Source organism: Buteo buteo, chromosome 8 (genome assembly GCF_964188355.1).
Source record: "Buteo buteo chromosome 8, bButBut1.hap1.1, whole genome shotgun sequence".
Classification (NCBI taxonomy): Eukaryota; Metazoa; Chordata; class Aves; order Accipitriformes; family Accipitridae; genus Buteo; species Buteo buteo.
Genome location: NC_134178.1, coordinates 9,054,026 through 9,114,973, shown reverse-complemented (window position 1 = coordinate 9,114,973; position 60,948 = coordinate 9,054,026). Strand labels below are relative to the sequence as shown.

General features: G+C 41.5%; 1 protein-coding gene across 1 annotated transcript; it reads right to left on the bottom strand.

Moving 5' to 3' along the window:
• Positions 1 to 2,575: 2,575 nt before the first annotated feature.
• Positions 2,576 to 15,802, bottom strand: ATP6AP2 (ATPase H+ transporting accessory protein 2). The gene is made up of 9 exons (XM_075033569.1): positions 15,646 to 15,802; positions 12,863 to 12,993; positions 10,395 to 10,523; positions 7,875 to 7,970; positions 7,546 to 7,683; positions 7,169 to 7,222; positions 5,596 to 5,745; positions 4,535 to 4,651; positions 2,576 to 3,696 (listed from the first exon to the last, which is right to left on the bottom strand). The coding sequence occupies exons 1-9, from the start codon at positions 15,713 to 15,715 to the stop codon at positions 3,502 to 3,504; spliced, it is 1,080 nt and encodes a 359-aa protein (XP_074889670.1). The 5' UTR covers positions 15,716 to 15,802; the 3' UTR covers positions 2,576 to 3,501.
• Positions 15,803 to 60,948: the final 45,146 nt, after the last annotated feature.

Genomic DNA, 60,948 nt, shown 5'->3' with positions numbered 1-60,948 from the left:
TAGCAGGTCTCATGGTGTTGACAGCACTTTCATTCTAATTAACTGAATTCCAAGTACGAAAAGGCTATTCCTGGCTCAGAGATGAGCACTGTAATTGCCTGTATGATTAGCAGTTAAGGACCACTACTACTGTTACAATATGTGTCTTGCTTACCTAGCTCAAATTAAGGCACAGTGGCTTTAGAGTGGTTCAAAAAGTAGCTTGGGCTGCACAAAGCAACTGGTATTTAAGAAATAGCGCACATTAGAGTACTCAAAAGCACCTTCAGTACCAGCTGAGGGGCTGCAGCCATGAGAATGAACAAACATGGTACTAACACAAGGAGTGGGAACTCAAACGTGCCCTTCAAATTAGTCTAAGACTAGCTTTAAAAACTAAAATTAGAGCCTACAGTAGCAGCAAGCAGCTGGAACAGAGCTGACAGGATGACCAGCTCAACAGCAGGTCCTGCATTTAAACAAACTCCATACTGCCAACTTCAGACTGATTACAATATAGCTACCTAGGTATACTTGGCATGCAGACATTAAAGACTTACAATTAATTATAGAGTCACTTTAAACAACTAGCTCCTGTGAAACTCTGCACCAGTATCTGAAGTAGACTACTAATCTGATTAAACCTCTGAATTAAGTAAACTAGGAATGCGCTAATTCAATACAGACCAGTAAGAAGCTCAAACTGAAGTAAATCCTCACCAAAAAGTCTACAGCACGACTAATTTTCACTTGGTTCAAAATGAAGAACCCACAGCCCACACAGCCTAATCTTGCAAAAGCATTGGGAGTCCTAGTACTAGACAGTAGATCTGCAACATGTTTTATCCTTTTTCTTTTTTTTCCCTCCTTAAAAGGCCTTACTGAAATACTCTCCACAAAGCTGCAACTTGAGTTACCTATTGCTGATAAAAGGAGGTGAGCCCTCTCAAACTTTCTATTACTACAGTGCTTGGCCTATTAGAATCACAGTGTAGTATATTTTTACCCCAGATATATTGTTCTTCCATATGACAGAACCTCTCCGAGAGGTTCTTCAGAAAAAGTCTGTCACATTAATGCTTCCCATTTACTTTAAATTAATTATGGCAGCTTTACTCTTGTGGCAGAGCTGAGCTCCTCATTTCTAACAGTACATAGAGACACCTTAGCACACTTCATGATCACTGTATGTTGTAGCAAAGATGTTGCAATTGACCAGAAAATTCATGCAACAAGTCTCAGAAATGGAGCTTAAGCATCTCCTTAAGAAATAAGGAAATTAATATAAAAAGACTTAACAACTGTAAATCGGTAATCAGAAATTTCAGAGAGTGATTTGAAATATCAGGGAACCTATTGCAGCATTGTTTTTTTAAGGAGTATTTTAACATTCTAAACCTCTTAGTATTGTTTAGAACAAGCAGAATCCCATAAAGTGGCTTACTCTATTTCAACTGCTTTATGTCCAAGACAGCTGAAAACAATGCAAACTTCTAAATATTCCCAGAGCATTTACCTTTGCCTTACCTTTGTGTTTGTTAACCTTTCACTGCAAACTGGTCCCTGCAATCTGACAGTAACCTGACAGTGGTCATTCTTCTTCCTGCCACATACATAATTTTTCTAAGGTGTAGTTTAGTTGTAAAGATTCTACTATTAATGTACTACGCCCTTTCTTACTGTAGATCATGCTTCCTGCTGAAGTTCTGGGGTACTGCCTTCCATATAAAGTGATCGCAAAACAGTCAAAGAAATTTAAAACATATAGACTATCACGTAACAGTTTACTTACAACATTAGGGTTCATGCCTATCAAACAGGATGCTACAGCTGTATTTTAATTGTTTGCATAATAGAGTTGTACAGCTTCATCAGAGGGATTTGATTCTCATCAAAACACTGCAAGTGTGTTACAGAATGTTCAATAATTAGACTACATATTCTTGTCAGAGAAACTGGCAGTGCAACTCTCCCTTTCTATCTATTCATCTTAATCACCCAGATTAACTTTAAGTGCCATTAAAAGTAATTTTAAATGACTGTAACATATACTAAACTGGATTTTCTGGACTTAGGCAAAGCTGCAGCATGTTACTCAATTCAACATGAAGCAATGCCCGGGATCTCCAAGTCACGAACAACTTCAGCCCCTCCAAATCTGACATTTGCAGTAAACAAGACAAATTAATTCAATGAGCAGATCTTTTCTGCAAGTGGAAAAAATATCTCCTAACAGCGGGGAAAGTTAAGCACATTAGAGGACGACGAGATGAAAAAAGTAGTTTTCATTCACATTGCTGTAGTCTGGAAGAATTCCTTTCACCACAAGAGCAAATGAGTTTCTAAAAAGTAGGTAGTTCTAAAAAAGATTCAAGCCAGAGATTAACCACTTGTTTTAACAAGGCTTGCTATTTGGTTTAGGAAAATCAATCCATACAAGGTGATCTTCCAACATCTGCTTTCAAAAGACAGTTAAAACTAAACTGCAACAGACTTAGGCCCACTGTCACATATAGAAGGCTGCCAGCACCCACTCTGTTCAGCTGAGCTAATACTAAATAGAAGCAGCCAGACCTACGAAGCCACAAAGAATAAATCCATTCAAGAACCACTGTTCTTTGTTTTATTGAATGGTTGAAGCAGGACTGTAATCCAGGTATACTTAAATCAAGTGTTGGTCCACTCTTATCATCAAAAAGAAGTGATTTAGGTTTTTATAATAACATCAACACAAATGGAAGGAATATGAAGCATCATACTAGGAACTTTCAACTGTATGTGACGTTAGACCATGATCAGACTGGTGCTACTTCAGTATTTACAGACTCTCCACTGTATAGACCAGCCACACTAGTGTTATTTACCTCCAAATCAGTAAAGTTCTAGGTAAAAGATCCTTCTGTCTACAGCTCACTTCTGAGCCATCAACATGAGATCAAAATGCAATTTGTGCCACTAGAATCACAGTCTTGTAGAAATATTTCTATATTTAGTATTTTACTAAAGAATAATTACTATCCTCTCTGAAGTTACATATAGCCATTATAAATATTTACATCAAACATTTACAACTGGTTCATAATATACAACACAACAATTTAGCTATAATTTCTAATCTTCCAGTGTAAAAGTTTCAAACAACATGTTGCTATCATAATTTCAATTTATCTGTTTTGCACATAGTCACAGGCAGTATAGGGCATTTCAAAAACTCATGTTACATGATAAAAAAATGGAATGATGTTACTTTGATAACATTTACTTTCGGGATTGTTTTGTTTTTGGTTTTTTTTGTTTTGGGTTTTTTTTAAACAAGCAGATTTCAATTTCTAAATCCCTTCTGGTGCTACTACTAACATTTAAAATAGGCTTGAGAGGGGAAAAAAAAAAAAACCCACAACTTAGAAATAAATACACCTTTTAAAAAATTCCACAATTAACCATGGCAGAATATTTGTTTTCCACACAGTTTAAAGGAGACCTTACTCTTCATCATTTCCTTGCACTGAAATACAGTGCAGTTTAATCCATTCTTATCTTCTGATTCGTCATCCTATAAATAATGCTGTCATACCCAGGATCCATGTTCCAGAGGTTGTAGGAGATAACTATCACAGCTAAAGCAAGACCTATCATCATCCACAGAATAATGTTGAAGATTACAGAGTAGTTGTAGTTATATGGATAGGCAAGGTTATATGGATTTTCTGTTTCGCTCTGTAATAAAGAAAATGCGTATTACTTTAAAGTTAGCTTGCATACAAAACACATTCTGACTACATCAAAAATCTGAGCAATCTGAACAGCTGAGATGCATTTTTGTCTAGACAATTCTGATGCTAGTGCACAAAATGCAAAAGAGATTATGTGACTGACATTCATGGAATCCAAAGGAATGGGCTGACAGGAACCTTATGAAACTCAAAGCCCTGCACCTGGGACAGAATAACCCCATGTGACAGCACAGGCTGTGGACTGACCGGCTGGGCAGCAGCTCTGCTGAGGGACCTGGAGGTCCTGGTGGACACACTGAACAGGAGTCAGCAGTGTGCCCCTGCAATGATGCAGGGCAACTGCATCCTGGGCTGCGTCTGGACTGTAGGCAGCAAGTCAAGAAAAACAATTTTTTCCCCACCCGGGAGGCAGGACTCCCATGCACTACTGTACTGGGGAGAAAATGGCAGAAATGCAAATTCTAACAAGACATATGGGAAAAAGTTTTCACAGTGAAAGTGGTTAACACTTTGGAACAGGCTGTGAGACTTCCAGCCATGGACTTTTAAAGAACTTGTATGGACAAGAACCTGAGCAGCCTGATCTAGCTACTAAACTAATCCTGCTTTGAGCAGTATGTTGGACTAGGTGACCCCCAGAGGCCCTCTTCAACCTAAATTACTGTATCATTAAGTGAAGATCAAGACAGGTAAGCCAACCTCTTCGCACCCATGCCTAAAACATATATTCTAGTCCTTAAAAATGTTACGCTCAAGTGAAGAAGTAATGCAGTTTGGATCACTTTTAGTAAATGAGATACAGAAAAATGTGCATCTACTACCTGTGTAGACTGGAGAATGGAGCGAGTCTTCCTCGTGAGGGGAGAATTAAATGTCTTTACGGCTACCACTTCTACTACTGCATTCCCGCTATACAGATTAAACATCTCATCTGCAAACTGGAAAAACAAAAGTGATTTAATTTAAAACCTACACTGTAGCCAGGAATTAGGCAGAGTTTTGTTAGCAAGTTGTACTAAACCATAAGATGTCACCTTCAGGAATAATTATGGAAAGTTGTAAAAGTTTAAACTATTTTAGAATTCCAATAAGAAAGTGCCAACTTTCACCTGGTCTACAACATCTCTTTAAAACCCCTCAAGCACTGTTCAGCAGACTGCAGCTTATGACTGCTTTCTGGGCTGAAACTTGTTCTTTCATCCCTTTTACAAGAAGGCCCACTGCCATATAGTTTCCCAATTGTATGTCTGTCAGTTTCAACGAAATAGTTAGGTTCTCAACCTTCCACTGGGAAATTAATGCTTTTACACTTTTCCATCATGCTTTTGAAACTCTCAAAAGCGACTGGTCTTAATAAAGATTTTATCGAATGATTACATAAGACCTGCTAAAGAATTACTTTCTTGAGCACATTGATAGATGAACAGCAGTTATTTTAGAGTCTTGGAAAAACAGCTTTGTGGGCAAGGGGAAACTGACCACTGTATCCCATGGGATAAAGATATTTCCACATTTCTGAGAGCCAGTTTTTGTGAGACATACTGGTGGCTTTAAATACAAGATATTTATTTCAGAAAAACAAACATATCGAGTCATGTTGATATATGGCTTCAATATATTCCTACTCCTTCACGCAAAATATCTCACACATTGTAGAATCATGTCAACACTTTCCAGAGTGACAAATTGTAACATTCGATTTTACAACTGAACAACTGCATTTTAAAAACCAAACAACAAAAACAAGCATCAGGCAAGCCATCACTAATGAAGTGACAATTCAAAGCAGCAGATAGTCAATAAACTAACTCCCTTGTAATTAATAGAAAAAATTATTTCCTTAGTATTCCTGTGGTTTTTGTTCATTAGGTAGAAAGTATACCTTTTGCAAAGAGTCTACAAGAATTTGAGAAGCATCCTTGAACTGCTGTGAGTCTTCCCCATATCGTTTTCCAACCTCTTCCAAACCAGCCAGTTCCAGAGAATACAGGTCTGGAGAGTGATCTTTGGCTAAGTGCTTGTGTCGAGACAGCTTTGGCACACCATTGAGGGCAGAAAGAAATTAATTCACACACAGGTTACTTTAAAAACACATTTCACAAAAATCAGTTTGCTGGGACTATTCCAGCCTCACTTTCCACAGTCATATTCCATATTGACTAGGAAGTGGAATTTCTTGCCAACTTAACTAGAAGATGTCCACAATTGTTTCTTTCCTTACTCTACAGAAGAAAGCAGATGATCATCATGTAGCATCTAATCCTAACATGAGGTTATATACTTGTAGTATAGAACTCTACTAAAGTAAAGAAACATTATACTTATTCACATCAGAATCCTTGTTCTGTGACTGCCATAAAAATAAAGCTTGGAAAAAAAAAAAAACCCCAAACACAAACTACAATACTTGGATACTACTATTCCCTCTGCTGAAGCTGGCCCTTACAAAACTAAGTAGGTTGCTCATGTACAGAAGTAGTTTACTTAAGGAGTATCATCCCATTGTCATAAAATCCAACCAACATAATCCATATTATCTCAAAGGAGAGTAACGATATTCTTGCACTTCTGCAGGTGTGAAGCTGCAGTACTGACATTTGCCTGCATAAGAGAACAGTCTCCGAAAGCAAGGAAGTTAATCTGTTCCTATCTTCCCATCTACTTTAACTACAGCACTTCTAGTCTGCAAGACAAAAACAAGTTGTTCTACCTCCTCTTCTCAAGACTCCCATTTCTCTCCACCAGCCCTTCATCTAATGTGAATTTCCAAGCTTTTCATGACTGTATCTTTTACTTTAAGTAGCTGAGGGCTGCAGCATAAAGGACAAAAAAAAAAAAAAAAACACAAAAAAAACCCCCAAAAACCCACAAAAAAACACCAAACAAAAAAAACCACCAAAACCCAAAACAAACACTAAACCACAGCAACAACACAGTAGCTTCTTAGTAAAGAGATCATTAAGAGTTAAAAACTCACTCTTCCACTGAAACATTTCTATCACCATTACTATTCACGCTACAAAAGTCACTCCAGTCTTTTCAGTTAAAATGTTACAGTGATATTTTGAAGTAAAATGGTGGACAGGGCAAAGAACATGTTCTTAAGTACCATTATACTTCTCAAGTAAGAAAACAAGGAAAGCCCTGGCAAATTCTTCATTGAGTACTTCCTGTGTCTTTGGGTATGGAGAAATAACAGCTCAGAATTCCCCGTTCTCACCAAACACAATACAAAAGAAACTACAGATGATTAAGGTTCTCATTTTCTTCTGCCAGTGACAGGGCTGATACAAATAACCTGAGAATGCACTATTTAAACTGATGCAACCAACTGATGACACACTTGAATATCTATCACTGACTGCCAAGTATCCTGGCTACAGCTTCTCTACCTTTAAATGAGATGTCTGAAGTTTGTGACATAAGATGGGGAAAGTGTTTCAAAAAAACCTTACCAGGCTTGCAATATCATGCAGGACTTGTAGTTCTGACAGAAAAAGCAAGTCAACCTGGAGGAAGAGGCAGAAAGAAAGAGACAAGTATTTCCTTTGATGAAACCAAAGTTAGGGAAGTCTCATTTTGTTGCAAGTCTCAGTATTTTATAACAGGTTATGTCTGTTACAGCATCAGAACATGCTAGGAGGAAATTACTCTTTCAATAAAGTTACTTACAAAAAAACTTAATTCTTAAAATTCAGTTAGAAAAAATTAGAGTGGGCTCTCTTAGGCAAAGCCGGGGAAAAAAAAAAAAAGAAGAAAGAAAAAAGGAAAAGCACAAGCTAAGAATACTAGAAAAAAAACACAAAAGTTCCCACTGATTAAAGTTTTTTACCTCATTGTTTCTGCTGAGGGAGTTGAGAGGAAGGGAGCTGAGAATAGAGTTGTCCTGGAATAAGCGGTTTCGCAGTTGGCGCAGCGTGACGGAAAGATCTTCAAATACGGAGTTTGCCTTGCCCACCATGTACACTCTCTGCAGGAATAAACATTGTTTAATAACAACAGAGGTTAGTTTTTCCAGTCACACATTAATAATCAGTCATACTTGCAATCTCTCTCCAATGCAAAATATTTCATATAATCAATTGGGTTTGCTCCAGCCACACAAGTGGAAAGATGTTTACTACTTACAACATCTGGAATCAGAAGTGAAGCAATACTCACTTCCTCACTGGGGGCCAGCTGCAAGACCACAGGAGTTTCCTCAGAGAACAAAGTATGAATAGCGTTTGCAACACTGTCAAGACTGAAAGGAACAGCCTGGAAGACAAAGTCTAGTTAGTTTTTTTGGGTAAAATGTGGCCCAACAATGTAAGAGGAGATAACTTGCTTAACTACAGAAGTCTGCAAAAACAGGACAACTCCTTTCTGAGCAAAGAGTATATTTTGAAAGTGATAACAATAGGAGCCAATGTGCAAAACAAAACATCAACTGTGTATCTATGAACAGACAATTTATTTGTATATATGGCAGACACAATATATTTTTTAAGAACTCCAAGGGGCCATGACTGTGTAATTAAGAGGCTTACTTAAGCTAAGAGTATAGCCTTGTTTATCAGTAAAGCAAGACCAACAAATACAGAAGCAATACAAAAGGGAAAACCAATCTTAGTCCAAATGCAAAGTTATGAACCACAGAAAACTGATGAATGAAAATATACCATCAGAAAGACCAACTGCTAAAACACTAAAGAAAGGAGCCATATAAAAAATTGCTAAGAATAAAAGAAATCCTAGCACAGTATAGTGCCATTACTGGCAAGCTAATAAAACTGTTAGTTTTTCTAAACACTTACTTCTGGGTTTCATCTAAACAGAAGTAGAATGGCTCATTTCCATTCACCAGTTAAAGAGCATAAAAATATTTTTTCTAATAAATTTTAGTAAGTCTGTAAACTAGGATAATTTGTACCCAGCAGTCCCGAACATGGACTTGGTGATGATCATTTGAAACTATTTTTGAATATCAGAGAACCAGTACTTTGCCAGCATACATTTGGGGCAGCTCATCTGAAGACATGGCAGCAGTTAACTGAAACAATTAAAACTTAGGAATATTAATTCCTATTAATGGGAAATAAAGAAAATATGCATTATGTACACATCAGAACTTTATCAAAGTTACAAGTGCAAATACGACTGAAGACTTCAAGTATATTTAAGGTTTCCGCAAATTAGCAATGCCTACGCGGTCAGGTGCAGACAATCCTAAATCAGTTTTGGTCCAGATACCATTTCAGCAATTGCCAACATGTAACTGTGCCTGACCTAGTGAGTTGCGCTTGAAAGCTGATGTGAAAGCAGATCTGTGTTAAGCTGAATTTGACCCGAGTTCAATATAAAGCCACATAACATTCCAATTAAACGCTAATATCTAAAATAGACTAAAAGACTGCCTGATAGCTGCAAAAGTAATTTCCTAGGGAAATTATCACCTCATCTTGGGGTGTGCAATAGGGTGTCAATATTAAACAAAACACTATTCAACATTGTCACTGATGATGCCACAGTTTGACTGAAATAATAAAATGATAAATAATAATTCTTAATAGGAGCACAGCAGTCACACAGAGACAAAATGCATGGTAAACTGGTGCAAAACAAAGTTTTCCAAGAGAGGCAGAAGCTGAATTAACTAACTAGAAATAACCTGAAAAACAACAGCTCAACATGAAGAACTGGTCCAATACTGCAGCAAAATGGATTAAAGCAGACAATGTATTATAAATGAGCAATGAGTAGACACTGTACAGCTACCAATATTGTGTAAGTTACTATGTTCCTGTTAAGATATGTGTGGACAAAATCATATGACAGGAGAAGAGGCAATGGGCATAAATTTAAAAACAAGAAATTCTATCTGAATACAAGAAAACAGGTTTTTACTGTAAGGGTGGTCAGATACTGGCACACGTTGCTCGAACAGATTGTGGAGTCTCCCATCTGTGGAGATACTCAAAACGCAACTGGACATAGTTCTGGACAACCTGCTCTAGCTGACCCTGCTTGATCAGGGGGTTGAACTAGACGATTTCAAGAGGTCCCTTTCAACCTAAATCATTCTATGATGCTGTGACAAGTGTGAGAAAAGAGTCTCAGCGAAGACAGACAGTGACAGGCAAATGTAATGTTGTTTGTTGTTTTCTTTTTGATATAGTATAATCAAATTATTGTCTCAAAGTGCTGTACTTCACAGTCAAGTACTTGAGGAACACTCACAAGACTGCTTAGAGGGCCATACAGTACATCAAAGAATCAACGTCATATAAAACGTTATCACGCACACTCAGCTGAAGCAAAAAAAGTAAAAGTTAATGATTCTGACTATGAATCAATATGTTAACATGGGAAGCGGTAGACTCTCTGCCTCTTGGTACAAACATATTAAAACTCGATGCCTTTCAAGGAGAACACACTTTGGGCAAACAAGTTACTGAACTCAACACAGGAGGCCCTGCGTAATCTTAAAGGCCTCTTACCTCTGTACCTTACCTAAAGGTACAGGAGTCCGAGTGGATTATTTATCTATACAGCCTGATCCACCATTCTAGGGGGGTATGTGAACTACAAGTGAAGTAAGAAATAAGTCAACATAAAGAACTACAGCAGACAGTCATGTACTTCTCATTAGATCACAAGAGTCACAGAAATCGTGTGACAGTTCCAAACGTGGATACTCACATTCTCAATAGGGTAAGAAATCCTTTTCACAGGCAGCGTCAGCTTGTCTACTCCTTTCACTGTTACCAGCACAGTAGCTCGTGGTCTGTGAAACAGATCACCCACTGCAAGCCCAGGCCAGGAAAGGTCCTATTACAAAATAGTAAAAAACGTTGTATTTCACAAGGAGAAAGAGAGGAGACCTCCCCAACCACTACAGCAAAATAACTTGTTAAATATCTCTGTGCAGGACAGCCTATTGGAAATTTCATGGGGAAGTAAGTTAACACTAGACTGTTTTCATCTTGAATAATGCTGTCTAAGTTAACCATGAAGAAACTGTTAGTTTAAAAGCTGCCAGTAACTTCATAGCAAAGTCTACACTGAGAAAGCATTATACATATTGGATATATCAAGAGTTATTTCCCATAATTAAATTAGAAATATCATAGTCTGTATTTAACAAGTGAAGGCTGAATTTAAAACAAAAAAAAAACCAACCAAAATAAAAAAAAAAAAAAACAAAAAACAAAAAAAGCCCACAAAAACAAACCCTTTTGCAAAACACCACAGAAACAGGTTTAGGCATATTAAAACACTAGCATCTTGATATTTTCAGTACCAGAAAGAAACAGGGGGAAAAAAGGGAGGTGGGTGTCAATCATACCAACTAATACTAATCTAAACTTGCAAATTTGCACAGAAACATAAAAAGATTCCTTAGTAGCTTACTACAGTTATGTATTGGTAAGAGCACAGTGAAGGCTACCTGGCCAGTTTATTCAGGCACAAAATACAAATTCATCTATTTGGAATGAATTCAAACAGTTTTCTCCATTTGTGTAAAAGACAAAACTGCTTGTTTAAGTTTTATGAAACCAACCAATTTATTTGGATTTTAGAATTAAATGTCATTGACATTATGATCTGTATCACCTCAAAGAAACAGAAGAAAAACCTTTTAAAGCATCATCAGGGACAAGAAAGGGGTTCAGTTTTATCTTGCCTTAACAGGGGAGGAATGTTTTTGAGAATCCCCAGTGTAGTAATGCATAAGAATTCTAAATTCCCTACAGTGCACCTACTGCACTGTCAGTTTATGTTCCTAGACTACAGCCTTGATGTAAACTGCAAAATGAGTGTTCGGGCCCTGCAGTATTCTCCATACCAGGGTTGGAAGCTGCCTACACAGTGATCTCTGCCTTAGTGACAATGCTGATAACTTTCAGTTTCAGGGTTTAACTGAATAGAGTAATTTAAATACTTCCTTCCCTGCCTGCTTCTAGGATTTGAAATAATACTAATAGAGAACTATTTCTAAAGGGTGCTACAGACCCATCACAGCAAATGAATTCCAAGCAGTGGCAAAGGCAAAGAGTAAGCACTGAAAGACTTTTTTTCTATGATAACCACGTTATAGAGCTGGATGACCAGTATGCAAAAAGTCAAGTGTTCAAAATGGGCCAAACCCCACTGTTTTGCTGTGTGTCTTCACATGCAATGCATACAATACCATGTGATGTATCATTTTTTTCTTGATAAAATAATCAAAATATACTTCTTAGGAATACTACTCATAAGAGTTTGTTACTAGTTCAATGACAACAAAGCATAATTAATTGACAGCAAGATATTTTCAGACAAATTCCAAAACACAGGCTAAACAGACCTGCATTCAAACCAGACTTACCAGACCTCTTGCCTAGCTCCAGTATGGAAGAAATGGGAACCAGCCTTCCTCACCAGCATTGTGAGAATATCACAGCTTTTAGCTTTGAGTATCTGGCCACACACAGACACTACTAGAGACGCCTGGCTATTACACTTTCATGTACTGCTTCAACAGCCACTCATCCCTGCTGAAGGCCAGCAAAAAATTCAGTAAGCAAGATGGAATCAGTCCAAGGGCTCCTACTCATGTGCCCCACTTTAAACACCACTAAAGCTATATTCAAAAACCTAATTTGGGAGAACACTACCACAAATTAGGTTTTCAAGTCTTTGGATTACTATCCTATCTACTTGTTCTTATTAACTATGCTCAGCAGACAAGCTTGCTGACCTGACAAAATGCCTGCCTAGTCAAGGCATTTCTCACAATCTTCAGAGTACCCAAGAGCAGAGCCCTACAGATAGCTCATAGACAAGACATGACAGTGGTTTCCACAGATCCTCAGTACATGACCATGGATGGGGGTATACAGCATGTAGTTGGGTCTCAGAGGAACTGAAGAACAGCACTGTAAAGACTCTGCAGGCTTGCTTCCTTCTATAGATGATGATTCAAATTAGCCAGCTAGCACAGCCTTTTGCTGCTCATATGACTGATACAGGTCTATGCTTAGAAACCACACTCTGACAAGTCACGCATTCCTCAAGACAAACAGGATGATATTTTATATATTCCAGCACATGACAGGAAGATTTGCATGTTAAGTGAGCAGGTCTGTAGTTTTAGAGGCATTTCAAAATCAAGACCTGAAACATACATCTTCAACAGAAAAGCCCATGGATAACGCAGCTACATCTGGGATCCGCTCGCCAGGAATGGGCCAACTTCCATCTCGAAAAACAACTGACTGAGGTGATCGTAAGACACTAAATTCATCACCGCATACACCTAAAAAAACAAACATAAAAAGCTGTCAGATGTCTTGCAATCTTTCCCTTACATAATAGAGAAAAAGAACATATTAGAGCTTTCATTCCTCCTTCTTCCCTCTCACACCTATCAGTTTATGTAACGCAAGTGATGAGAACTGATCGTTTTAATGCTCTGGAATACAAAGTAAGGTTTCTATACAGCAATAATTAAGGACAGACGAATCCACATTAATGAAAACAGGACAATTATTCGAGCCACAGCACAGTACACTTCTGTGTACTCATTAGCAGGTTGTGAGCAGCGTTACAGTTCAGATATGGTAAAGCTAACTCTCAGTAGAGCCAAGCAGACTCCAAAATCCTGTTAGCCCACAAGCAGCTATGCACCAACACGGCTCTGTTTGCTTCCAGGACTGCTTGGCATAACACCTCTTTTAATGCAGACAACAGCCTGAGCCACTGAACCCAGAGCCAGGAGGATCAGCAGTTTGTCAGTGCTGGCTTAAACAGAGCACTGCCAGGAACAACCTGGCTTCTGCAGAACAGCTCCGATGTCTCTGCTCTGCCTTCCCAACCACATGACGTTGTGAGATGTTTTTCTTCCTTGGATGCGGTACTGGACCTAAGCTGACTGTGTGAAGCCACGGTCTGCAGTACTTCTCATGTTGGGTTTTCACTTATTTGAGATCCCCCTTCACTCTCTTTGCCATTACCTTGAACAGCAAAGTTGACTAAAAGCACATTTCTAATCTGTATTACGATGACAGTAATTTACTGTGTAATAAAGTCAGAAAGGACTCCACAGAAATAACAGAGAGGCTTATTTCAACCTAGCTTCCTATTTTAAAGTCACTTAAGCATAACTGCAATGCTGCGTACACAAACATTTATCTAAATAAATTTTAAAACGTATTTGGTGTATATAAGCAATAACATGCACAAAGCAAAATTTCAGGTGTATCCCCCCAATGAGCAATTTGTGTAGGTTTCTAACAGAAAATTAATGTGACACAAGACTTGAGAAAATCAAGTAAGAGAGCAATAAATATCTGCAGCCCATCTAAGCTGAAGTTCTAGTTATACAATCAGTCTGACTGCATACTTCAAAATTACACGAATAAGATAACAGTCTAAAGAAAATACTAGTATTTACTCATACGATCACTGAAAATTAGCTACCAATCCAAGCAGCTACATACAAGAGTTTTCCAGGGCATCTGCAAATCTAAAGGCTATTTACAAAAATAATGCAATAGTAAACTGATGTGTTGTGCAGTTATAATCTTCCTTAACATTAATTTAACCAATGTGACCTTGAAGATGCTGTTTTAAAGCCTGGGTCATGATCATGCATACAAATGTTGACAGTAAATCTGAGCTGTGTTACGATAAACATACTAAAGGAACAAAGTACTGTGATGCAGGTTCAGGAAGGGTGGCAAAAGGAAGGACACAGGCCAAACCAACAGAGGTATATGGAGTAGATTCAAGCGTTTTTTGTTTTAAATTGATATGTGTTCATTGGATGACCTGCTATCACTTTTAATGGCGTATCAACCCGCATTTTGAAGGACAGTGTTTCTAGACCAATTTGTTTAAGAAGGAATTTACAAAATTGCTACAAATAGTTTTGCTCGGTCTGTAGGATTTCACATGTTGCTCTCCACAAGGCTGTAAGACAGTCACACATGTTATTTAGGACAAGTTGGCTTACTTAGGACAAGATTGCCTCAGTGGATAAAATTAGGGCACTATCCTTTTCAAGGAAATTTACCGTGCTAGACTTGTTCGAGATCTCAATGATTAGAACTGAATTTGAACTTGGGAACACAAGCGTTTTCCTCAGACACACTATAATTGCTCAACCACAACACCCCTGTAACTGCTTGACCACACTAGGCCACATGCGCAGTGAAGTCTAGAGAATAAATTCTGAGATGCAATTAATCCTGCATACTGCTATCCACCCACCTACGGAAAACTTAATCCAACTTCTACCTTACCGAAGTTATACCTCAGTAGAACTTCGGCCCTCAAAAGCCTCTGTGAGCCTGGACTGAAGAACGAAGGTACAATGAGCGAAAACTATTTATGGGGCCTGGAAGCCTGAAGCGCGGATCACAAGCCTGACTCACAACGATCACAAAAGCAGCTCGGCAAAACACGAAGATTTCGTACGAGGCAAGGAAGCCCCGAAGGGCTCCACAGAGCCCCGTGCTGGGAAGGGAGAGGGCAGTCTCCCAGCACCGTCTCCAGAGGAGCGGCCGTGGGGGGGTCGGGGGGGCTGCCCTCCGCTCCCCCCTCTCGCTCCTGAAGCTGGTGGGCCCGCAGAGGGGCGGTAGAAGCCCCGGGGCTACCTGCGGGGGGTCGGGGCTCGCCCTCCGAGGGTGCCCCAGGCGCCACAGCGCGCCCACCAGGGCCGCGCGCGTCACACACACACACACCCCCCCCCACTCCCGCCCCGCCAGGCTCGCGCTCCTCCCTCCTCTCCCCCCGCCCCCCCCCCAGTCGCTCGCGCGCCCCTCTCCCACCGCCGCGGCCGGGGTCGCTGAGGCGAGCGGCCTCCCCTTCCCCCGCCGCGTCCCTCCGCAGCGGCGACGCAGCCCTCCCCGCCCAAGCTGGCCAGGCCAGCGCTCCCCCCAACGCCGGCTCGACCCCGCTCGCTCACCGGCGAGACAAGCCGATGTCACCAGCACCGCCACCTCCAGGGCCCAGGGAGCCCCGCCGCGCCGCCCCATGTCCGCCGCGCTGCCGGCCGCCGCGCTGCCAGACGCCGCTGGGAAGACGCCGGGCCGCACCGTCGGACAGAGAGCCCCGAGCGCCCCGCCCACTAGGGAGCGCTGACGGACAACCGCCGCAGCCAATCGGCAGGTGAGATTCGGGGCGGCTGGGCGAGACGCCGCAGGAGTGACTGACGGAACTGACCAGTCGCCAGTGAAGCCCGCCCCCGCCCTGTCACGGGGCTGACCGGTCAGCTGAGACGCTGGCCCGCTGGGGGGGCGGAGCCTTTAACTTGAGTGGCGTTTCCACTTGGCCAATGAGATCGTGAGAGACCTCTGCGCCATTTTCCTCTCCGCACCGTAAATTCAGAGGGGAGCAGTGAGGAGGCGGAGCCGCGTCGGAGTGAGTTGACGGCTGGTCCGACCAATCGGAGTGCGAGGGATCGGGGCCTTGCCCCTCCCACCGCTTACCAGTGGGACCGCGGTGGCGTTTGACGGGGGTGCGGTTGGATCGGGCAGCCTCGGCGCGGGGGGGAGGGAAGGAGCTCTGATTGACAGTGAAGTGCACCATTCAGAGAGCAAGGGCGCCTCCTCCATCTTCTTCGCACCTGTGTAGCGCGGGGTTCTCTGGCTGCGAGGCCTTGGCTGTGAGAGTAGGCCCAGGCCCAGGCCCAGGCCCAGGGTGGATGCGGTAGTGACAGTTCTGGGTGTCCCAGTTCTTCCCCTGTGCCCCTCTGGTAGTGCACCTGGTGTACCTGAGGAGGCGCAGAGGGGAGGACAAGCATCCATGTTAAGGGGGGGCTGCTCCCTCTAGTGAGGGGACTTGTTTGAGGGGGGAAGGGTGGCTGTTGTTGGTTTTCTTTTTCGTTTCTCTCTTCAATGGGGTTTGAAATCATGATTTTTAAAAAAATTTAAGTTTGTGCGTTTATGCCTGTCACCTGCTTCAGCACTTCACCCCTGAAAGGCAAGCAAAGCAGCTGAGTTGGTGAGTTGGGCACCTCCATATAGTTTGTGGTTTGGGTATTTATGGAGGAAGCTGCCTTCAAGGGCTTGACTGGGTTCGTTAAGCTGGTGAGGGTTTATTAAGCTGGTGAAGGAGAGGGGCCAAGATGAAGTGTTTTGGAAAATCCCTGCCTATTTCCCTGAAGGTTTGTTGTTGAGAACAGTTACAGTAACATACACACTCACTGCTCCAGCTGTGCTCATCTCGCTTCAGCTGTTCTTGCTTGCGATAGAAACAAGCAGCTGCATGCATGCTGTTCAGTCTATGTGTAGTATTCCTGTAATTGTCATGACCGATGAAGTTGCGAGTATTTCTTGGGGTCTTGTACGCTGTTAGGCTCAGGGGTCTTGATGAGACTCTGCAAGTTGAGACAGAGAAAACTGGGCTTTCAAGGTGAATTGTCATGTAGTATAGGAGGTTAAGACCTCAATTTCATTGGGGAGAACATCTTATAAGTAAGACTGTCATTTCTGTCCGGGATTCTTCAGGAAGCAATGTGTGTAAATTCACAGGAAATCCAGCAGTGCTAGAGAGTATTTTGTCTGCTTTGCTGGAACACAGCAACTGGGTCACATCCACATGGTAGGACTGTGTTTATGTGCTTAAAGTGCCAGAGGTTACTAGCCCTACAGCTGTCTGACTAGAGCTATTCTGCTATGTATTTAGAAATTCCAGCCAACTATAGAAATATTTTGAAAATCTGCCTGAGCAATGTTTCTGTACCAAAAAAACATTGTGTCTAGGAGAATCAGTGAATGAGTTGGGGAATGGTGGGTAGTAAAATGAAAGTGTGTGTACAATGGTTGAATAGTATTTAAGAGAGTAAAGTTATATCCCTGCATCTGCGACATGATAGTCTGTGGTGATGAGCAAATCACTTAAACCCAGATTTTCACAGGTGACAATAATAGTCCATTCCTTGTCTGTGAGACAATTTGCGTAAATGAAGAGGAGCTACTGCTCCCACTATTGTCAGGTGGAAACTATACCTTGAATATGAAAACCATGCCAAGTGTGTAGAGTACTCTCAAATTCATCACCCAGGCAAGTTATGAGCGCTTCAGATTAATACTCACTTATTCTTTACTCTGTACTGTGCATCTCAAAACTAGCACCACCTAATAGCTTTTTTAAAATAAATGCAAACAAATGGTTGTGAGATTACCTGGATACTGTAGCAATATATGATCAAAATAGTTGTTTCCTTATAGGCTTTTCTGCCTTCAGAACAGGATTAGAAGATCATACAGGAGACAAGGCCTGGATCACTGAGCAACAAAGGTATTGAATGATTGCTTTTTCAATGAGCCCAGCCTGTTGTGCACTGAGCAAGGCAGGATGATATTAAAAAAATTGTATCCTATCTTGTAGGTTGACAGTGATACCACAACGCGTATGCCCATGGGTTCTGGATTAAGATTGTGTGGGTTACCTTATTTTTGGCATATACTGGCTCTTGGGTGCTAGACTTTGCAAGTGCAGTGTGCTATTTACTGTGTATATTTTAGGTAAAATTTTGTGAAATGACACTATCTGGGAAAATACGGTTCCTGCACCAGGATGCTTGTAGTCTGAAGTAAGTGATCATGTGACATCAAATATGGGTATCCACTGGGTTGCCTTGTCACAGTAGCAGCTGTAGAGCAGCATCGTCCCCCTTACCCTCCCCCACTTCAGATTGGGTCTACACCCAAAATGTGTGTAGAAATAAGGCAAGAAGGGTGTCTCAAAGCAGTAAGTTTGTGAAACTACTAGAGGACATTAGGTGGGTGGGATGGTGTTTTAGATGGGAGTGTAGCAGAAAGTGCAGAACAGGGAAAGGAACATGTGAGGGAAGAAGCTTCTCCCTTCATCTAAATCAAGGATTTCTTACAAATATGATGAGTAAAAGAAGGGGGCAGGGTCAATAAGGCTGTTTTAAAGAAGTTGTTTCTCTTATATCTGTTACTCTCTCTGTGTTTTATATCTATGCATGTTAGCAATCATTTCAAATTTTGTTATGATTATCTTGACACTGTTTTCCATAAAGTGTTCACTCTGGAAGTCATGCTACAAACAAAGAGTGTCATCTTATTTTTTCATACTTGTAGAAGAAATTGTACTTTTGAGACTTTAGGGTTCACGTTCCCCTTTTTTTCTGAACTCTTGGTGCTGGCAATACTACAATTTAATTCTAGAAATAGAAGAGAAATTGGAGTTCTGTATTTGGATATTCTTATATTCCTTCTCTGCTGCTTGAATTGTTTTTCGTCTTGAAATCACAATAGAAACATGGTTTGTGAAGAATTCTCTCTTCTATCTTGTGTTTTCCTGTTCTCGTCTTGGTTTCTTCTTTGGGAAAATAATAAATAGAAGCAATAAATTTTATTATGAAATAGTCAAGTCTCACTAACTGTACACTGGTTTTCAGTGCCTACTGGGTATATCTGTATGTCAATGAAGCCCAGTATAAGGGAATAATACCATCACTTTACAGGCTGGCAGAGTTCTAGCTATTTTTTCTAGGCTTAATTTAGATCCCAGCTGTGCTTTGAAGAGAGTGAGTTTTGTAATCCTGTAAGCAATACTTGTGACAAAATCTACACACAGTAAAATTATTCTATTAAACTGATTTCACTCTGAGCTTCTGCTCAGGGCAAGTAAAAAAATGAGACAACATGCACATTAGGTCAGAAATAATTTTTATAATGCCATATACTGCTAGTAGCAGTCACAAAATCAAAGTGCCAGCTGTAGGCAAAATACCAGTATTCACTGGCTCTTTTAGTAGTGTGCTGTGCAAAAATGTCTTCGGCAGGAATTGCTCATGTGGTGTTTGGATGTTGTCTTTGCCTAGAGCCCTGTCTGTACTAACAGCGTTGTGGACGAAATGATTGTAGAAGCGGGAATATGAGGAAGAGGCTAAGTCAAAGAGGCAGCCATTTGTCTGTACTGGACTACTGTGTTATTATTTGGTTTCATCGTATCACTACTAAATCTAGCGTAGTTGCTAGCAGAAGTAATTGTCTCAACCCTTATTTCTGAAATGGTGCTTCAACTGGAGAATATTTGCCTAGCTGCTGCAAACACCAGGCCAGTCGTATCCTACAGGAAAGAATGAATTCCCAGTGCCAGGTAGAGTTTGGAGTTACCAGGTCCAGAAACACATAGAGTGAGCAATACCCCTTTGGTACGAGGCTTTATAGCCTCACAGAAAATTTATGCGCAGAAGCTAAGTGTAAGCTTTTACAATAAAATTGAGAAGATAAAACACTGTTTTCTGTGATGCTTTCTGACCTTGACATGCTAATGGAACATGTGCTTAACACAGCACAGTTAGTTGGACACTCCCTGTCCTGGTGTGGTGGGGAACGGGACAAGTTTGAAAGACTGTCCGTTGGGCAGCTAGTTTTGGGGCTGGGGCTACTGCGAGACTGGGAGGTGAGAGACGAGACAATTGTACCTGGCTTGGTGATTTAAACTGGTTGCAGATGACAGACAGGTCTCACATGAAAAGTTGTTAGTTCTTGCCGCTGAATTGCTTTGTGGTCTCAGCTCTCCTGTCCTCATTTGCAGACTCCATCTATGTAAGCAGAAACAGTTGTTGTTCCTGCAAATGTGGACACCAAGGCTAAATAAATCAAAGGCAGCTTAATTTCTAAAGGGCTCAAAAAAAACCCTGAAAACAATTAAAAATAAACAAAACCCCCCCATGTTGTTACTGAGCTAAATCTTGGGCTGCATCAGTGCTGATTTCATGAAGACTCAAATCATAAGCAAAATGTAAGTGCTGCCCTCTCTAAAAGGTGGAGATGTCTTCTGAACTTCTTTGTGAAAGGAAGGAAAAGTGCCTTTCTCTTTTACTTCTGTCACTCAATAGCTTACTTTGTGTTCTTAGAGAGGATAGCTAGCTTTCTCAACTGTGAGACTGAGCTACAGTTAAAGCCTCCACATAAGCATGAGAAGCCCATTTAGGTTTGGGGTTTTTTTTGCTAGGTTCTATATGCATATCATATAAAGAGAACTGTACATCTTTTTTGTGTATCAGTACAAATATCGTAATGTCAAATTGTGATCTTGTGATGCAGCTCCTATAGACTCTTGACATTTTCTAACAGTTTTCTCCATGGCCTTGTTTATGACTCTGACAGCACCTATGGGTTCACTGGAGGTAAGAGTGCCACCATGCACATGTTTTGTTGAAGGCAGTCCCCATCGTGCAGAGTTTGCAGTCTGAGTAGCGGTAACGGCTGGAAGAGAGTATTGTTGAGGTGGCTGGCTTGCCTGAGCTCCTACAGCAGACCAATGGAAGGACAAGGACCTTGCCTCTCTTGCCTGCACTTCAGCCTATGCTGCCCTCTCAACCCCTGAGGGATCTCTCTGCCTTCAGTGATCATAGCTGATTTTTAAGAACTTATTTTACAAACACTTTGTTCCTGTACACAGCACTGCAGTCCGATAAGAATATAATTTTGATGTAACAGTTCTGACTGAGGAAGATGGTCATCTGTAATCCACTTAATTTCAGTGGTTTCAAAGTCACATTAATCAATATCTTTTAATTAAGCCAACTTAATCAAAACGTATTTTTAATGTGCTATTTTAATGGCATTGAAGGTAGGGGTAGAGTGTGGTTTTAAGGATATTTGATATAATGAAAAGTACACAGGTCCTCTATGTTGAGGTTGTAGCACTAATGAGGCAGGAAGCCTGGGAGAAAGAAACCCAGTCTTTTACTGAAATTGCAGAGAGGAATTACGATATATATGTATGTGTGTGTGATGCATATGAATTGTAGTCGATTTGTTCATTACATTTTCATTCCACGTTTCTTAATAATTTTAGTAGTAAGGACTTCACATAAAGATTTGCCAGCGGCCAGTGGGAGGCATTTTGAATGAGCATCTCTAGGTCGTGGGCACGTTTGGCACCATCTGGCGGTCGAAAATACGGCTGCAGCCTCGCTGGGTTTGTAGGTTTGTACTTTCTGATGCTCAAACCGAAAGTTAAATGAAAGGCAGCCTCTCGGGAGCACTTCGTTTGGTGTCCCCTCCATAGGTTCCTGTTCTGTCCCACTACCCAGCCTTTCTAGTAAACAGTGGCTAAGAGCATCACTGAAGTGGATGACAGAAACTGAGTCAGAACAAGGAAACACAAACATTTGGTGGGAACTGGGGTGAAATCAGCATTCACTGTTCCTTCCAGATCAGTGGAGAATTTAAGTTATTCTTGTTTCAGCTTACGTGGTTTCATAAGAGGTAAGAAGGTCATTCACAACAATTTACTATCTTATTAGGAGGAACTTGCCTTCACTCGTGCCAGGCTAAATTTTGCAGACAATCTGCAAAATCTCATAAGCTGCACCATGGGGAGCTTAGCACATTTTAGCTGACAACACTTAAAGCATCTCTGTTCCTAATTCTTGTTAAAGACCGAAGTTGGTACCTTAGTCATCCAAAAACTAAAAGAATAAGTTAGACTGTGTTTTTATTTGACATAGAGCCATTCTTAGAGTTTCTGAGTGCCTTCTAGAAAGGCCTTAAATCCTTACTACATCCTTTCAATCATGGCTCTGAGCTCTGGAGAGGAAAAGCCGTAAAGCAGGAGAATGGCCTTGGTCATGTGCAATCGGGAAACACTGCTAATCTTCCTCTCCCCAAAAGACTCTGTCCTACTCCAGTTCTTTCTCTACCTGGTCTCCTACCTCTGCAACTTTAATATTCGGTTTTCTTTCTACAATTTCCCTCAATTTCCAAGAAACCCTAGAGGCTGACCAGCTAGAGAGGAGACACTGGGGTGCTGGGTGACTGGTTTAGGTACTGTGAAATGGCATTTCTCCATCCTGTCCTAAATGCAGAATATACACCAGGTACCAAGAGCATTATCACTTCTTTGGCACAACTGGCTAATATTAACATGAAAACCCAACCTGAGCTTGTAGATGTAGGCATGTCAGCCACTTGTCACACAGTAAGTTGGGGAGTGACTCTCCAGCAGGTCAGCCACTCAGCAGTAACTACCTGCGTGCGTACTCATACACAGCTGTGATAGCAGGGCAGGATGCTTTGGCTCCATTTTGGTGAAGGGTAAAGCTAATTTACGCTTTGTCCATAGCTAGCAGGTTTAAGAGTTGGCTTCTGAAATCTGCCTTTACCAGTTCTCCAACTGAGAAGGGAAAACATGGCCTTTTATACTTTTGGTTAATGAGGCCTCTCTGCTCTGACCTCTTGTGTTTTGCAGTCCCACAAACCTAATATCCTGTTGTGACTACTCAGCCTTTCTGGAAATGCACCTTTTCTTCCAGTTTGAGAAGATTTAGGATGTGGTGAGAGAGAGTGAGTTAAATTTGACATTTTTCCCCCTATGTTTGAAGAGATTTAATTGAAGTTCACCCAGAGGAGAAGTCACTGCCAGCAGATAAACACCTTAGCTTGCTATTTCTACTAAAATGGTTAACAATGGAGTAGTTAAGACTTAAAATATAATTCGTTGTCATTAAGCTTTTATGTTATCTCCATCCTCAACAGAAGCTCCTGTTGAAGAGTCCAGGTGCTTTAGGTATGTTCTATATTTTGAAGGTAATCATTGCAACCATTAGTGTGAAGATTGCTGAGCTAAGCTTATAGTTTCTTGCTTTTGAAAGGGGTGATGTTGGATCTATTCTCCCCCAAGTTTGGTTATCCCCCATTCTGTATCGTGTTGGCTGTGGGTCTGCTATCAGTTTACTGTGTGGTTATTCTGACCCAGCTCTTATGTGGAGCTGGGTTTCTTAAACTTCAGGAAGCTGAACTGACTTGCTGAGAGGCAAGATGAGTATGAAAGCTAGGGCAAGGGAAGAGGTAGGAGTGCATGGATGAGAGCAGGGGAAGTGGGGTCCTCCCTGTTTCGGTGCCCTGATAGCATTTGATTAGCGCAGGCTGCTTTGCACCTCTTGGCCTTACGTCTAAGGTCAGGGGCCATGATTAAACAGTCATTTTAATCCAGTCACTGCCATTGCCAGAAAAATTTCCAGTTCCCTCCCCTTGTTTGTGCTGTCTCCCTTGTGCTAAAGCTCCAGTCGAGTGAGCTTTTTGTCCTCTGGGGTAGGTCACTCCTCAGTGAGATCAGCTCTGTGAGCTAGGTCATGGTGTGACCGTACAAATGTCAATATTGCTGCAAGTAGTGAGGCAGGGGCCACTGGCTGGTAGTGGGACTGTCTTAGCCCCAGCACAAGTTCATATCTGAATTAAGTGACTATGTACCCATGGCTTTAAGACAGACTTTTTCTTTTCTGTGCTCCTCAAATCAGGCTTCCAAATGAGATACCTAAATACAAACATGCTGACCGTTCTCCTGTTAATCACACTTTCTTTAGTAGTGACTTAATGTTTGGGAAAATCAGGCCAGTTCTACTCATACACAGTTGCACTGCGTCGTGGGTCTCATTTGTTACTGATACTTGTTGTGGGAGGAGATGGCATGCTTGAGAGCTGAAGGGATGGCAGTATAATAGTTAACATCTGTAAGGCCAAACAGTGAACTTAAGGGAGATAATGAAAATGGTTTTGGTAAGATACCATATAAGAAAATGACCCTTTTCTCATTGCATTTTACCTCATGGAATGTGAAACCACAGTGTAGCTACATACACCTTTGGGAGGGTAAAGAAGGATTCAGCATTTCAACTGCAAGTTACAGAAAGGCTTTTCAAGCTTGCAGTATCTCCTCATTTAACAATTTCTGTAAGTAAGTTTTGGTGCTTGCTTCGGGTACTTTCCCTAGTGGTCTCCCAAACTTGTTCAGCTGATTTCCATCTCACGGTTTTCTGTCTGTCATTGGGTTATTGGAGAGGTGCTATCATATTTAAAATAACCATTGTGGGGGTCCCCTGTGTTTAAAAAAAAATAATTAAAAATCTGTTCATAAAGTGAAAGAGAGAAACTGATCAAAAGGGCTCCGAGCTGTGGGTGAGGAAGTGGCCTTAGCAATGGAAAATGCAGGGCTTTGCCTGAGCAGTTGTATGAAAGAGCTCACCTAGCCAGTGTGGACTTGGGATAAGATAGCCTCAACGGGGTTGAATGAAGTTTACCTTTCAGTGGCTTGAAATGAAATACAAAGGTGATGCATGAAGTGTATTACTCCTAAGCCTCTATGAAATGTCAAACAAAAATGTCTTTCATATAATGGCACAACAGAAGCTGAGAATCATGCAGGAAGAAATAGATCCTTGAAGTAAACAATTTGGTTACTGGAACTATTGGAATGGAAAAGAAAAAGTTGTAACCTAGAATAGTGGGGCAAGGGATTTAAAACAAACAAACAAAAAACACCAAAAAAAGTACAACCTACTTTGGGGGTGGGTAAAAGATGCTTTAGACTGACTCCCCTGATTAAATTTTGCTTATTTTATTTCTAAAAAAAATAACACAGTAAGACCTATAAAAACAAGTACCTTGCTGATAGAAAGTTACTTTTTCAGGGACCCCACTACACAGGCACTGTATACTGTTTTTACATATACTAATCATGTAACAGAGAATCTGTTGTACATTTGCAGAATTCAGTGTCTTTTTTTTCTTGAATCCCTATACTATCTGTTCTTGGAGCACATTAAAAATATTTACCTCCTTATAAACCATTCAAAACATGAATGAAGCCCAAAGAACTGCTACCTCCATTAGGAACAGGGTAGAAATGTCAGCAGCGACATCTAGTTAAGCCAGGGCTGAGTCTATGATGCCGTAGACACCTGCCTGAAAGGAATAAGTGAGGTCAGAACAACAGGTCTGAAGCACATCACAGCAACTTTGGTGCCAAAGAGGTTTTATAATTACCTGCTGAAGTTGAAGAACTACTCGAGTAACAAGAAATTTCTAGTTGAAGTTAACCTATAGGTAGTGTTGGTGGTGTGAGGGGTGGCTGGGGGACTGCAGCCTGAGTACATAGAGTACAGCAAAGTACCTCTGCTATGTTTTTATGCCACCATGCAAGAATTCTGGATTTTCAACCTTCTCCCATATAAGGTTGCAAGGGCTTGGTCTTACCTCTAGTAACAAATAGAGGGCTGTATTCTCTGGCGATTCTGTTGCTGAGATCTCAGTGTAGTCCGGCTGATGCCCCAGCACCAGGTTGGCGGTAATCATAAAAGAGCTTTGCAGTATATCCCTGAAGCAGCTCAGCTTGCTGCTGCTGCTTGCTCCGGTCTGTGTTTTTACTGTCAATAGTCTCTCAAGAATCAAAAAAGTTGCTTTCTCTTGACATTGAACAAGGAACATTGTTCAAGTAAAGGTTGCCCCCAAAGCTATGCTGACTCTTTCATCGGAAAACTTCTGCATAGAACACTCTTGTGTCAATAAACATGGCATTCCAGTGTAGTGATGCTGCAGTGACACTGTGTTGCACTGTACTGCATTTGGCTGTTAAAAAGGCACATTGTAGTGTGGATAAATCACAGTACTTGTCCCAAACACAAGAGCTCATAAAATTCTTGCTATGATGTCTTAGGCCAATGCTCTGGAACACTGCAGTGATTTTTAAAAGCTGTTGTGGTATTAGTTAATCTATAAATTACTTGTTCTGAGATGGCATTTTTGTAAAACTTATGTAATAAAAATTAAATAATGATAATATTTTTTAAAAGAGAGGTATTAAAAGTGCCCTATTCTGCAGACCAAAGCAATAATATGTGGGGCAGCATCAAAGCATTAAACAAGACTGTTTGCATCATTAACACTAAATGAAATGGCTTAACAAGCCAATAAATGATGAGTATAAAACAAAGTTATCACACAATACAGTTTTTGAAAGTGCCAGAAACAAATTTTCTGAAGCAAATAATTTTCCAGTAAAACTAGATGGAATTTAAAGGAACATGTTTTTCTGATTATTGAATGCAAGATCAAATATCACAGTTAAATACTATTTTGCATATTCAGTGTACTGTATATATGGTCTTCATAGCAGCCTAGTGAAGTAGAAAGGAAGAGTGAGCATTATTTTTCTTATTTTGTAAATCAGGCAAATAAAGGAATTACATCAGGAAGACTGGAAAAATTCTTGCCTCATTCTGAAATCTGTATGGTAATTAAATCTTATGGTCATGCTTTTTCATTTTTTTCTAAGTCTGCAGAAAGTCCTTACACATTACATTCCATAAACAAGGCTATGAACAGAACAGCACTTATAAAAGCGTGGGCCATTTCAGAACCTACAGTGTTCCGCTATGGAAATTGCAGTTTTTACAGTGTGATATATATGTGCATTAGTCTTTACAGTTACAGACAAGAAGATAAGGTTCATGCTCCACAAAGCTTCTTCTAGGGCAAGGAGGGGAAATACTGGCTGTTGGCTGGCTGTGACCTGTGACTTAATTTCATGTTATGGGATTCTTTTCATTTTTAGATAAGGTGAGTGGTAATGGGACTAGATAGGTCTCTTTGACCGTCAACAAGGAAAAGGTTTCCCACCCTTGGGCTAACATGAAGTTGGTCAGATTAACATGCTTCTCAGTTCTACTTCTTATCTGCATGCCTAGCTACTACTGTTCTGGGAGCTAAATATTTTTCAGATCCAAAATTTATTACTTTTGCTTTGGAAGATATTTTTCCCGGTACCTCTAAAGCGTACAGGATGGCACAGATGAACCTGAGAGATTTTATCAAACTCATTACTGCAGAACCTGTGCACAGTGTTCTGAGAGGACACTATCTCTAAGTATACTAATTCTGTCCTTTTGACATTATGTAATCTTGTGCTTTTAAAACAAACCCTTGACATACAGGCATGCCCCACCAGATTCAACCATGGTAGTGCCAGGCCTTCTCCAGTGACTTCGGTAGGTTATAATTACCATTCTACTGCTGTATACCGTTTTCTTTTCCAAACTCTGATTCAGGAAAACACTTGTGCAATTATGAGCATCTGTTGAAGTCCGTGGTATAACCCACAACATCTTCTCCATAAGTAGGAGGGTGGGGAATATTCCTTTTTTTACTAAAGTAATTTTCTGGGGAAGGAAAAAAAAAAGGATTTTTGGCCTAGATTCCTAGAAGGGAAAAATGGGAATAGATTGGGTATGGTGGTTTCTTGGGTCAAGTAAGCAATAAATCCACGCAAAGAAGTAGCTCAAAAGACTCATGGGAAGTTTGTGGATTATACTTGCCTTCAGTTAATTTTTATTTTTTATTTAACTTTACATTAAGTACCCGCTTAATGTTTTGCTGAACTGGTGTTTCCATCAGATATTATTTGTCTTTCAACACATTGCATTGAAAGGAATTTTGAGACAAACCCCTCATAATTCCCCAAACTCCTCCAAACACTGCTCTTAGGCGATTTGACTGATTTTGATTGCTCATCACTTGCTGTTCAGAGCAAACCCCACCCTCCTTTACTGATGGCCTGGAGAATGCTCCAGAGCCCTTTCCCCTGGCAGAAACAGACCTTAGAAAATAATAAGTGAAAATTCTTCTCCCTCTAGCTGGTATCGAGTGGGGCAATGGGCTGCTCCATTCCTCTGCTGGGGGATGACTTTAACAGAAGTGCATTCTCAATGGGGAGAGTTTGGGGGTTATTTCTCTTGCTGCAGGGGAAATCCCTGTGGTGGTTGTGACTTCCCTTGCAGAAAAGCTCCAGCAGAAACTGCCTGTTCCCTGTGGATGGATTCAGGCAACAATTATTTTTTTCTTCCTCATATCTTGCTCTGAACTGTCATCGTGATGGCAAGCACTTTTTTCCTCTTTACTTATGATGGTGAGGCTGTGGTCTTTCTCTGAGGAGCCTGAGAAACATAGAGTTGGATTTGGGCAGGTCTGGGGGCTTGTCTGTGATGAATGTTCCTTGCAGCTGAGTGTAATGATGCTCCATTCTGTAAGGTCTAGGTCATGGATACAAGCAGCAAACTTTCAAACAAATAGAAAGGGCTACAAGAAAAATTAAAACTAATATGAAAAATAAAGCTCTAGAAAACAGTTTTCCACATGAAATTTGGCAATTTCTTGTGTTTTATAATCCTTTAACTGATGTTTTCTCAAAGACACATCACAGACGTACACCACCAACCCCTACAGCAATGGCATTTTCTTTCTGATTACAGGGGGGCTTTGAGTCAGGCCCTAAATACTTTGAACTTGTTCTTGCCTGTCTTTAAAAACAAATGATGGACTGGTTGTCAAAATGAAGAGCAAAACAACTGGGACTTTTGGAGGTCCCTTTCCACCCTGAGCTAATTGTCCAGAGGTGCTCAGCTCCTGCTGGTGCCTGCCCATTGTGGTCATTGCTTTCATTGCAATGTCCTCACTCTCATCATATTTCAGTGTGATTTCTCTGTTGGTGAGTGCAGTTGAGCTTGGTTTTGTAAATGCTTTTAGGATCTTGGAGCATTGTTGGACAGCCTTCAACGGTACGTATGTGACAGCATGAGCATCTGGAGGGTTTGTGTGCAGATAAAGCATCTGTGATGTTGGGAAATCACTGTAGTGTTTTTGCCAGACTGAAGTTGAAATGTCCATACCTAATTGAATGGCAGCTTTTGAATCACAAACTGGAACTTTCCATGCTACAAACACACGCATGGATCTTATGGCAGAAAGAATAGTTTCCAAATCAACACAGGGAAATTATGCAGCTAACTCCCTAGCACAATTAGAGAGTACTAAAGGCATGTGAAAACAAAAGTCATTTTTTAAAGCTAACAAAATAATCACAGGTTGAGGTTTTCCACAGCTTTATAAAATGAAGCCAAGGATCGTTTCAGTGCCAGGTAAAAGTTTCAGTCCATAAAGAGCAGCTGTGTTGTGCTACTTTACACAAAACAAATAAGCCAGTAAAGTTTTACGGGACATGGGTATACTAGACTGAACATGCCTAACAAAGAGGCCCTGCTAAAGAAAAAAAATCATTTCTTTACCTAAAAGAACTTGTGTGTTTCCATGCTTTAGAGAAGATGATTTAAGGGTTGATGTCTTCTTGGTTATGCTGCAAGTTCAATGCTCTGAGAGACAGTCTAACTGGAGAGACTGTATGTCAGCTGATGGATGAAGCTGATGTAATTAAATTCAGGTCATCATAATGTAAAAAGAGTTTCATTGAGATAAATAGTGTCTGCATACCTCAGTCTTGCTGATTATTGATTATACATCCCCTAAAGTGCTAATCCCGGCCCTTGTTCTATCTGGAGCTGTGTGGAGTGACTGAAAAGGCAATCATACTTAAAAATTGGACACCCTTTGTGAATTAGCAATGGTTTGCCCATAAGTCATCCGTAGGAGCTTTCTTAAAATTCCTGGCCCTTTCCAGCTTCTGTCCACAAAATGCTTACATTTGAATCTGTTTGGTAGAAATGGGGTATGTGGGGAAGAATTGCAGGGCCTGTGGTTAAAATATGAGTTTACCTTAACTTTAGCATTTTCAGTACTCCTGCATTTAGGATGGAAAAAGTGGGAAACTCTAAGGTGTATCTAGCTGTTGTGAGTGCTAAACAACAATCAGGGCTCATTCTCAAACTCCTCATCGCTTTTGGGCTGGTCAGTCTGGCAATGGGGAATTCTCAACATGCCAAGGGAAATGAAGCTAGAGAGGGGGAGAAACTCCACTCCCTTGGCGCTTATCTGGCTGCAGCCCTGCAGGGACTCTGTCCAGTTCTCGCAAGTTCAAGCACCCCGTGATGAGAGAACCTGGGTGAGGGCCAGCATCGTCCGAGAATCCGCTCGGGCTCCCTAGCATCCCATCTCTTCTCCTGGGCTCAACATATCTTGGCACGGGGAGCAATCTGGCCCCCTCCTCAGAAAGCTCATGTCACTTCTTCTGTGTCCTGGGTTGGCCGAGTCCCTCCCGAGTGAGCAGGCGGGTCAGCTTTGCACAGTGCGAGCCATTTTCGCTTAGTTTCTCAGAGAGAGACTGTGTTTCAGCTGAATTCAAAGCAGCTGGATAGTCAGGAAAAAACATTTCTTCTTGTCCCTTGTGTCTGTCTAGCTCTGGCAGTCAGTGTTTTAGCACATTATTATCTTTTAATTCCCATAGTTATTGGGCATTGTCCAATTCATAAAATGCAGGCCTGTTTGGATCTGGGGTAAGTATGGTGAAAATGTGAAGAAAGAGAGCAGAGGGGAAAGGTTCTCACTTTTGCTAAACTGTAGGTAGTTATTTCAGATTTGGAATAAAGGTTTCAGTTGATTCTTTTGTTATCCAACTGTCGCAAGACAAAAAAGCAGTCTCGAGTCGGGGAGTTTCACAGAATTTCGTTTACTGCAATCAACGTAAACTTTTAATTCTTGATTCCAGTATTGAGAAATAAAGAAGACAAACACTTAGGGAAAATACCATTTCCCTCTGCAAAACCTCTCCTCCCCTTCCCCATCCCCAGTCCCCTCACTGCAGGTCGTGCTTCATCCCTTTGATGAGACAGTGGGCATCACAGGAGAAGGTGGTCAGTGTGTGGTGTTTCTTTCCACTGCTCCTTGTTTCTTACTCAAATGCTCTGATGAGGTTCCTCCACGGGCCACGGTCCCCTCAGAGGTGTGCCTGCTCTGGAGAATCCTCACCCCTGCTCGAGCCTCTCCTCTTGCTCTGCCCCTGCTTTGCCCTGGATCAGGCTCATCTTCTCCCTCCTTTTTCTCCAGCATCTCCCCTGCTCTGGTGTCTCTCTTGCCCCTGCTTGGAAACATCTCCTTGTTCTATGCCTGCTGTGGCATCCCTCCTTCTCTGGCATCTCTTCTTGTTTAGTGGTTACCGCCTTTCTTAAATATGTTTTTGCAGAGGCACCATATGCTCCTCTCACTGGTTCAGTCTTGGTGCACAAGTGGGTCAGTGTTGTCTGTTGCAGAACCAGCTGGAAACGGCTGTGACCAGCACAGGGCAACCCCTTGTCTCCTCCTACACAGGTCATCCCTGCAGCCCCTTCTCCTACCAAAACCTTATATTTATGCCCAATATAGCAAGTCATTCCGATTATCTCTATCTTTAATGTATGTCACGCTGATCTCTGTGAGCACATTCATTCTCTTGACTTCAAGTGCATTTGGCTATGGTGCTCAGCACCTTTCGGAGCTGAACCCTGACTGAAAATTATGATGATTGTAGCAATTCGGTCTAATAATTTATCTTGCCTGTACACATGCCTACAGACTTTATTTGCTGGCAAAGAAGCCTGGGAACTACCCATAAATAAGAGCAAATAAATTAGAATATGTAAAGCGGTTTAACACAAGTGTGAGTATTTTTGAGATTTGGGGAAACATGGCTAATTTTCAACATTAATTTTTCACAATCCTCTAGTTTTTGCATCTGTTCATGGATTTAAAAGGCACTTAATATCACTGTGACATTCTAATTTAAACAACAATGAGAAATGTATCATATGGGTATATGTGTTAATACACATATATAAAAGACCAGTTTATAAGGTGAAACTCTGCGATATTTGATCAAATCAGACTTGAATCTTTATGTTGAGCACAAGCCAAATTGCTAGGTCTATATCTAAATAAATACCTGGGTGATGAGGTACCTGGGTGCCAGACCAGCGACCCTTGTGACCTGCTCGCATGTCCAGTTGCTGAAAATCTGTTTACAAGTTCATGTGATCCTGTCTGGTGGCCTCTTTTCTCCCTGCTACTTGAATTATGGCACAGTCTGGGGCATGGCTGTACCTGACAAGGAAAAGCAAGTTTGTGCAGACCTTAATTATGGCAACCAGCCATAAGCTATATATGTGCCCCACATGCTCTTTATTTTATAGCTATATATTTCAAAGCTTTTATCTTTTATCATTCAGAGATAGGTATAAAAAGTTAGACCTGCAGGAGGGCATAAGCCACCACTAGGCACATCAGGTGATTAAGTACAATATTGAAAGCCTCAGCCAGGAACTTACTGAAATGAGGCAGCATGACCACCACCGCTGCTTCTTCACTGCACCACTCTGGTCCTGCACATGGCACTGGTGTTCACCTCACTCTCCCTGCCTGTGTGGGCAGCCAGGGTACAGCAGGCACCCCAGGCGGTCACCAAACCATCCCCTTCCCTGGACATCACTCTTAAAACTACTGACTGGTAATGCCATAACTCTTGAGCTACCTTACACTAGCTTACAGCATTATCTATGCCACTTAAAAATGGAGTTCAGTAGCTGCCAGAATTTCTGCATGCTATCACCTGAGCAGTCTAAAACCCAAAATCATTTACCTTAGAAACATAACATACAGAAGTGTGTATGTGTGTATACATTTTTTTTTAAACTCCTATAGATTTCATTTCTGCTGTGGTGGAGGCAGTTGCATGCAAAGCTAGCACAGCTCTATTGTCCCAAAATAGCCTTATCCATGCTGTTACTTATTTTAGGAACACATATGGCCTCTCTTTCTTTAGCATCTGAGCATCTCTCAGTCCCTGTGAGACTTCTTTGCTATTGTCTCCCATTTTACACATGGGGAACTGAGACACAGAGATACAGTGACTTAAAATAGCATAAGGCACTTTGCATTCCCAACAAGGAGTTCTGCAGAAAATACAAGTACCACTCTTATGCTTCTTGTAGGATAAGGAATGGACCCTGGGCTTCCTGAATCTGAACTTGCTGCTTAAGTGCTTGACCACACTTTTTCCATGACAAACTATTCTTTCATTTTAAAGAAACATCACAGCTAGCCAGAAGCTGCCTTCTGATTAATTTTCACCATAATGTGTAGGAGCAAAACCAACTTCAACAGATGTATTGCAGGAAAAGCATCATAGTTGCCCTGGTTACTTTCAGTTTAGAGAGTAATGGGCCCTTCCTGACTAAGAAGTAATAGGGCAATAATTCTTGTTCCTTCCCTACTCCACACGCATTTGGAGCTGAATACATACAAACACTTTAACCCTAGTTGAAAAACTTTGGTCCCGTCTTCGGTTTCCCATCTTCGGCCTTGCAGTGGAGCGTCAGCTCTAAAAATTGTCTTCTACCTTAAGCAATCTGATTTGCGGAGCTGTAGTCCTAATGAAGTACAAGACTGGCCGGAGTTTTTGACCTCTGCTTCCCCTTCCTTCAAGGTACAAGGGGCCCCTAAACTCTTGTACAATTTGCTGCCCTTGTGTCACGTTCGTTTCCTAGCAGGACAGCTGCAGAGCTCTCAGTTGAGCAAGACCCATTGGCGTGCACATGCATTTTCCCACTAGCTTTCTATGAGAAAAGTGCAGCTTTGGTTGGCAAGTGCTGGCCAGAGGCCTGGTGCTCCAATTCCCTCCCTCTGTGCACAAGAGGCCTGGCCTGCAGCCACATTCCCACATTCCCCAGGCAAGGGAGGACTACTGACCTGGGAGAAAACGCTGGCTGCAGACCTGGCTTCCAATGCCTTTTCCATGAGGGAAGATCACTTGAGGCCAGGTCATTCCTATTCTGTATTAAAAATAAGATCTAGAAAGTACAGTTTTATTTATTTACAAATGGTCTAAAATAGAATACTTTAGATATGTGGAGCACTCCCATCTCTGGATCGGAAAGCACTTTGTAAAGCATTGAATTAATTAAGCTTAAGAAACACTCAAGGGATACAGAAGTATTATTACCCATATTTTAAAGATGAGGAAATGGAGACAGAAAGAGGTTAAGGGACTGGTGTGAGAACGCAGGCTGAGTCACTTGTAAACTCAGAAATTAAACTTAAAATCAAGATTTTACATCCTTTCCTGTTTGGAACTAGAATTGGCTAGAAAATGGCAGTTTTCATCTGTGAAAGCATGTGCCCCTTTCTATTGTAAATAAATAATAAACATTTTAAATCAGAACATTTTCTAGGCTGGATAATATCTAAAAGTTTCTGTAATGGTCCTCATAAACATAATTCAGTTCTTTGGTATCCATAAATCTGAAGTGCATGTTCCTGGCTAGGTGCTGGGAGGAGAGTTGGAGGTACAACTTTCTCCAGTTCTAAATAATAGGACCACATTCCTGGTAGTAAAACCAAACCAGATAAAAGTTTATGTAGGTCCAGAAAATTCAATTAAGACCTGTCAGTGGTGAATATGAGAACAGCGGATGCTTATTTTCTCTTATACCTTCGAATTCTACCTTGCTTACTTCCCAAGAGGTACCTTCTCTTAATGACTTTCCTTCTTTGCTTATGCTGGTTTCAAGAATTAAACTAAGCTCTTTTTGGCTTGCTTGTCATTGCTCATAGTAAAAATCCCCAGGGGTATATAAATTAAAGCTAGAAAATAGAAGTAGGTTCCCAGTCATCCACATAGTGAGGTTCTGGAAAAGTGTCCAGGAAGAGTGGTGGTGGTGGCAAACAATTTAGCTTATTATTAGACTATGATTGGTAATTTTATGGAATAGATTTTGTGATGTAGTTTCTATGATAAAGGACCTCAAATTCAATGACCCATGAGATCTTTTCTGCTCCAATGTTATTAACAGAAAATGTTATTGATAAAGCAGGACTCGGGATAGAAGTTAGCTCATTTTCTCAGATCAGAGTTTTCTCAAGTGGGTTGGGGTTGCGGTGGTGAGCAGCTGCGCTTGTCTATAAAGCGCATAGATGCAGGCCACATCTAAACCATGGGATCCAAGGGTGAGTCCTAAATTCTGGCTCTGAATGAGCACCCTGGCAATGCCTTGACTATATGTGGAGGAGAGATATGGAAGCTCACCTCCTTCCCCGAGCCCTGCGTGAGCCGTGGCTTCCGTGGGTGATGGGGCAGGGATGGATTTGTGGTGCTCTCCAAGAGGTCCCTTGGGAGCAGCCGGGGAATCACAGTGTGCATTTCAGCCGTGAAGCTGCCTTGCCCTGCTGCTTTGGTGCATGAAGAATGAGAAAGTACCATTTTTGCATACTCTCTTTTCTGCTGCTTTTATACTTGAAGTGTTCTCACTTTTTTTAAACCCATACAGAACAGCAGCCAGATTAGCATCAGGGACCCCTGAGCAATATATGCATTGGAGAAGTTAGGTTCAGTTTCCAGGAGCAAAACTTAAGATTAAAGAGAACAGCATAAGGAACAATGGTGTTTGAATTTTTAAATATTAATATTGCCTTAGAGATCTTTCTTTTCATTTTACTAATTAATTGATGTCCTGCCACTAATGTGTATATGGAAATAAAGCACATATCAAAGTAAAGATTAGGAGATTATTACCTGTTTTAACATACAGTGCTGAAAGTATTAATTTCAGCTAAAAACGCTGCTACTCTTCTCACCTTCATTAGCTTTGTTCCTTTGACTTAGCCTAATGTTAGAATGAAGTTAGTCCATGCAAATGACATCATTCTATAATCAGACTTTTACTACTTTAAAATTAATTTCAATTAACTGTTGGAAAAAGGCTTTTTAGTGTCTTCTTTAACTGTGGAAGTATTTCATTCGTGCTGAACTATATATCTCAATTAGAAGAAAAAGTGTTGCCAAATGAGTTGGATAGTGGGCTAGACCCAACCCATAAAATATGAATTTGAATCCAGATTTTGAGTGCTAGAAAGTGTCACATTCCTATGTCTCTTTGTACAAATTCTATTAGTTTGGGGCTCTTCAACGGAAAAAATACTACTCATTGTGAAAGGTATCAGAATCTGGCCTGAGTGGTCAGGCTTCAGAATTTGATCTAATGCATTAGAAATATAGTTACCATACAAAATGCAGTGCTAGGTTTAAATATGCCAAAGGTTTGAGAGTTTTAGTGTAATGTTTGGGGTTTGAATCTAACCCTATGGGTCCATTAGTAAATGGTTTTACTTTTCAGTTTCAGGACCATCTGTGTTGTGGTGAAGGGTAGGTGAAGGTAAAAAATGACCTGTATTAATCTAAAGTTCAAAGCCTGAAATCTGCAAGTAGGGGAGAGCAAAGATGTAGTTTTCTCCATGGTAACATGGATGTGTATGCACCTTTTCATCTGTGAAATAGAGAATGACTTTAAATGCTTTGGAGAATCCTCCCTACTTTGGGAACATTTGGGCTTTCTTTTTGGAACAGTGGGTACAGATCAGTTGATTGAACCATCTTCCACCATTTCTCATTGTTAACCCTTCATAACTTCAATTCATGTTGGGGGTGTAGAAGCATCTCCCTCTGAGTCACTCAACACTTTTTTCCCAGCTGGTAGCTTATGTAGCTGAATGCTCCAAAAGTAAATATAATTTCTCTAGCTAGCTGACCTTTCCCTGAGCGAGATCACAGGAGGGACCATGCTGTTACTCTGCATCCTGAAGCTCAGTGAAATACCCTTTTATCGTAAGGTGAGAACACGATCATCAACACTTCATCTTAATTTGCAAATAATTCCACCTCTTATGTGCAACTTTCTCTGAAACTAAAGCAATTGTTGATGTGCAACTTGGCAATTTGCACGATGGAAGGCAATAAAGACTTATTGCTAAATTCGGATGCAAAGTTTGTGTTATATATACTGTATTGTGAAACAAACATACGGTTTTTAAGTGCTCTGTTTTCTTTTCTTCTGTAAGGTCTTGAGCCACAGTACTGCATGATAAAGAACCCCAACAGTTTGTGTGCAAGATGTGTTTGTTACAAGTTTATTTATACTGGGTAAATGCAGTGGTGCTTTTGCAGTTACTTGTAGTTATTTCATTTTTCTGTAAACCAAGGCATCTGTAAATACAGCAGCTCACCTACATCAGGCAGACCAGCAAGAGCAAGATGATCTTCCATTCAGGGTATCTGATGGCTTTTTTGCTCAAATACCCCTGCAGTCTATTGGAATGTAAGCTTGGCTGGTATTCATGCTCATTCCCGGCAGAGGAGATGCTATCACAAGAGCTTTGTTTCTAGCAGCATTAGTTGGCAATGCTGCCTTGTAGTCTCTTCCCTGAGGCTCAGGTTCCCTTTCATTATGCCCCACCAAGTACCTGCTTGAAAATCCTGGTTGTGCTACTGTTGATTCCTTATTCTGAACGAGATCGACTGAAGCTGCTGGCTGAGGGGAAGCCTGTGCTCCTGAAGTCAGGGGTCCTGAGACTAAACATCCCAGCGGCACTGTCGGCCGATGGCAAGAGGCCTGGCATGGACACTGCCTTGGATTATTCCTCATTTATGCCAAATCCGTTCCAAGAGATGGCTGGCTCCCCCACCGCACTCTGGGAGCCAGCCACTTCTTGGAGAGTCATTTCAATAAAGCCACCATCATCTCTTTCGAGGGGAATATTCCAGCACATTGGCTTTTTGATTTGAGAATTCAGCTGTTACTTCTGGATTCTCTGCCTTCAAAGAGCTGTGGGAGAGGGGCTGGTACATCACATATAGAGACAAAAAGGGGGTATTCATATTCTTCAGCTGTAAGTCTTTTAATAAACCACTATCACATGCTTTCATATTACTTGCTGGTTTTGTCCTATTTTCTGCTTCTTATATATGTAGCTAAGTGCCAAAGCCCCAGAAAAAATAGTTCATTTATATCAAATCTGATCCTCCCATGTGCTGAGTACTTACTAGCTTACAGGCATTTTTCCAATATCACCAAAAGAGATTAATGTAGGAATATTAGTCTCAGGTGTTTTAGTGGCAGCTATCACCATAATATCCAAGGCCCCAATAATGAAGACATTACAGGTGAAGCAGGTAGTAACTCTTTCACTTAAGTTCACCTGACACTTCCCACTGTAACTCTTTTTTCAGACCTTTTACCAAACTTTAACTATTGGGGTTGCAAATTTCTGTTCTACATATCCTAAGTTGATTATAATTTTTTGTGGGAGGGCGACAGGGATGATGAGGTTTCATATAAGATAATTTAGCCATTTTTCAAAATTACGCTGGCTATAAAACTTTGCTTTTTCCATGTCAAACAGCTTAAGTTCAGTTTATGTAAGAAATTCAGTGCATCCATGCATCCATAGCAGAGACACAGTATTAAATGGGGGAGATCCTTCCTGTGGCAAGGTGCACTTTTTATTTTGCTGTAACGAAGAGTCAATTTGGCCAACTTATGAGCCCCTAAATGTTATGTATTTCTGATCTGGGGTGTTCTGGAGTGTGAAAGGAGATAAAAAGCTGAATTTTTCATGTAAAATGTTCTGTGAAATTACTTTGCTTTTTCTATGGTTGGGGGAAGTGAAATAGTTTTTATTCCTGCTGGAAACTCTGGGCCTCCGATGTCCAGAAGATAAGGTAGATGAGAATTAGAGGAGAATGTAGAATATGGAGATGTCAAATTTTTAACTTCCATCAGGATCAATACTTGAAATCAGTGTTTGAATGTATAAGTGATGCAATACTTGAAAATAAGGTGTCATTTAATATTTATTGATTAAAAATATGAAGGATTGTACTGCTTTTCAAGGATGGAATATACCCCACTGAATTAGTGGTAGGTCTGGGAAAAAAAGAAAAAAAAAGATGCTATGATGAATCAAATACCTGGGAAGAAACTGTTCAGGAGACCCAGCATTGACTGATCAACTAGAAAGATGACTGCAGCTGAATGTTTTTAGGGCTATCTGGGGAGAAAGGAAAAGAGAAGACCAGAGGTCATTAAAGGTCCTCTTTACACTATAGTTGCTTCATTTGCAAATATGATCAAAACCCTAGGTTGCACCAGGGTTGTCCCATCTGCCCCCTCACCAAAGAGGAATTCATTGCATTACATGGAGGCACTCCACTTGGGCATTGTAGCCAAAAAGAGATTTCTGTCTAAATATGTAATCTCTCACTACTTCTTCTGCTGCTTTCCATCTCCATTGGCAATCACATTTCCAAAAGAAAGCTCAGTGCCTTTTAGCTTCCACAGGTAGGACTGCTCCTTCCTTGTGAGATGAGCCCCCGTCAGAGGCCAGGACCTGCTTCTTCGGTTGTCGCCTGCCATCTTCCATGTGCACAACGCCAGACTTCACGCACGGCCATCCAGCTGAAAGCTGCTTAATGGCCCAATCTGTGCACGAACAGTTCCTGGCGTGGTTGTAAAGGCCGTCTTTGCAAATGTGCCGTATGTATTTGTTTACTTGGCACAACGCAAGGCCACACGGAGACACCCAAAGTGGTTTCCAGTGGGGCTGATTGGGGCAGGTGGAGCTTTGCAGCAATGCAGCCATACTGCCCCTACTGCCACGCTGGCTCTCTTAAAACTAGTTTAGTAGCTCTGCAGGGCATCGGGTGGTGCAGCACACTCAGGCCACTGGTGTCCACAGAGTGACCGGACCAGCAAGGAAGGGACCTTTGAAAGACTCGTGACCTCCTGCAGGTGGTGGGGAGCGTGAGGGGTACCTACTTCTGTCAGAAAAGTTCTCTTCTCTCCTGGCAGGCTCAGCCTGGGGCGGGGGGGGGGAAAGAGTGGAAAAGCTGCCTGCCAAAGTCCTGTGCAGAGAGAAGCAGCTTTCGTTCCTGCGGAGCCCCCCGGGAGAGGTTGTCTGATAAAAGTAATTGAGGCAGGGAGAGGAGGGTTTCCCTGGGGAGCTGTGTAGGCTGTCAGTATATCTACTGGCCACCTTCAGCATGCCCTTTTCCTCCTTGGCTAGCGTTGGTCCCTTTGCAGGTTGTTGCTTGCCCATCCTTTGTTAGACTCTGGGTGGCTGCTAGGCTGTGATTCATGCCGATGGAGAGCAACCTAAGTGGGATTTCAGCACATTCTGTGCAAGGCCGCTCGTTAACACAGACAGATGTTGCAGTGGGGAGGGCTGGAAGATAATCTGCCTATTAATCTCTTGCACGCTCTCACTGTGCTGTCTGAGGTCTGAGACAACTAGTAGACAAGATCCCCATTTCACATGGGGATTACTCTCTTTTATTATGGGAAACAGTCAGTTTTCTGGCAATCAAAAGCAGTCTGACATTTTCACTTCCTCTTTTACTGCTTTATTTGCAAGAAGAGATCGTTCTGGCTTTCAGAGCTGAAGGCAACAGCATCAAAGAAACTGAATTGCACTCTCCCTGGTTTTGTAGCCTAAGTTAAAAGTGAGTTACAGGTTTTTTAAATAAAACAGATGCTGCTATAAGGTTGAAAACAGAAGCTGATTCAGATGCATGCTTCCTCAGATAATGAACTGCTCCTCTGTAGATGTCTGTCTCTGGTACCTGAAGCTGGGACTCTCAGAAATCATGTGCATTGGAAACTTGGCAAGGTAAAAGTAATGCTTCTCCTGGACTCTATATTCACAAATGGTACTTTCAGTACATTGTAGCTTTTTTATTTCAATGTTTTAAAAACTGATTTGTTCATAATATTTTGCGTGTCTTAAGCTATTACCCCTCCCTTTAATTCCACGTGCATTGCTCCCCTGAAAATAAGAAAATGTAAAAGTCAATGCTGTGCTATATAGAGATGTGTTAACTGAGTGTTAATGAGCTGCCACATCGGCTCCAAGCCATCTCTGTAAGCCAGCACAGTAAAACAGAATTTAAAGGCTATCAAGTCCATTTCATGGCTGTGAGTCCTGACCATGTTTTGCCGTCAAGTAGATGTCCTTATTATCTAGGTGCCAGTTAAATGCTGCCAGCTTAATGTGTGCATGGGAGATGTTGCTTTTCTGTGTCTGGAGTGATTATTTTACTGTACACAGCTCAGATAGGCACTGGTCCTCGTCTGGACCACGTCTGCAAACTGAAGAACAGTAAAAGCTTTTCGTTCAAGAGGAGATAGCAGCAAGTGCAGAGACCACTGGGTGCTTGATGTGAAACAGCTACAGAACAGAAGGAGAGAATGGCTGGCATGTGACGGTGGCTAAAAAGCTCTTTCAGCTCAGTGTGGCAGAAACATCTCTTCAACTAAAAGTGAGCCATGGAAATTCTGGAATTGATGATAGTGAAATTAAAAAGAAGCCCCATGTACAAGCAGTGCCTGCCCCCTCCACATTATGCTACTGACTGCCATGTTCACAACCCAGCCATTCGGCAAAGCACTATTGAAAGCAGCCGTGTCTATATTCTTGTCAGTATCTTTTCACTGTTTTAATCAATAAAAAAAGGTGGTAGTAGTAACTTCGCCAGACAGTAGAAAAATAATGTAAGGAAAGGCAGTAAAAGAAAGGAGAGACAAACAAGTTGCTGTTCCTGGCAGCAGCAATTAGGTAGTCACTGAGCAGGATGGTAGTAATTGTCCTTGGATCTCTTTGCAATACCTCTTCTTCCTCTTTCTGGACAGTGCTCAGCTGACATAGTGATAAGCATGTTTGAAGAACCTACACAGGATAAAATTCTCTCTCTCACTGCATGAGTTAGAAAAAAATGAAGAAGTCATCTCTTTGGATGCTTCTCTTTGTGGAAGACTAACCAAAATACAGACACTTGGTGAATTTGATGTACAGAGCTGTCAAATCTCAGTTTTGTTGTGGCCATCAGGTGGGCATCACTCATAACTGCATCATTGCATTGGGTGGACTGTGGATACGTGATAGTGCAGACATACTCCATCTACTTCCACCCATACCTATTCTAGTACAGAAAGACCAGGTGAAGATGCATGAGTTAGCTGTATCTGTGCCAGCTTGTGTCCAGAATCTGTACTGTCTTGCTGAGAGGTGAAGAGTATTTGCTTGGGCTCAGTGCCATGAAAATACAACTGTACTGGTTCTCTGTGTTAGGATACAGCACATCATATATACATCATAACATCTCAGGTCTTTAGCATCTTGGAGATTGCTGTCCTATGCTCTGTTGCACTGTGTGAATATGACTATCCAAGTACCAGGGGAGCTGAAGGAATTTGTATTTGGACAATAAGTTGGATGGATCAGGAGCTGAGCTGTATCATGTGTGAGCTGATTTCTCCAACCCACTCTGAATAAGCAGACGTGGGATGTCTGCCTAGGCTCCATGACTCTGTAAATAGCCTTTCTGGCTCCATGCCTAATTTAGTTGGCAAATTTTATTCTGGAGGTAGTGGGTTTTTCTTAGTTCACTTTAAGTAGCCAGCAGACAACTTGCCACTTAATACAACTTGGATGCTACATTGCTAGTGATAATACTATTGTACAGTTTTATCTCTCTTCAGTGAAGTAGTTAAGCACATATGTAACTAACATTGAATATTTAAACTGACATATGAAGGAGGGTACTTATTCAGACCTTGTTGTAAAACTTGTTTTTTTCTCAGTTTCTTGCTGCATATCCAGCAAGAAAATAATCTAGATTCAAACACTCTGAGTACACTTCCATGGAAGGGAGCTTTGAAAGACAAGTTGTAAAATCTGAGATGTAAAATCCTAGATAAATACAATTGCTGAAATTCATCTTTTCCACTGGGAATGGATAGGGTGCTTTACCAGTTTGGGTTGAGAAAACAATACCCTATTATAAAGTCTTCCCAGAAAATGAAGGGTTAATCTTCTTTTCCCCTTCTAAGGAAAAAATAATTCCAGCCTGAAGAACCAGTTTTTAATTCTGTGTCAATCAGAGATTTCCTACAGAAAACAATGGTTGAATATTTCTTGTACACACACTAGAGAAACTGGTTTCATCTGGAGGACAGTAAATGAAATGTATTTATCTGCCTTTCAGCCCTTTGGGCTATGATTTTTCCTTACCATCAAACTATAATTCTCAAATGGTTTAAGAATATAAAATAGTTAAGACTATGATTCAGGAAAACACTTAAGTACCTGTATGCATCTTATTGAAAACAGCTGATTTCAAGGATATGCTTTTCTGAATAGGGATAGTTTTATACCTGTGCTTGGACACAGTTTTGAATTAGGGCCTCAGGCTCATTTACATAGGACATTCAACTTAATTAGTCCAAATTCACTTAAAGTATAAATTGAAAATGGATTAAGCTTTATACAAAGCTGAATTAAGACTACTTTAATTTTGAAAAGTCTTTACAGGGTTAAATGCACTTTAACTAATCTGCTTTAAATTAAGCCTTTAGTTAATTTGGATTAATTTTTCTGAATATCTTTGTGAAGACCAGCTCAGAGTTAGGATTGAGTCCTGCAAATACGCACAGAAATATTTCATATTAAAGGAATTATTCCCACACTTGAAGTTAAGAATGTGCATAATGTTAGGTATGCAGTAAGGTCAACACATGCTTTAAGAGCCATGCACATCTCTGCAGCATGCAGTGACTTGACACCAACCCAAATGTCTGATTATGAATGAGTTTTCACTATGATTGATCAGTTTGTCTAGTATCAACAAAGAATATACAGTCAGATTGCTTGCTTTCTTTACCATTTGATTACATATACAAATCCCTGGGGAGAACAGCCCATCTGGTATCATCTCCAAACTCATTCAAACTGGACCTGGAAAGCTATACTAGAAATTTGCTGTATGTTTATTTTGTATTTCCTTCAGATGTTCTGATGTTTGTGATAATAGAACATTTTTTTTCCACATCCTTACTAGTGATGAGTTTATTTAAGATAATTTTTTAAAACCCAACCTTGTGCCCAGGCTCCTGATATGATTGATATATTCTTGGCCTGTTTAATTAGTTGTATGGAAAGTATGAGGTCTGCTTCCATTCAAGTCAAATAGTCAAATACAAAGTGTTGCTATTGAAAGTGTCCCAACAGAAGGATTTGCATGAATAATTCTTGATCCATGGTTCGTCAGTGAGAAGCCGATGTCAAAGAATGTGCTGCTGGTTAGTTTTGCTTTGAATATTAACATGACATTTTCATGCTTAGGCTTAAAAGGGATATAAGTTCTGCAGTCAAGTGTCCTAGGTAAATAATTCTTTCCTAATTCCGACAGGTGACATAGGAGTCCAGTAAATTAATTTGTTTGCTGGAGTGGGGGGAAGCTTCCCTTTCCCTCCTTCAGGAACAGTAGAGAGGATGAGGACTCATTCTCTGTGCCCATCTGAAGAGCCCCATGCCTCGAAAAGGGAGAATGTGTACCTGTTCTCAGCAATGCATCTCCCTGACTTTCAGATTTGGGCTCATCAGTGTTCTCCCTATGTTCCTCACATAGGCTGGGAAAGTCAGAAGCTCACAGCCGTCTTTAGGAAATCATCTCCCCTGCTCTCCAGGTGCTGCACTAACCTCAAGGCAAGAAAGTTTGCCATCCCGTGCTTTTGGCTGCTCTTGATCTTTGTGGCAAAGTGGACTCCGGCAATCTTGCTTGAAGTGGCACAGCCTTGCAGTGCACATGGCTGCAAAGCTGTTAGTGCCTGCAAATAAGAGATGGAGCTGTGGGAAGGACCTGGCAGGCCAGGGGAAGAGAGAGCTCCAGCACCTCCCAGCAGTGAGCTCCGGCAGGGTGGAGAGCTCTGTGCCAAACTGGGAAAGGTGCACACTGCACGGGCTCTGGACTCGCTCTGTATATCTTTGCTGCCTCTTGAAAGGGACCCTGTGCAGACTCAGATATGCGGTCCACCAACGGCTACAGTCCTACAGTCCCCAGGGAGGGGAGCCGGACAGGTCAGGCCATGCAGACTGATGGTTTCCTGCAGTGATGCTGTCTCAGTTTGCATTCAGTTTATAGGTTTTAGGTTGTCCTCGCAATGAAAAGGCTAGAAGCACAATTAAAAGCTAAACGGAGATGCCAGAGCGCAGTTGCATAGGAACGATTTTCACAACTACGGGACTGCAGAATATATATATATACACACACACACATATATAACACTCATTATAGTGAAATTGTAGCTAGCTGTAATTTCAGTTAAGCTGTCTGGAGTATTTAAAGTCTGTTCTGGCTGACAAACGCATCGCAACACTGGCTCTCCAGCACTTGATGCACTTGATGTGCTGCACAGGAGGGACTCTCACTGGAGGCTGCTATCCCTTTGGCTTGTTGGGGTAGTTCTTTGCTCTTCTGCCTGCAGTTTTAGGGAGCTCAACGCAGCGTGGGCAATACAGAGGTCGTATGCAGAGCAACCCGTGCAGGGCAGCCAGTAGCAAAGGGAAACAGAGAGAAGGAAAAGTCATTACCATCTCTTTGAGGTAAAAGAGGGGAGGATCTGTGGTACCTCACTGTCTAGTGAGAGACAAGATTTGGCTCTGGTTGATTTTCATTGTGCGGCTGCCAGTGCCGCACCAACTGTAACAGGAAAGATCTTGCCTTCATTCCTGCAACGAAGGGGCAACCCTGCTCCTGATTCAGTGAAGCTCAGTATTTTCTCTCTGGGTTGAGAAGGGAACGAGAAGAGCAAAAGGCAGTTTGCTACAGCACGTCTCGTGTATGGCCTAACTATTGAGAACCAGTATCGTCAGCACCTCCTTCTGTAACTGCTTACAGCTGCAGAAACAAGCAACCCCAACTATTACTTCTAATACCTGACAGATCACAGACCTACCCAAATTTGCACAAGGTTCATAATAATTTTATAGGCAGATATTGGCAGGAAAGGTATTATGAGTTGTTTCAGTTTATGCTTTCTCAACAAAAACATATATATGTATGTATTTGTATATATAGTTACAGTGCTGAGTGATGAACAGCACGCATTGTTTCAAAGTGAAGGTTTTCAGGGTATGTAACAAAATCTGAAGCTCTTCTTTGAGAGTCTGTATTGATAAGCCACTTAGTGCTGAAAAAATATGGAGTGATATCCCACTTACAGGTGATAGTAAGGAGATTATAATGTTTCTGAATTTCTAAAGCCTACCAAATTCCCTCCCCACAACCTTGTAGGCCATATGTATTTAACTCAGCTTACTTAAATGGAATTACACAAGGCTACAATTTGCTACATTACTTCCTTTAAAAAGCCTGACGTGCTCACACACTTTTTTTTTTGCTCTCTAAGTGAGAAACATTTTTACTCTTGTGGATTTTGAAGGCCTTTTATGAAATTGATGATATAGGAGAAAAGATTATTTTTATAAAGCCAGGGTCCCTTGTGTTGCTCTGGTTTTGATTAGTCTGTGTGCTTTGAGACAGACTTCATGGTGAGTGACTCGTTTAAATGCTACTTAGTTTTTAATATTTCATTTGTTGCCTTTAGAGAAAGTGAGATGTCCATAGGAACTACCATTAACATCCTTTACTGTGTTCCCGAAGGTTGCCTTCTATGAGAGAGATTATTGATTGTGACTCTTTGAAGGAGAATTGGCCAAAAATAATCCTTCTTGACAGGATTTCTTCTTGGGATAGGACCTGAGAGGGGGCAGTTTAACAAAAATAGCAAACACAGTTACAAACGAAACAGAATTTCTTTCAATCTCATGAAGGAATTTCATGGATTTTGCTGGTTCTAATAATACATCACCTTGCTGTGCACAGTCTGCTTCCCACTGCAGGGCAGTAGAGGAAAAGCTGCTTTTTTTGTACCAGAAGCCTTTTACATCAGCAAACGGACAATATTATGTTCCTTAAGAATTAGTTTTTCAGTGGGTTGACGCAGGGAAGAGGAGAATTAAAGTTCTGTGTCTAAGAACAAGGTCTACTTTCATGAATCACAAACTGCAGTAGATTGGCAGAATTGGCCTATGAAGCAGAGGCACAACATTCAGAGCATTACATTCATATTCATATGTCACTATGTGTCTGCACTGGAGATCGTGTTCAGGGACCTGTTCGATGTAGACGGAGTTCTTCCTTCAGAAACACACACTAAAAATAGTGGCAAGTACGAGAAGGTTTTTTTCTTCAAAGGACACAGAGGACCGCCAGAATGGTGAACAAAGCCAAATCCCTTGAGACAAAAGGAGACACAGCTTCCTAATTTCTTAACATGGTGCGCATTTCTGAAACAGCAAAATCAGGAGACACTGTGGAATTAAAACTCTGTCATCTGGGTCCAAGAGACAGCTGGTCCTGAGCTAGGTTAGCACCATTATAATGATTTCCCTAGGCTTATAAATACTACCTCAGATCTTAACCTACCTCCCTCTACCCTTTTCAAATATCTGCAATAGATAGTACAGGAAAAGTACTGCAAGTCACAAGCTATTTTAAGCCTTTTGTGACACCCACAGGGAGGAAGAGAGGAGGAAATCCAGGCAAATGTGGAGGTGTAGTTTCCTCAAGTTCAGTTTATGTAGCTTCTGTGAGAATTAAACACTGCTGTGAAAAGAGGAACAGACAACTCAAAATATCAATCCCCAGCCATGGACAGGGTTTGGTCTCTACATTTGACTCCACGGTCCTGTATGTAGGTGAACTTGGGCACCACTGGAGCTGTGCTGCAGGAACCACTGTTTTCCCAGAGCAGATCACAAAAAGGTGGTCATAGCAGTGGCAAGCCACTGATTATAGGCTCTGAGCTTCAGAGTTCGCAAGGATTATCCTCCCAGTGCAAAAGACCCTGAGTGAAAAAGCTGTGCCGTGTGGGCTTCTCACATTGTCGTCCCCATGCAAGGACTGGTTTCCAGGAGGTCCCTGCATGGTACAAAGAAATCCATAATTCAGAGAGCTTGAGAGATAAGATGTGTGGTGTCTTCTTCATATGCCAGTATTTATCACTGGGACTGTATACCATTAACTTAGTTTATTGCAGTCCTACCTATTGCACGCTCTGCTAAAGCAGGTTTTTTGATTGAATAGCACTTTTCTGGGCATGCGTGTTTTAGGTAAGAAACTTTCCAGTGAACGTTGCTGAGTAGTTACCATAAAAATGAGTCATTCCCACAGATCTAGTAAGTGCAGAGATTTCCAAACCCAGGCCTGCAGACAGAGGTTTTTTAAGGTAAATGTTTGCCTCTCATTTGCATCGAGTTTGGTTAATGTTTACTCTCCTTTTGCATCTGAGCACAATGGGGGGAAGTAGATACTGTGCATGTATCTGAGGACTTTTTATTCCAGGCACACCAAAGAGAGAAAAAATCGTTAATGTTAAAAAGGACAGCTCACTTCCAGCAAAGGCTTCAGCATGCCATTGTGTCTCTGTTCTTGCTCAGGAAGTACGTGCTTCACCTGCCTTCACACAATCCATTTTTAAGTTGTTTCATGAAATCTTGGATCTTATTTCTTGCTGATTCTTCGCTATTTCCCCCACTCATTCCTTCAGTAACTCACAGTGCTTTTCCTCTAAGGTCAGTTTGTTTATTTTGAATAAATAACATTCAGCTATTCTGTCCCCAAAGCTCTGTCCCATTTAACCTTTTTTCTCTCCATGATAACTTCCTTCTTTTTAGCCTTAAATCACTCCCTGAATCCTGTGGAAAAGTCTGTTGTGAAGAGAAAAAGAAATAGTTTGTTCACCCGGTCTGGGCTGGGGTGGGCAGGATGTAGGGGTTTTAAATTGTAGCAGCAGAGACTTCCTCCCAGCCTCATGGTAAGAGGTCAGAATAGCAAGCATTACAGTAGATTAATTAGGGAGGTAGGTCTTAAAGTGAGAATAAACCAACATGTCATAAATGTTTGTAATTTTGCATCCACTTATAGATCTCTTGTGGTCTTTTCCTAAGCTCTATTTTCTGTAAATCCATAATTCATCCAGAAATTCTTCTCAACTTCTTCTCATATGCTGTAACTTCTTTTTTCCTAGCTTTTCCCCAATACCTTGTTGACTGTTCAGTATATGTTTGTGGCATAGTAACTGTGTCTATATAGTCATATGGATTTATTATTAGAAATCCTTGTACAGCAATAATACTTCCGATACAAAGCATTTATATCTGTGAGTAGTAGATCTTTGATTGATCAAGACAATGACAAGATATGTTACAGAAAGAAAAAAGTCTTTCTTTTGGTGGAGGTATTTCTGGTTTTTTATAAAACATTTGAGGCTTTCCATCACTAGCCATAAAATTCTAATCTACTTGTCTGTTAAAAAAGCATTTTAAAAAGAGAAAATTAACAAAATCCTTTTTTACCTTCCACTGACAGAACCAATCCCTTTACAAGCACTTTTCTTGAAGTTATTGCTTCAACATTTCTCGTATTCTGGAGTCTTCCCCTAAAGCTACTTCAGAGTGTTTATGTGAAAATAATACTAGAATTATACTGAAGTGCCAGAGGAGCAAGTTGTGAATATTTTATATGCATATGTGCAAATTTTATATTGTTACTTGTGCATTGTATGGCAGTATTGTATGACAATATGGTATGATGATGTATAATATTGTATAACAATTGTTAAATGTATTATATTTTGCTATGTTATTTTATTGCAGTTACAGAAGATTTGTGTAAAGATGATCCTTGGATTTTCATCCTTTTTCTGCATCATATATTGTGCTAATCCTACTTGTCCCTGTTGTCACTTATAGTTGGTATTGAATACAATCCTTACTTCACTGAAAATAAGAATTTTTGCTCAGTTTTATTCAGACGTTTAAAATCTGTTTTCATTTGGACTCAGGATGAAAACTGAACTGAAATTAATTTCTCAGTGGGATGGAATGTCCTAAAATATTTCAGTTTGAAGTGCTTAATTTCAAAAAGTCCTCTCAAAAAGTTTTGATATTCCTGGTCTGAAACACTTGGTTTGCAGTTGGTGAAGGAAGAGGACTTGTTGGCTCTTAGTGCTCTGTGACATTAACCTCAGTCTGTCTGGAAAACTGTGGCACCCCATGGGAAACAGTAGTTCAGGTATCAGGCGCTCAAATTCTGTTAACTGCTTGGCTCTTGGCGGGACAGTCTGTACCTCCCTGCAGTGCTGCGGTCCCTGGTGCAGTGCAAAACCAACGTCACATCTCATTTTCCAGCATGGAAGGTGTAGCCTGGCCAACCTGTAACAGTTTGATGTGTGGTGGCCTGGCTGGGTCAGAACCATTCTAGGTTTAAAAATTACCTTTTTAATGTTGCATTGGTTATTTTTAACTCATACCGGTTCTTCAGTCTGGTTCATAGCATGGCCCCATGAGCAGCTGGTTTAGCACAGTCAAGGTGTAGGAGCAAGCAGCAAGGTACGGGGGCTGTCTGCGTTGGCACTGAGGCTGAAGGAAATGGTCATCAAACTATGGCAAGGGTTTACTTTCTCCCTGACTTTGCTGCTAGCCATGAGGGAACTGGGTAGAATGGTGAGTTAATGGGCAGTCTGCTGCTAAGCTTATGCCTAAAACCATGCCCAGGTGCCAAGAATAAGACCTGACACCGCACCAGCAGTGTAAGTTCCCAGCAGGTTGTTTATGCACTATATAGGGGGCTGGAGGAAGGTTTACCTGAACTTGAACAAAGGGTAGAGTAAGTTCTAAAAGATGACAAAAAACAAATAAATGACAACTTCTGTGTTATGCCTAATCACATCCTGTGCCTTGCCTGGACCTAGGAGCTAAGAGAGGTGGTGGTGGTGGTCTTTGTTTAATCACATTTTTACATTCTTGACACCTTGCAAGACACATTCCCTCTCACGAAGTAAGAAGGTGTGCTGTGCCAGGCACAGAAAAGCGTACATATGGTACCAGCAAGCTTCCTGATCCTGCGGAAGATGTGGCGAGATCAGTGTTTCCTTGGGGTCTGTGTAGTGAACTAAGTGCATGACAACAATGCAAGCCATCTCTAAACCGTCTGCAGAGGATGGTATTTCTCTCATCTCGCTTTCCTTTTGCTTCTCGATGTTGGCTGACACCTGTGGAGCCGAGATGATCATCCCCCAGGAGCAGAGGGAACTGGAGACAGAGGCTGTGTTCCTAGTCCTTGCCTATGTTCCTCCTGAAGGGTGGGAAAAGGGAAAAACCTCCCAGAGAAGCAGCAATAAGGAATTGCCTTAGAAAAGCCAACTCTTTGAAGTCTGGAAATTTAGCAAATATTTGGTTTTGTACCTTGAGGCCAGCAATGTTTAAAATGCTTTTCTTACCCCGAGGCCAAAGAATTTTGTGCTGTGATTTAAGCATTCATTCTGGTCTGTATTTAAGCCACCACAGAGTAAACTATGACACAAATAGGGCTCTCGAAAATGCTCTCTGTGCATCCACCCTCTGGCTTCTATTTTATCACAAGTGAGGAAGGATTGAAATTTAATAATGAATAACCTATAGAGCTGGCCCAGAGGGTTAGCACTGTCGCCTGGGCTCTGAGTGTCTGGAAAGGACTGTTGCCCAGCATGTTTCTCTAAGGTTTGGAGAGCCTACTTCACTGTGCAGCGGTCAAGAAGCAGCATAGATAAGGTCCATAGGGAGCCTCCTCCAGACCTTCACAGCCAAGGCAGATTGCTATAAAGAGAAGCCTTTGGGAAAAGGAAGTCTTTTCCAGCCAAATGGATCCCATCAAATAGCAACGTGTTTGGCCATTCCACTGAGTCCTCCTGCAAACCTGAAAAGCGAGAAGATCCGTTTCTCATGTCCAGTCCATCTGCCTTTCTGAGGAGCTCTGGAGCAATGAATATGGGCTGCAGCCTGTGAGATGCTCTGGGGTTTATTGACCTTAAAGAAATCCCATTGACTTCAGCTGTGATGTCAAGTGAGTGCTATATTTTCAAAACCCTTTGCAAATGTACCTCTGCATTCCTAATATGGTAGCCTTGTCTAATGGTTATAATAATACCTGTGTGTCAAAACTGAAGTGGTTTATAGGTCATCTGTCACCAGTGACTGTATGACTGAGTCTATTCCTGTATCACAGCATGCCCATTTGTAAAACGGATATTTAGTTGCATCAGAGAATGGCTTTGTGGGACTGATAAAATGTCTGCAAGCAGTGCAGAATCTTTAAAAAGAAATATTGCTCTTTTCTTGATTAAGCTGTGTATCAACAATTATTCCAGTTTTTTACACAAAAAAGCGCTATCACTTCTGTACCACAGTTGTCAAAGCTTCAATGTAAAGGCAAGGCTGAAAGAGTTTATCTCTCCTTCCGTGGTGAATGGAGTAATATGAATGTTACTATATACCTGGCATTCGGTTTAGCCACAGTCAGATTGCCATCTAATTTTGAGAAAAGCACATTTAGTTTTGTGAGACAGAGTGCTCTCTGGCCGATACCATATTCCCTAGCTGTTACTGGCTGCTCTGCTCAGAAACTGCACTTCAGACATCATACACAACTAGGTTTTTTTCATAAGTCATCAGGAGACTATCGGAGGAGGAAAGGGTTTCTTCATTGAAAATACTTTGCTCAAAGGTGCCCAAATCTTTCTCTCCCCTTCCCCCAAAATTACTCTTTTAACTTTTTAGCTTAAATTAGTATTTGACTGGATGTGGTCATTCTTTGCCCTCATCAGAGCTGAGAAGTTGCACACAAGTAACTACATCAGTCGTGAGGGTGACTTTCCACCAGTGTTGTAAAAAATACCATTGTAGATGTAGTTATATGTAAGTAATAAGTGGCATAGTTGTTCCTTGTCCCCAAGGGAAGATCTCTACCAGAAAAAACCACATCTGGATACCAACACAACCATACCTCCAGTAAGGAGAATGTATTGCTTTGCAGGTCTCTTACATTAACTGGGGGAAACAGAGAAGCGAGGGGAAGCATTGTGCAGTGGCACATCACAAGACTGAGATTAAGCACTACACTGGGTAGTACTGATGTTGTATCCCTTTTAAACCCATGCAACTGGTAAATCACAGCTGGTCTTATACCACTTGAAAGTAAGTGCAGATGAACCCTTAAATTGTTTCTAAAACAATTCATAGTAATAAATTTTTTAATCTAAGTGATTGCTGGCTTAAGTTAAATGGATACCAGCCATTCTTGAATTGGATTTGAAAGTGCCTGTACTGGATAGAAAAGCCAGCATTTGGCTTTTTTAGACCACTGATGAAGATTTGTTTGGGAACCACAGTAAGACATGATGCTTTTAAACAACAGACAAATACAGATGTAGGATGTAGCACCAACCATCCAAAGCATTCAGGCTAAGCACTCAAGCAACTGGATAAACTGAGAAACTATTTCTGAGCATATACACCAGCTGTAGGCATGTTGCTGTCTGTGTGGATTTGGAGACTGCTGACATAGCCAAGAGAGAAGAAAATACTGTTCTTTGGAGTCAGTTCACCAGGAATTGAAGAAAATGGGAAGGCACAGATTAAAACACCTTACTTTATGAGTGCCGGTTTTCAGTCTTTATATATATGCTTTATGAACTGTCATTTTGCAGGTCTCTCTAGCTGTCTGTGCCTGTAGCCATACTTTTCTTTTATGGTCTATGGTTCTGCTTCTCCTCTTTTCCTGACATCCTGCTGCAATTCTAATGTGTGCTGGTCCCATGATTTGGATGTTATATCTGCTGCCCATGAAACTGGGATCACAGGATCTGTCCGATACTGAAAGATGAATTTGGAAGGTAACTGGCCAACAGATTGATTGTTAAACAGTGTTCAAAAGCTACACACACTATTTTAGGTCAGTGTTAAAATAGTCAAGTACCGATTACTATGGCTTTCCTTAGCCTCAGTCACTTTTTTAGTGCAATTCAGAGGCTTTATCCAGTCTTCTAATACTGATAACCCAGAGGTTCTGAATGTAAGGACGTCACTGCAGTCTCAGATACCAGCAAATATTACATTTATAGCATGTGTCTCAGCAAAGTTTCCTTTCTTCCCTACAATTATTTGAAGGCTGTAAGCCAACTCCAACACCCACAGTGAACTGATTTAAATCAAGATTTAAATCAGCAAGTAGGAAATCTTGGTTTAAATAACAGATTTTATCTCTTCTTGCAGTTGTAAGTTATGCTAGTTATTTTTTTAAAGAAAAGTTAGCTTTCATGGATTGGTAACCATTAGAACACCTTGATTTATAACAAGAGATAGTACTCAGTGAGGTCTTTCTTCTTGTTAACTGAAAGTATTTATCTATGCACATTTATTACGGTGATAAATTAAGAATAATTTTATCAGATTCTGAATTTTGTCATATTTTTAACTGGAAAATGAAGGATAGTTCATTTATTTCCAGGGTTTTTTTCTTGATTTTATGAATCTGTGTTTGAATGAAAACTAGAATTCAGTCAGAATTTCCCTAAATAGCCTAATATTCTCTTTGTTACTTAAATAAACTACCTCAAGTGATATCTCATAAGAAAAAAAAACAAAAAAAACCAGACATGCTTTTCTAAGTTTAAAAGTAACTAACTGGTTTGTTACTATTAATAATTAAGTTATCAGTCACTGAAGTAAATCATAGCCAAGAAATTGCAGAACTCATTGTACCCATCTTCATTCATATATTGGAGAAGGAAAAACAAGTCCTCCCCCTTTTTTTTTTAAATTCTCTGTGGTTTCTCAACTTGAAATGAACTTGTTGAATAGAACTAACTGAATACAATGAAGTGATTAAATATTCTGTATGTGCAAAGAGGCTGCTGCTTCCAAATCTGGTTTTCTACTTCAGCAAATGCTTGTCCCAGGGAACCCACCTAGTTCACCTGACTAGAACTTCAGCAGTAACAGTATGTTGCTGAATGTTATTTTAATAAATGATATAACTTTAGACCTTGATATGAATTGTTTTAATTTCACGTTTCGTTTAAATGTTTATTTTTTAAAGTGCTTATTTCATGTAATGTTGTTTAGTTTTGCGGTGGGACAGGGAATGGGGGTTACAGTCAGTTTATCATGTTCTCTCTGCCACTTCTTCCTCCTCAGGGGCAGGACTCCTCACACTCTTCCCCTGCTCCACCGTGGGGTCCCTACCACAGGAGACAGTCCTCCACGAACTTCTCCAATGTGAGTTCTTCCCATGGGCTGCAGTCCTTCACAAACTGCTCCAGCGTGGGTCCTTCCCACAGGCTGCAGTCCTTCACAAACTGCTCCAGTGTGGGTCCCTTCCACGGGCTGCAGTCCTTCAGGTACAGATCGCTCCAGCGTGGGTCCCCCGCAGGGCCACAGGTCCTGCCAGGAGCCTGCTCCAGCGTGGGCTTCCCACGGGGTCACAGCCTCCTTCGGGCATCCCCCTGCTCCGGCATGGGGTCCTCCCTGGTCTGCAGGTGGAGATCTGCTCCCCCATGGACCTCCCTGGGCTGCAGGGGGACAGCCTGCCTCACCAGGGTCTTCCCCACGGGCTGCAGGGGAATCTCTGCTCCGGCGCCTGGAGCACCTCCTGCCCTCCTTCTGCACTGACCTGGGGGTCTGCAGGGCTGTTTCTTTCACATATTGTCACTCCTCTCTTTGGCTGCAGTTTGTTGCGCAGTTTTTCCCCCCCTTCTTAAATACATGCTCCCAGAGGCACTACCACCGTCACTGATGGGCTCGACCTTGGCCAGCGGCAGGTCCGTCTTAGAGCCAGCTGCCATTGGCTCTGTCGGACACGGGAGAAGCTTCTAGCAGCTTCTTACAGCAGCCAACCCTGTAGCCGCCCTCCACCAAAACCTTGCCACGCAAACCCCATAAAAGTTTTTAAGTGACTGGGTTTTTTGTCCGCTATGTCAGCTACCAGGGAGGGTTCCACCTTTTCCAAAGGCAGTGGCTTGTGTTCTGCGTAGCCCCGCTAATTTAATTCAAGTTACGCAGGTTGTGAATTGGCACAAAGTTTGTGCTGTCAGAAACAGCAAACTGCATTAAAATGACCTGGAAACCTCATTCTCCAGATGGAGGAGGGTATTTTGAGCTCCAGCATTTACAGGGGAAGGGAACCAGCCACAGCTGCTCGAAGAGATTTTTCAACCTAAGGATTTTGCTGTTCCAGGGTGGTGTCCCAGGAGGAGGATGGGGCTTAAAGGGGAGGCCAGAAACTGCTCTGCTCTGAAGGAAAACTACGTGCAGCAGGTTACCATATGATCCATAGCATTACATGCCTTATAGGAGCAGTTGTCTTCCAACTAGCATTACCTAGCGTGGCAGGCATTCTGTATCGTGCAGCAGGGAAGACGCTAGGCATCTCTGCCGCTGCCATTACTGCTGCATTTGGCTTTGGAGCAGGAGGATGTCCCCATCTCTTTGCTTTTTCTGAGACTCCAAACATGGGACACATACACAGCACCTCCAAAAAGGAGAAACAAGAATTCTAAGGACACTCTTCTGTAAAGCTTGTTGTTGCACTCCGATGTGGTGGGTTCTGTGGTCCTTCCCAGCTCTTAGAGCACTGACCGTTGCATTTGTTGTGGCTCATAAGCTTATCTTTCAAAACAGAAGAATTTACTTCATTGCTATCTGTGCATTTTGAACAGACATGGACTTTTTCAGCAAAGATCTAGAGAAATATTTCTTGATTGGCAGCTACAGCACATGAACAAAACTGAGCACAATGTGCCGCTAGTATCTCCTGGCCTGGCCACGAATTCCCTGGGCTGAGAAATATCTGCCTCTGGCAGGAGCAGCATCTAGCATCATCACTGCTTGAGATCTTTTTTTCCTCTGTATAACAATATAAAGAAGGGGATGGAGGTCATAGTAGCAAATAACAGTGGAGGCATAGGGCATTCTCAGGGAATTAACGGCTGGCTGGGGTTAATGGCCCTCCAGTTTGCTTTGGGCCATCAACTCTCCCAGCTACTCATTAATCCCTAGGAAATGCCCTGTGACTCAGTTGTTATTGCTTAAGCGGGTAGTATGAATCAACAATATTCTGCATCTGCTCTAGGTATTTGAGACAAGAATGGAAGGTAATAAATGTGCTTTTATTATGAAAATCTGCTGTATTTGCATCCCGAAACCTTTAGTTCTCCCCCTTAACATTGATCAAATGTACTGAAAAAGGATTCCTCGCCAGTAAAGTGGTGTCAGAGGCTAGCAGGATACAGACGAAATGGCTCACATCTTCACTCCAAGGTCTTTTCGCTTTGGTTTTTCCACCCCGAGCAGCTCATTTGCAGGTTGTTTTATACCTTCGCCTGAGTGGATTTTAGAACATGGACAGTTCTTCACGTTAACTAGTAGGAAGTCACTTAGCAGGTAGCTGAGTATTATGTTCTAGACAGGGGTTGTTGAGCAAGAATCCCACTTACACCATCTGTCTGCTTTGCTGTTGGATGGGCCTGGAAGTATTACAACATTAGCAGAAAACTCCTTTGAGACAAGTCAAAAGGAAGATGAGGAGTGATGTGCCTCTCTGAACAAGTGTCTTTGCTGCAAGAAAGGAAATGATCTGAGTAGATATAATCAAGACTCTGAGTTGTTTGTAGAGCAGGTAATATATAGGTACAAGAAAAGGACATGATACATCTTCGTTGGGAAAAACACTTTTTATTTTGGCTCTTCACCTGTCATTTATTTATCACAATTTTGAGTTGTGCATTGCAGGTGATAAACACAACACTCCCTGAGCTCCACTGTGAAACGCAGTCCCTTCTGCCCGAGGTAAGCTGAATTCAAAACCTTATATGTGCATATTCTAATTTTGGCATGCACAGATCCTGCATATAACTTACCATGATATGAAATTCCATAACGTTGCTATGGAAGAGCTCTGATTTTATCCTAGCCACACACACTGCAAAAATCAAAATTTTTTTCCCCATCGCTTTTATTTATAAGGACATAGGTTCTAGCTGGATCTGTACCCATCCTTGTGTGGATGGGTCCTAATAAGTTCTGTGGGTTTGCTCAGAGGCTCCTTATTTCATCTTAGGTGCGGTGTCTGCAGGCATTCCCCTCGTCCCTGAGCTGAACAGCAGTACACCTCAAAGGAACAAAACAGTGGAGCTTACTCACTCCTAGACCAGAGACCGATTGGCTTGATCTGAATACATGTCAAAAACAATTCAGAGGAGGCTAGTTCCGCACAGATGGGTGCTGGAAAAAGTGTTCGCAGCCATGCTCTGAACCACCTCCAAGGTCCCGTGCTGGGGTAGAAGACTGAGTGATGCAGATACTGCTAAAGTAAGAGTGAAAAGCAGACGCCAGGTCTACCTCCTTTTGAAAAGGATTTGGAAAATTTGTTCTTTCTTGTTCCCAGCACACTGGGAATGGTTGCCCAGTGTTGTTCTCTCCAGGCCAATTGCTTGCCTGTCTGAGCAGACAATCCTCAGATCAAATCTTTTTTTTTTCTTCCAATTTGTAGGCTGATCTAGGAGAACAGCATGGCTCACTGTCTTTTTTGGCAGATGTTCCAAGCCAGGCTCTGACAGCCTGGGTCTGGCTCACTGTTGAGTGCTCTATATTGCAGATAGATCCTAAGACAGTGTTCCCCATCCAGTGCCTTGTGCCGCTTCTGTGGAGGGACTGCAGACTATCAGGCCTCCAGGAATGCTATTCTTCAGGAGCTGTCTGCATATTATTACCTGCGTCATGATCGAGTCTCCCACCTCCACCAGCCCAATGCATTTAAAAACACTCTTGTGGGTTTCAAAAGCCTCGTATGACTTCTCTGATACTGCTACAGCCTACAGCAGATGAGGGAGCTGGGAAAGGAGGAAAGTGAAGCCAGAGAAGTTACATATACAGAAAGGAAGCTGAATTCTCATGAAAGAGATATTGGACATATATCTTATGAGAATTTGTCTCAGATACCAGCAGCTTTGGTATAAGTCCATGGTCCCCCAAACTGAGCTAGACAGACTATTGCTGTTTATGAGGCTATGCACGACCACATCCCTGTTACTACATTTTTACATAGAGTGTTCATAAAAAGCAATGTCTGGTGGACTCTGAGAAAATCAGACATTTGGTACTGGTCTGTAGTCAAACTTTTCTGCAAGCCCAAGGACATGCTATCCATCACCCCGTTGGGAGTCCAGTAGTACCTTGTTTAATTTTTTGATATCAGACTTTCACAGTGGGCCCATATGCAGAGGGGATCATCTTGTTATAAAGGAAAACTTTTCATTTTAAAAACAAAACCCAAAACAACCAGCACTAATAGCCCCAGTGGTTTCCGCATGCTCAATGGTGGACTCACCTCGAGTTTTGTGAAATTAGCTGTTGTGCTGGCAACAAGGGCAATGATCCTCTGAAGAACCTCCTTATGCTTGCCTTTGGATCTCATGTAGATTCAATGGCAAAACCCCACATCAACAGAGAAATGGTTTATTTTTCTGTATCTCACTACACCTTTCAGTAACTGCCTAAGAAGTAACAACTCCTCTTTACCATTTTCTTTTGAGGTTTGCAGCTCTTGCTCTGTTGCTGTCACCTCCCACTTGTAAATGGACCAGGCTCTTATAAAACTCAATCGTTTTGGAAATGAAGAATATTCTTTGCGTGCTACCCTAATAAGCCTAGATGAGCTGTTTGCTCTGCCTATACCACAGGGGAATCCTTAGGGGCAGATGTATGGCTGTGATACAGGCCAGAACTTGACCTGTAGATCGGGAAGGAGCTGGAGCACTCGATGGCCAGCAAAGTAACAGCTCCAAGTTGTTTCCTTGGCCACTGCCTCTTGCAAGGCAGCACTGCTGCCTGTGATTTTAGGGACCCAGGATGATGTAAGGGAAGAAGCTGGGATCCGTAGCTGGCTCCCGTTGGACCTTTGGCAAGGTCCGCCGCTGGCTCCGTGGGACAGGCAATAGTAAGCAATGGTGCATGCTCCCTTTCCTTCAATACCGTCATTTCTTCACGAGGTGCAGGTAGAAGTAGAGCGGTATTGTTTTCCCAAGCCTATTGCTCTGGGTAGGGACATCTTCTTGCTCCAGACCCTCTGTCCACGTGTAGAGGATCTCACGATGGCACATGCTGTCGGGAGTAAATATCAAATCCACAGCCTCTCTGCCAGCCCCGTGTGCTCTTCCAGTCCACCTTATATTTTTCCATAATAATATGGCTTCAGTAGTTAAAAATGTGTGGTGTACGTGTTTTGAGGATGCGATTCCAGGACAAATCATAGAAGAAAGGCAGACTGTTAGCAGTTCACGAGTTTACCAATTTTCACCTCTGCTCTCTTATATAAACAGCAAAGCTTTAGCGTTTCTTTCATATCAGAACATGAGTACTTTCATTTTTTAAAAATAAATTATTTAAAATTTCTCTGCAGTCAGCATTTTCACTAACTTAATAAAATATAATTTTCTCTCTGTGAGTCTCAAATCAAAAGCTGTTCCTTTGCCCTGTACTCCTGAGCTCTTAAGTTTTAAATAAAAATTAATGTATTGAGTTTGAAGGATTGTGGAGCTGAATTTTACTACAAGGCTTAGACCAACACATACATGATTTTAATATCTAGAAATGTGTGCTTTTATTTTATCAGTTATGTAATGGTCTGTTATTAGCTATTCCATTTCTGTGCTAGACTGGGGTACGTTTATGAAATTCCTTAAGGTGACCTGGAAAAAACAAAATATAACAGACTAAAATGTAATGGTTGGTGCCATAAACAGCAAATTAGTGCACAGATCTGAATGTGAGAGTTTAAAAAAAAAACATGCTATTTAGAGATACATTGAGTGAATATTGATGTTGTGTTAAAAATGTGTGTGCGTTGCCCCGACTTTGCTGTCGGGCTTACAACACCCTCCGAATATGTGCTCTCAGATTGCAGCCGTAACTACATTTTCAGCAGATAGTCTTTCATGTGGGGGAAAAAAAAAAAAAAAAAGAAAGTCAAGGAGACAGATTTGGGTTTCTGTTTATTTAAAAAAAGCTACAATAATATGTTTCTATAGAAGCCATATGAATTTTATTCCTACACGGTCCTCTCCCAAGCATCGCCTGGGCTATAGACAAAGGGCCGTGTTGCTTAGCAACCCCCCTAAAGCTCATCAACACAGCCTCGGTATTAA

Coding starts and splice junctions, on each gene's coding strand:
- ATP6AP2 (XM_075033569.1), bottom strand. CDS start 15,715: ATGGGGCGGCGCGGCGGGGCTCCCTGGGCCCTGGAGGTGGCGGTGCTG. Junction 7,971..10,394: donor TTTCTTACCCTATTGAGAAT/GTGAGTATCCAC, acceptor TTTGTCTTCCAG/GCTGTTCCTTTCAGTCTTGA. Junction 7,684..7,874: donor AGCTGGCCCCCAGTGAGGAA/GTGAGTATTGCT, acceptor TTATTCCTGCAG/AGAGTGTACATGGTGGGCAA.